Genomic DNA, 72,089 nt, shown 5'->3' with positions numbered 1-72,089 from the left:
TAAAATAGTGAGAACTAAGGCTTTGGATGATAAGTGCTTTTAATTGTGGGGTTCAAAATCTATAGTACATTAAGTTGTGCCTGTTAATAGAGGTAAATCTGGAGCCTGATTAATATGCAAATCCAGAACTGGAGATGGTTGTAGTTTGAAATCAGGCCCATCTTCAGCTTTTGCTTTGAGATAATAGAGATAATTTGATTAGGTAACATTCTGTATCTATTTAATCCAGAAGAAGGTACTCAGTGACTAATGACTGTGAGTGACTAGCTAGTTCACAGTAAGAGGTCTTTATTCAGCTCACCTTCTGGCATCAGACATATTGCCAACTAGAGAAATGTCCAACATCTGTAAGACTGATGAGAAAACAAATAAGTCATACATGGAGCTAGTTATTGGCCACAATGGTGGGGAAAAGCAGTTGGCTCTCTCTCACTAGAATGAGGTCAGACTGGGGAAAAAAAAAAAAAAGAGAGAGAGAGACTAGTAAGTGGACTTACAGAGTACAGCAATATAATCTCAGTATCATATTTTGTGATGTTGCAACAAATAATGATCATGGTGATATAACATATTATTTCTGAAAGAAACCAAACTCCAGAGTGCTTATGTATTGCCAGAGCTATTCCGTTCACAGTCGTTACCTCTAACTTCTTTTTCAGAATGAAGTCATAAATCAGGCCATCTTGCATAAAACAATTTAGAAACTCTCTTCCTTCCTAGAAAATGCCTCTTGCCATTCTTGTAACTTGAATAAGTCACTGAAAGCGTTTTTTCAAATAGCACTTCCTTCCATTTGCTTGCTCATTTGTGGTTGAAGTATATTTATTCACTCCGTAGCTCTCATCCTGCCAAGGAGCAAACATGCAACACAGTCCTCTAAAATAAACGACAGAGCTACAAAAGGCAATTTCTGTTATCCCCATTGTAAATCTGGGGAGATCTACAAGTTGTTTCAGCTCTGTGTTCCTTGTTAGATGACGTCAATAGACAGCAAGGTACCTGAAATGATGTGAGGCCCCCAAACCTCTCTTTGGATATTACTTCCACTAATAAATGCAGATTCACACTAATATAAATGAGAATAGAAAAAAATTCAAAACCTTGGTAAAGTGGTCCAAAGGATATTTCACTGTCATCAATAATTTCAGTGTCGCAGTTAAGCATATTTGGTAGAAAAGGAGGACAAGTAATCAGAAAGACAGAGCATGCACAACAAAGAAGTAAACCAGAGGTGAGGAAGGAAGGAGCTTAGAAGTATTCTCTACCTCCACTGAAGTCCTCACACAAGCAGATTTTTTATTGACTTAGGACAGAGTTAGGCCCATACTAGGCTCCTTCAGAAAGCATAATCTAATCACTGACATACCTCCAAGGAGTGCAGAGGGGAGGTGAATGACAGATTAATGTATATAAATGACAATGGTGACAAGGTGCTATCTTCCCCTGGGCATAAGCATACCTGAGATTTTTTTTCAAGCAGTTCCATTCACTCTCTGAATTTCACATGTGAACTGCAGAATAAGACATTGTCCTCACCAGCGTAACCAACAGACACAAGAAAAGCAAAAAGTGCAAGAGACTTAACGTGGAGAGATTGATATCTTTAGTGCTGTTTATGTTTGTGTTACTGCATAACTTGATAGGCCACATAGGTGTCTTCCAGAATTTAAAACCAATACCTGATGGCAGCTGCTGCTCAGGTCTGTCACCAGCTGCCAGGACAAGCTTCCTGCAGGATTTTCCAGCACAGGCTGTAATATTGCCAATGAGCCTCTGGGAAATGGAGCTAAACAGAGAAGCTTGGCGTCTATCAGGAATGATTACACAAGGCCAGGGATTTAGCTCTTCACGGTTAAGGAATGATTTTCTATGGCAAGAACCTGTTTGTCACACAAAAAAAAAGCCTGAAACGTATATTTGGTAAAAATTTTTGATGGCAAATTTTTCACTTGCTAGAATCTACCTTTGATGATGTGGAGTTGGAAAAGTTAGAAAGAACAGCTCCATTTTCAGAGACTTAGCATCCAAGCTGTTGGAGTAGCAAAACATTTCACAAGCAGCTTTGGGGCATGAACTGCCTGTGGCAATAGGAACACTTCCCATCGCTTGCCCTGCCTTTCTCTAAGGATTTTCAGAGGAAGTGCTGAAGGTGATGCCACCTGGCCCATCCAAGTGTTTCCCTCCTATTTCTGTTGCATGTAGTTCACAGTAAAGCTAAGTATGACAAACATGCACAACAGGTTCTGCCTCTGGGGAGCAGCCAGGCCCAAGTGATGGCTTGGCCCGAACATACCTGTGGTGACAGAGTTCGTCTGGAAGAGTGTTTCGGTGCCCCACACCTCCTCGGACAAAACGCCCTCTTCCCTTTTCCTGCTGGCGGCATTGCACTTTGATGAGCAAGGAGCAGACACATCTCTGCAGCAGGTGGACCAGAAATTGCCCAAGAACAAGTGTAACGAGGTATTTCCGCCTCGCACTTCTGTGGCAATCTTGTCTCCTAAGGTCAGTTTTGCCATGTACACAACCCTTGCCCTTTGTAGGGTGAGGACGCAGGTCCCTGTGCAGCCCTACACCCATGGCTGCATCACACTGGGTAGACACATCTGCCATCTTGGGCCTGGGGAGGCCTAAATGTCCCCTGGGCCTGTGGTCGATCTGTGCCTGCAGGAGGCTGCCCCGAGGAGACCAGCCTCTGCCAGCTGCCTTCACAAGCACACTAAACACTGAAGAAAAGAAAGCACCGTGGACACTCGCGAGGTGGATTTATGTGACCAATTGCTAGTGTAGTTTCCTTCAAGCAGTTTTCACAGTATTAAATGAAAAAAGCCAGTCCTTAAAAATTACAGTGCCTTTCCTTCAGGAAACCATTTTCAAAGCAGGCAGTAGGCTATTTGAATTAGCTTGTTTCATTTGTTTCCATGGCCGCAGGTTGCCCTCCACCACTGCCTGCTGCACGTTTGCTACCAGCAGGCAGAACTGTGACAGGCTCGGAAGAGGCGTTCAGCACAGGACGAACAGGAGCCTGAGGAGAGATGAGGAAGACTTCTGCATCCCTTAAACACTTGGGATGGAAAGGCAATGCTGCGCTTTGTGTGCTTGCCCAGGCAGGCTGCCAAGTGTAAGCAGTTCAGCTCTCTGACTAAGGGAAAGTAAACGTATCAGTAGGCCCGGTCATAGAAATGTGACCCTTCCAGAGTCACTTTTGCAAGAATGTTGAAAATAATGGAAATGTGGGTAGGAGTTGCTTGCTGAGGTGGGGTAATAGTGCCAGGGTGGTGAGGAGCCCATGAGGAATGCTGTCCTTGCTCTGGAAGGAACAGTCTGTACTCTGATTACGACAATGAAAGAAAACCCAGTATTGAGCATGAGGCTTCAGAAATTACAGCCCCATCACGTGCACCCAACCGGATGCAAAACCCTGAAACCCAGCCCCCTCCACCAACACAGATGTTGTCAAATAGTGATAGGAATGGCCAAGCTGGGAATTGCCATTAGAAAGGTAAAAGGGCCCTTCCTGCTTTTGCCCTTACTTTCAGCTTCTCCTTTTTTCTAGCTACTGCTTCCAGTTTGGGCAAGGCTACCTTTCTGCCTATTCTCACATCATCTTTCTCCCTCTTCAGCCCATTGTAGGACCTCAGCTCTTGCTCTTGTGCCTTAGAGCTCCTATTATGAGCTATTTGAATGGGCCAGAACAGGTACAGTCCGTCATAATTACACGACACTTCCCCAGTCTGAATGGTAGCCAAGCCTCTGTGCTGTGCTGCTCATCACAGTGAGATTAAAAATAGTTTTATAACAATATGCAAAGCAGGGCTAAGTCCCGTTCTTCCCATATTAAAAGCAGATGCTCAGACAGACTGAATCAGATTGAGCAAATTTATTGAGTTAATTTAGATGCATACAAGCTTCACAAGGACCAATTTGCATGTGTTTAAATGAGACTGGAAGTAGTGTCAGGTTTAAGAAATTACTGTTTCAGTGTAGACCAAGTGCCTTCTTGTACTGGGTCACAGTGGCCTTAAGTTCTAGCCCTGATACCAGGGAAATCAGTGAAAATCTCAGCCGGTAAGGAAAGGTTCAGACTCATTTCTGGACATCTCTTCCAATCTGAAGAGTATATATGCAAAGAACCACAATTCATTCTAGTACCAGGAGTTAGTAGAAATATCCCTACCAATAAATAAATAATATAAAAAATTAAAGCTTTAAAAATTTTCAAAGAAAAAGAGAAAATAAAATGTTCCGACTATTCAAGAGGTTTTAGGTAAGCCTTGTTTTCCCCCCTTTCACTACCGTTCCCTGAAGTTTAAATCAAGAGACTCTCAAAGTCAGGAAGCCAGACAGACTTCCAAAATATGTGGTGACGCTAAGGGCCCTGTGAACCGGAAACAGACATTTACTGTCTTCTTTCCCAATCCAATTCGCTCCAAGTATCTGTGGCTGATTTTCTGGGATTTTGGGTTATGGCCAGAAGACCTAACCTGAGAGACTGGGAGCATACAGATTGTGGAGGTCATGAGTCGCCTCATCTCCACCCACTTCTCTTGCAGGGAGAGTTTACAACACTGGCACTTTCACAACAGGAGAGAGGAAAAAAAAAAAAGAGGATGTTTTTAATCCATTAGACTGCTGCTGATTCAGTAATAATAAACATGAGTCTGTTTCCTTGATTATTCTGTACACAGCAAACATTTGTGTAATGTGTCAGCTAAGTACGTGCACTGTAAGGATACCTCACTGATGTGTGTCTGCGTCAATAACAAATACATGAAAATGTGCCTTCGTGTGAATTTTTGTGTGCCTGCCTGCATGAGCAAGACAGAGAGCAAGAACCCAATTCCCAAGACTCGTAGTCATCCTCTGATCTTTATTTCTGAGTGTGATCAAGGTACCAGCCTTTGAGAAGACAATTTCTCTCTGCTACGATGTTAAGGTCAGAAGATAATGCGCTTCCCAACAGCCTACTAGGCTTGATTGCTGTTCGTGATGTTTGCAGGCAGGGAGAGACGAGTTTGTTGCTGCTATTGCTGCTGTTTTTGCTGTGTGTCTTGCTGTGTTACAGACATCTTGACTGGCCTCACTGATTTAACGATGAGTGTTTGTTGGCCTGCAAAATGCAAACACATTGTAAGACTGTTTGTATGCTAGCTAAACTTTTGCAGACAGTTTACATGCTAGAATATGTTCTTTGCACACATTGATGTGTATTCCCAAAGTTTATTTTTCTGTCTCAATGCAGAGACTTTCTTTTGCTCTTGTTTCACCTTAATATTGCAAAATACATTAAGTTGCCCAACTTCTAATCACATGAATAGTGTAAGGTCATTTACATGGCAGCGAGGCTAATTGATGTTTTGTTGAAGATAGCAGTTGCATTCAGAAAAAAAAAAAAAGGAGAGGACAATTGTACAGAAAGGTCAGTCTCTCATTTTGAAACAGTGCTTGTGTTTCAGAATTAACTTTATTTAATTTTTTTTTAAGAGCTAAATAAGTTCAACACTAAATTATTTCAGATAAAACATTTCATATCAAAGAAAAATTAAATATTATAGGTTTTCTATTTTTGTTACCTTCTCCCAAAATTCCATTCCTCATTTTTTCCAGCTCAGTCATGTTATAAAATATTTTCCATTCACACAAATATATATTTCATATACTAATAGAAGGGGAAGCACTTTGGGAGTTCACTGAATCATTACTTTTATGTATCATTTTTATTAAAATGATAATATATAGGAGAAAATAAAATTTGAAAGTTTAAACTGAAATACATGTGATAGCTGATATTGTATCATTAGTTTGTATTGATATGAAAACGGGAGTGACCAGATATAAAAAGAAAGACCAAGGAAAGACAATTGCTATTTTTTCTAGCTATCTTTCTTCAGGTATTTTTGACCTCAACTATTTTTAATAAGTTCTGATCCGCACTTAGAGTGGTGACCTGTGTCTCATATCTCAGTCTCAGGCTACACCAGCACTCCTGGACTGGACTACTTCCATATGAAGGATTTTAGCATTAGATCGGAATGTTCAGTCCATTACTACTCTGTGTTTTGCCTCTGTTCTTCTGAGTTGGTTAAAGTAGGAATGTAGATCTAAATATGGATTCAGAGCTTTAATACCAATCTCCCTGTATTTTGGCATTTTTTTGGGGGGTGGCAGGGAGGGGGATGATACCACAAACCAACAAACAAAACATTTAAAAAAAATCACAAAAACAATAAAATGCAAAGACTGAAATTTTATCCCTGATGAAGTTGATGGTGAAATTCTCAAAGACTTTAGTGGAGCCTGAACTTCATTCAAAATATTTATGTGATGGCAATGAGCTAAAACTTTTTTACAATAGCTTAAGAAGCCATATCCCTCTCTACCTCAGTTTGCCTTTCCACTGATGTTGTGTCCAATAATGCATCATACCCAGATGTAGCATGAGGCTTCTGTTAATACTATGCTTCTCACTCTTGCTGCTCATTCAGTAGTGGCTGCAGTTTCCTTTGCCTCTTCCCACAAACAATTTCTGCCTTCCTTCACCCCGTGGTATTTCCTGTGCCAGGAAAGGGCAGCTCAGACCTAGTCTCCTCTTCCAAACATCTCCTCAGGACTTCTCTCTTTCGGTCTGCAGTCCCTTGAACTTCATTTTATTCCCTCATTTAGAAGGTTAGCCATCAACTCTAATTACTACAATATCTTCATGAATAAACAATAAACAATAAGCTAAAAATGCAGTAAGGAAGTTTCAGGTTAGATGAAAACTAGTAATCTGGCAATTGCTGACATCTTATAAACGTTTGGGAGGCAATTTCTACTTCCAGATGTCACTGAGTCTGCAAAGATTGCTCTGTGCTGAGCTTTACTTTGCAGGATGACCTTCCGTCATACAAAAAGAAAATAAAAAAAAAAAAAAAAGAAAAAGAGGGGAGGCACTCTGAAGGTATGTGGGAGCATTGTGCTGCCACCATGTTCCAGGGAGCACAGGGGGCTTCCAGCAGAGAGGTCGACTCCACACAACCCCAGCTCCTCCAAATACCGCTGACCTAAAGCAACCCTTGCACTGTATTTCCTAGACATTGTTTAGGATTTGCGTGTGAAGGTTTGCATGTGTTTTATGGAAGGTGTATGGGTTTGGGAAGACCAGGCACCAGCTGAGATGGGAATTTCCATGTGGCCTAGAAATCCTGCAATTTTTTATAACTTACACAGTGTCTGTCTGCAGCCAGCTGGACAACAGTCCCAGCTCCTTGGCACTTATGGCACATTTTTCCAGTAAGCTCTAATAAAATGCTTCCTATCATCCCATTTTATTGGAATGAGGAGGTTTCCCACAGAAAGTGTGCAAACTTGGCAAAACACAGTAAAGCCAATGTTATCCCAGCAGAGCAAACATGAAACAAACCTTTCTTATCGTGTAATAATCAAAGGGCTTTTCAGATGACTCTGACACTCCTTTTAGGTACTGTGGGATAATATGTTAGGTGCCAGACTGCCACATTTATCCTCAGTTCTCCTCTGAACTGGCAATAAGGATAAAAACTTTAATGACACTGTCCTTAGACATGGCTTTGCAATATGCTACATGTCTAGACTGCTGTAAAATTAGAAGGATTTTGTTTGAATGACTTGTTTATATGACTCCCATAATAAATAGCCTGAGTCTCCCTAGTTGTATTAAAAACACATTGGAGCAAACTCTATGCGTGATTACACCACTGCAAGTCCACCATCAGCTATCAGGAATTATTGCCTGACAACAGAATTCATTTTGCCATATTTGTAGTCATTGCGCCAAACAGAAATATGATTCCAGGGTGTTATAGTATCAATGGGAAGAAAGCAGGATGAAGCCTAAGGCTTTCAAGCTAGGAGGAGAGAGCTAAATCAGCTTTTGTCTTCATATAGTCCCATACTTCATCTGCAGCAGAGATGATGCTCAGGATACGCAGGATATTAAAAGGTTCAGTGAATGGCTCCTGGCCCAATGGAGAACAAATTGAAATGTCATTCCCCAAAACTGATGTGCCTGAAACTTCAACCTGAGGAGGAACAGGCTTTGCAGAAGACCTGTGTTATCCCACAGGAGACGGATGAATCATTGGAGAAAATTTGGTATTTCTCATGGAGCTTTCTCTGTAATTCTTCTGTTCTAGGCTTTGGCTGCCCTGACCTGACTGCACTCAGCCTTACTCAGTCTTGCAGATTAAGCAGCTTGGATCTGTCTGGTCCTTGGAGGGGAAAGCAGCTGGAGGCCCCAGGTACCAGTCACATGTCAAAAAGAAAAAGCTGAAGAGTCAGAGGCTGAGTGTGAAGGAGATGGACGTCTGTTTAGCCCTGTTGCCCCAGCCTTGTTTAAGCAGACAGCCAACTTCTACTTTACTATTTATTTTGACGTGGAGGGATTTTCCCCTAAGATATTTGCTCAGAGCTGTGGGGTTCTCAAGGCCCCTGTGCACTGTGAGATAGCTTCTGATGTGCACAGGAGGATGCCCAGGAGAATTTAATGCTAACTCTAACTGCATTTCACAGGCAAAATCACATGATTTTTCTTTCCCTGTGTCAGGATCAAGGTCTCTTGGATTAACTGACTCAAACACCTGAGGCTGTCACGAGCAGGCAGGTCTCTGCACCCTGGGGCTCATCCCCAAGGGCTCCAGAAGGGCTGCTGAGATGCTGATGAAAGTATTTTTACCTTTGGTCAGCAACAGTTTTGCCCCAGCCTCACCCAAGCAGTCACAGCTGTGGGTTTTTCAGCAGCTGGCATCTCCCCAGCTTTGCCTCCACCTGCACAAAACAGCTGCAGAAGCTGCAGAGAGCAAGGAGGTAAACAAGGTTAAGGAAGACAACTAGGTTGAGAAGCTGTTTCAGAAAGGGACTTTTCTGAAGCTTGAAAAACACAACTTGCTGAACTTGAGAAAGGTGCAAGCTGAGGGAAGAAACCTCAGTTGATGGCAAAAGATTGTGTTCCAGATGCAGGATGACAAACCGTCACTGCAGCAGGTCAGGATGACACGGGCCACCTTCCAGGAAATCTGCAGGAAGCACAGCACTGAGCTGCAGAGGCAATGCAGAGGCAGTATAGTAATAGAAAAACTCTCTTATCTCTTCAAAAGCGTGTACCATCCTACCTACTTCTAACCAGGTCAGCTTGGGCAGGTTGCCTGTGAGGCCACTGGGATAAAAGCAAGGGGAGATCTCTCCTTTGGGTAACGAGGCCTGTTCACTGCTGTAGCAGATGTATTAATGTTATGGCTGGTTGTTCTGGAAATGTGTCCACATTAAGGCCTTTGGGAATTCCCATCTCTTTTTCTTTGATGAGGAAAGCCCAGTGTGTGGTTGACAATAGTGTGTCAATCTACAAAGGTGTCTACTCACACCTGCAGAAATTCAGGCTGTGACGATGCTGTCTTGAACCCAGCACGATGCAGGCTGCCCTCATGCCCAGTGCTGCCTGTAAGCCTGTCCTTTCCTTGATCCCAGCACCTTGGGTGCGTGTCACCGGGTGAAGTGACTGTGCTCTTGACCAGAGGTGTGGTGGCACGCCTGCCGATGTGCCAAATCTAGTGTGACAGTGCACACCATGCACATTAAGCCTGTCTGCATTGTTTCAGCCAGGTTTCTCTCTCAACACTGAGGTGGTAACTAACCGCTGAGCATTCACAAGGAGCAACTTTCTTAAATGCTCCTCACCTGTGGTAGCTGGCCATGGGAGCCACCTGGCCCACTGCAATTGAGGGCTGAGAGACAAAGCTGCCATCTCTCCGACGCGAGTTGCCATTGCCTGATTTGGGCATTACAGGGTGGAGGCCCGCTGGTTAGGTAAGCCACCTTCAGCTTAGATGGTTACTTTGTCTTAAAGAGGGTAGAAGTGGTTATAGCTGGTAAGTCAAGTTGAATGAATAGCATGTCTGAGTGTCATAGAGGTGTGTGCTTAGCTGTAGGACTGGAGTCTTGCTCTGCTCTGTTGACCATGCTCCTTTACATGCACTTATGCTTGGCTTTACACGTGCGAGTACAAGTCAAGAAGCTAATATGAGATGGAGAATATAAAAGGCCATCCTTGCAGGTGCACCTCTGTTATCCCAGAACAACCAGAGAGTGCTAAACAGCACAGCATTTAGCTGACATCCATTTGGAGCCAGGCCTCAAGAGTTTTAGGTGTGGCATCTACAGCAAGTATTCGTCTAACTTAAGTTCACTGTAATGCTCCAGTGAGATTACCAATGACAAGGGAAGGAGAGAAACTGGATTAACAGCTGCAAATTTTCTACTGAAAGAGAAGATTGTCTTAATGATAATCAAAGCCTGGGAGCAGATTGCAGCCTTTGTGGGGATGTGGAATATAACGGTGACACCCAACATTTTTTGCATTAGGCACAGCTTTTTAAAGAGGTCAGTTTTTCTTTCTGGGATTCTGCATCTGGATACTTCAGGGCATTTTCACTCTGCCTAATTTTGTGCTTCTAATTTAGTCACCAACTTGACAAAACTATCTCCCCAGACTATCTTTACCATTAACGGAGAGACAGACTGGTTCTTCTAGAACAGTTTAGAGAACTAGTTTTCCTTGTGTACCTCTGAATCCCTCTGAGGTACCTCCTAACTGTAGAGGGATCATGTAGCCTCATAAGTTGTGGATTTGAGTCAGTGTCTACATTAATGTGATGTAAATAAGCCCCTCTAGGCCCATTTCAAACCCACTTCATAGATTTCTTGCTCTGTATTTACATCAGTGCTTGGGAGATCAAAATTTGGCGTAGCATTCATCTTCACTCTGGCACCTCTCAGTCTTCATCAGAAGGCTGCTGGTGGGTTTGGTTTTTGTTTTAATGTCAGTGCACTCATTTTTTTAGTTTTCAGTTTGAATGGATGTGAGCATTGGCTTCTTTGAGACATCTAAGAAGCTTCTCCATGAGTGGGGGCAGCCTCAGCAGACTGTGCACTTTGCTTTCGCTTCCCATCTGCATGCCTCAGTGTAGCACCAGTATAAATTCATCACATCACATTTACTGAGGCAACTGCAGAGCAATTACACTAATCCTGAAATCGCCTCAGTGGCATAAATATGTTTAAATCATATTTATGCTGTACTACATGGCTATATTTATAAATAGCATGACTAGTTCTCCCAGTCTACTCTCAGGAGTAACAGATGCACTAGGGGAAAGATGAAAATTTAAGCACAGCTGAACTGAGACATGTCTTGCTGTGCATACACATGTTCCTCTGCTACAAGCTCACCCAAGCTAATGGACTTACACCAAAGACACGTGCCCCATGGTGGTTATGTCTTGTGAAAGGCCAAGGCCACAGTGCAGGTGGGGAAAGCTTGGCTCTGCACTAGGTGATGTTAGCAGCCCCAGAGGGATTTACTCTGTCACAGCAATGCCCTTCTGCCAGACAGCTGGCACATCTGAATGCAGGGTTGATTTGCTTCTGGTTATGCACCACCAGGAGACAAGCATGCAGCTGTGTCAGCTGGGAGAAGGTGTCTGGAAGCCCAATGTCCTGGGCAGGGTGACTATTCTGAGATCAGCACATGCTGAAGCTCTGAATGCAACCAGCACCTACCAAATCACTGCTTTAATCCTCCACTTTTAGATGAGGAAAGGTGAGTACTGTCATATACCTGGAGCCCATTTGGCCCTCACAGTTGTTGCAGAGGCATACGTATAATTAGGGGCCTAGGAAGGTGAGTGCTCCCAGACTGTGTAGCTCTGTAATACATAGGGAAGTTCAGAAGCTCTGTGCTCTTTCTGGACTTCTCCCCCTTACATATTTACACACAATCTCCCCAAATGAATGAATACAGAGAGAAATGGCCTTTCTGTAGCAGATGAAAACAGCGAGGAGCAAGCAGTAATTGGTGACGAATGTCAGCTAACCCCAGAGACATATACCTGGGTACCCACAACTCCTTCATGAGAACAAACACTAGAATTGTCAGCTGATACTGCAGTTAGTGCCAAGCATTAAATGCTCACAGAAACAATCATTAATTGTTAATAATGACTCCCATTTCAGTTAACATACAGTTTTTGAGCACAGACGAAGGTGAATTTGTGGGTTTATTAGAATTAGTTTCATAGTTCATCTTAATGGAACTGACAAACTAGGAAAACTGGATCATTCAAATTGTCTTCAGAGAATTTGTTGTCTAAATGCAGATGTCAGAACTTACAGGGCTGGCTATCTAGTGGGCTTTCATAATAAGATGTGAATTGGTCATGGAAAAAAAAAAAAACAACCACCCAATAAAACTGTTCTTCTTAAAATAATTATTGTTTTGTAATGCAGTGTATACCAAGTAATCAGAAAGTTTTGTGGTAAAAAATCCATAGTAACATCAGAAAATGCATTTCTTTGTGGACAGTGCCATTATTATCTTCATCACACTGCAAATCAATACACTGCAGATGCTTGAAAAAAATGGTAAGAAGTTATGAGTAAGACACTGAATGAAACCTGAGAGGTTTGGTATTTATTTCTGGTTCATCCACAGGCTGTCTGTGGGACCTAAAAAACAGTGAAGATTTTCTTGTTATCACGATTTCCCCTCTGTAAAATGGAGATAACAATATTTTCCTTCTTTCCAACATCTTTTTTGCCTTTCTTTTCTATTTAGAATGGAAGCTTCTTGAAACTGGGAATGTATCTAATTACATATTATGTATTCATCATGACAAATGAGGGATCTCTAGCAACTACAGTACAAATAGCAGAATGAAGAAACAAACAAGAAAAGGGTAGAAAAAAATCAGGATAACTGAGAAGAAAAATGAAAAAAGCGCTCCTAGCTAAAAAAAAAAAAAAAAAAAAGGCGGAGAGAGGTAAGTCAAGTAAATGATCATGGAATTAGGCAAAAGGACTTAGACAAATTGAAGAACAAGAAGACAGAAAACAGACAAAAATAGACAGAAATATCAACAGAGCAAAACTCCAGAACCAGAAAAACAGAGTGAAGAGGAAACAGAGGGTTTGAGACAGAAGTTCCAAGGCACTGCAGACTAGAAAAAAGATGGAAGGCAAAAAAAAATATTTAAAATGTTAAAAATATTTTTACGATGGTCTTAGACTGAACTCAGATAATAAGGGAGAAAATTCAATATAAAATGACCTCTCGGTCCCTATACAAAGGTCCCCTCTTGCATACTCTGAATATCCAGAACATCCAGTGAGTCAGTTGCAATTTGGGTGTCTGGGGATATAGAGTTGGGCCAAGTGTTGGGTGCACTTGGGAAAAACATAGAGGGCCATGCCCAGAGCAGTCTTATGGAGGAGTGGTGTGATGTCAGCATTGCCTGGGGAAAGAACAAATTCTTGCAGATCACTGAAAATCAAAAGTGCTTTCCAGGAAGCAAAAACCTGACCAACAAAAAAAGAACACAATCATGCATGAATGATAAGCAAATACAATTCACTTTCAGACATGTAGCTTTGAGTCACAGAGGAGTGCATGCAACCTTTCTTTTTTATGACTCAAAATATAATGGGGTATTTGCAACATTACAGAAAGTCTGGAGTCCATCTTGCATGTCACTTTTCCCATGGAGTTTCAAGCAAGTAAGACCTATTCCTTAGATTAGCAGCTTTTCGGATGACAAAAAACAGTCCAGATATAAAAGCTAGACATTTTTAAAATTCAAATCATGTTGTGACTTTTCTCTTGGGGCCTGTGTCTTTCTTTCTTGAGAGGTGGCAAACACAAATTTACGGGGATGTGTATAAATGAAAGGGAGAGGGGGCTGGAAAAGACTCACGTTGTTTATCAGTAAAGATGCAGCAAGAACAGCTCAGGAAATCCCCTGTCCCATGTCCCCAACTGTTATTTTACATCAGAAGATTTGCAGTCCAATTTGCTGGGGCTTGGATTGTGCATTGCATGGATGACCTTTGCCAAACAAGTTAAAAGAACAACAACTAAAATAGGCCCCAGTAGGTGTGATTTTCTATGTTTAGTTTTTGGCCAATTCATTTCCAAAGCAAATACAACAGTAATACTATATGTACGGGCTGGAACCACCAGTACTGTCTCATAAATGAATTCAATCACACTTCTTCCCAAGGCTGAAGTATTTGTTCTACATACATAGAATTTAAACACCACATATATTAAGAAACACTTTCCTACAAAGCAGAACAAATGAATCATGAAATCCATCAAATGAAGCATATCTAGATCATGCACATAAAGAGCTCAGCACAAGGAATTCTTGTTTGATATGCTACTGAAATAAAACCACTTCTATCACCAAAATAACTTTATTACTTGGCTACTGAGAGTTTTAAAATATTCATAGAATCATAGAATATCCAGAGTTGGAAGGGACCCACAAGGATCATCGAGTCCAACTCCTATTCGTCTTGTTCCATCTATCACCTTCTCTTAACAGAAACATCTTGGGCTTTTTTTGCATCTTCATGCAATGGTGAAATCTCCAAAGAACAAACATCTCCCATATTAATGTAAGAGAAAGATTATTTTTTGATATTGAAAACATGAGCAATGTAGAAGATTTGACTTTTGTTTGGGGGAGGGGAAGAAAGCAACCATGCTAGAATGAGTATTTTTATCCTGATGTACCACAAAATAGAAGTACCAGTAATAGCTAAATCAGTTTTCAACCTCATTTATACTGTAATCACAATTAAAGTAAACTGATGTAACTGTGGTTTCAACAATTCTAAATACTATTAAACCAAAGTTTCATAGCGATGTAACTACACTGGCTTTAAGTAAATCTAATTACACCTCTGTCAATTTTTAAGTATAAACAAGTCTTTGGTGATGACATCAGTGAATCTCCCGCATTATGCCAGTGAACACCACCACTGCTCATTCTTGAGTCACTGTGCCAGCCCACCTCCGTGCCACGGGAATAATCCTTGGAGCTGTGGTTGCAGCTGGAGGCCAAGATGTTGTACTCAAGCCTTCAGAGAGGTACAACATTCCAATGAAATGTTGGGAAATGTCCATTTGATACAGGTTTCTGCCTCAGTGAAAGGGCTAAATCCAGCACGGGTGTTTGAGATACAGCTCTGATTTCCACATAGTAAACGTCTAAAACTGGTGCTGAGTTGTCTCTTCTTAAATGTGATTTCTACAATTTCTACCTGAAAGATGTTTTACTTATTTTTCATCTTAGTTTATCATGCTTCATATTTTGGGAGTGAATCACTGACATCCAGCAAAGTACAATTTTTACTAGCATTGCTTCAGCTTTAGATTGGCAGCTCAGGTCCACATGCTTGACCAGGCACAGTCTTTTAAGAGATAATGGTCAGGCTCTAAACTCATCAGACAATAATCTCATGAGTTGTCCAAATAAAAGCTATAAAGATATAGATAAATAGCATGTATACACATTCTCATTATTGTAGACTGGGAGCTTTTGTTTAAGATTGCAAGCCAAAATGCACAGGGAGAGACTATACATTAGAAAGCATACAAATTATACTATAGAAAGGCAGTAAACAGTTTGGTAATCAATTCTGCATCAACTTTCAGGCCGATAGAGCGTCAAATAACTGGTCTTCTCTACTTGTCATTGGAAGGGGATAGATAATTGATGATGTGGTTATATTTCTTCTGAAGACTTGGGGACAGGCACACACAGATTCAGCACAGACCATTTTTGCATCAGTCAGGTGCTTATAAGTCACCCAGGGTTACTTCTCATAGACCAGAGACGGGTGGCTTCTCTGAAAAAAAGCAAGTTAGGTGAACTCTCAGTTAGGTGAGCTCTCAGTGAGCTCATTCCAAGACCTGTAGGAACCATATAGCAATCCATGCCCTTATCAGTTAAATATTTTGCAGCAAGGGAAGCCATCCAAGATCACACAGCCTTGGAAGAAAGGTCACAGTCAGGTTTCTGAAGAAAAGTCAAAGTCTAAGAGAAAGGGCTGGGAGCTAGGAAACATACTGAGGCTAATCTCTACAGCTATGGGAGAGAGTATTAAAATGTACAGGAACAGGTACCAATTAACATTTGGCAAGGAGGCAGAAAAGCCTCAGGAATATACCAGAGGATTTCATCAGGATAAACTTGGACAAGCACTTTTTAAGCTCAAGAGCTCAAGGCAAAGATAGGTTCATTGTTGTATGTGTGGGAGAGGAGGCAAAACTGTACTACTATTTTCTGGGAAGAAAAGACAGTACTCCCATGCCCTTTTGGTGAGAAAGAAGGTAAATCCACAATGTGTGGGTGAAGTGCAAAGTTCTGCAAGGTTCCCTTTGAGTTTCACAAAGAAATGAGTATTTCTGGAGCCCCAGCTCTGAAAAAATACTCTTAAGAGTTTGTTTGTAATGGCTACCTCTTGCAAATAAATAGAGCATTTGTATACTAATTAAAAAACTCTCCCATAACCTAAAGGAAAAGTGAGTATACCACAGTGATATTTAAAGTACATTGCAGCAAACTACCAGAATTCCACAGAGCTGGAACCAACCTGGTAGACCTGAGCAGATTAGTCATAGCCAGCTGGTTTTCCACTCTATCCCACGGAGCCCATATAAGATTTTCTATTACCTAGGCAAAACTCTGCTTCCCATTACCCTAAATAACAATAGCTGACTGTATGTGGAGCCCTCAACATGTCATGGCACAAAGTGTCCTCCTGTTATAACTTTGGATCAACCAATGTCATCAAGTTTTGAAACACAACTTAAAGCAGAAGCACCAATAGCTTGGAGACACAAAGCTTAGGTGGGAGATTTCAGAGCATCCCCTGGACTGATCCAGTACAACTATAGTAGTAAATTACACAGCCTCAGTGCTGTGGACTGGGGTGCTGGGACTTGGTCATGCTATTAAAACATTACGAAGGTCCCTGGCACAATTTTAGCCCAGGTCTGCTAGCGTTGCTCAGGAGTCAGAATGGGTCAGAGCCCTAGGGCCTCAGGCCATGCTCCAGAGGATGGGGACATGCAGCAGGGTGGCTGTGGCCAGAAGGTGCCACAGAGCTGGAGAGTGCTCAGGCACCACTCCGCTCTTGGGTTCAGATGTAGCTGTTCAGTCCTCCGATGTGATTTCTTGAGGCTTCTGCATCTCCCTTCTCTTGGGTGCTAAGTCTGCAGTGTGTGTGTGAGAAAAGGGTTTAAAGACATTTGATTCATCTTAATGAGGCACAGATTTACTGGGGAAAAAAAAAAAAAGAGAAGAAAAGTTTTCAGAGATAGAAAACATTGTTTCCTGCCTGCTTTAGCCTCAAGTCCTTATAGGATGAAAGTTGCATTTATGCTGTATTAGATATGGAAGCAACATGCAGATAAGAGATCTGTGTCTCTTCCAAGACAAAAATGTGCTGGCTTCAGCCCTGTACATTGTAGCTCTTACGGTAGATCAAAAGTAACTTAAAGTAGGGGCGATGGCTTTCTGACAGCGCAGATCAAACCTCCAGACTCTTTTTATTAGTCCCATGGTTTTGAGCCACTTCAGGTCAAAGAGACACCGAGACCGTCTTGTCTCTGCTGCTGGCAGGCATGGGGAGAAGGAACTTCCTCCCCAACCTGATGGGAGGCAACATTTCACAGCTATGCACTGAAGCCGTGCTCAGATTTCAGGGATTTGCTTATTGCCTCATGTGCCGAAGTACACGAAAGGATCAGATGCTCTCAGTGAACCAGGTTCCTGTTTTGAAAGACAGAGGAAAGCAAGACATAGATAACTTATCTGTGTTTGTAGCAAATTTTCTTTTTTTTTTTTCTCTTATATTATATGGGCAATAAAAAACTATTTACAAGGCATACAAACTTCAGTTTATAGCTAGAAAGATGTTTCTCTCTGTCTGCGTTGTCTCCGCAAGTGTCAAAACAGACTTGTATTTCATACCAATAAAACATGAATTTCATGCCAAGAACAGCAAGAAACAAAACAAAATGAAGCTATTTCCTCAGAAAAAAAAAATAATAAAAAAATCTGACTCTTACAAATCTGCCTCTGATTCTGTAATTGGGCTGGTGGGACCAGACACCATGGGAACCCGTACAGCAGCCTGCCTGTGCGGATCCATTCCAGTAGGCCCCCCTGTAGTCTCCAGACCATACTGGGAGGGTGCTTCTTTCCCCTGATTAGTTCCTTACTTCTCAAATGTTCCAGCTCATTTCAGAGGGTGAAGGGTTGTGAATTTAGCCCAGAGTGTGAAATCCAGAGTTATTGCTAGAGCTGGTTAAAAATTTTTCCAATGGAATGTTTTTTTTCCATCAGAAAATGCCATTTTGTCAAACCAAAACTGCTCTCTGAGGCATGTTGATTTTCACAACCTTTTGTTTGGGGGAAAAAAATTGGGAAGAAGTATTGTGAGAAGGTCAAAATATTCCATTTCAACATTTCTGGAATGGAAGCTATGGGGGAGGAGGTGTTTTGCAAAGCTACTTTTAGTTTCAAACTGTAATTTGCTTTCTGTCACAGAAAGAAAAGTATTGTGATAGAAGGACTTTTTTTTTCAGTCATGGCAATTCATTGGTTTTCATTCTGGTTTAAACCAAAGTAAATGTTAATTTCATAGAACTCCTATGGAAACAGAAATTTCTTGTTTCACAGCATTAGTTAGGGCTATATTACAGCTTTGAATTTATTGGAGATACACTTTATCCATCAATCTTTGCAACAAGTGTTTAGATAGTTATTTGATCCTAGCAATTTTCTTGGTTAAATGAAAACCAACATTCATACAACAACACTTGGCTTGAATAAATGGTCACAGATAATGAACAATGAAAACATAAAACAGGCAAATGTGACAGCTGATTGTGATTTGTCATAGTATTCTTGTACAGATTTTAAACCGGTCAGACAGATTTTATGCTTGTTAACTCTGAAATGAAGATAAGTAGTAGATCTTAATATATTTTGAGTAATGTTTTTAGATACGGCCTTGCTTCAGCAAGAAAACTAAACTTCTTGTTAGGTTCATCCCAGCTGAATAAGAATGTGCTGAATTAAACATGGTCATTTATTTTTTTTTAATTTGATAATAAAATATTTTGTCCTCATTGTATGTCCTTAGTGCTCTTATTTTCTTTTCATCACTTGATGTTCTAAGCCTGGTAAAGCACAGAGAGCATAGGTCTGTCACAAATAAATAAAAGGATTAAACACTCAGTTTGTTATCAATGCTCAGGCCTTACAGAGATTTTTCCATATTTATACTTTTCTAGCCATAATCTCCATACCTCCCTCTTGAACAATTAAAAAATCCAGAACTGTGTGTTGACTTACAACACATTTGCACATCTAAAAGGGTGTTGAAAAACTAGGGGATCAAAGATGTTAAAGCATATTGTGGACCTAAAACAAAGAGTAGCACCATTTGTTTGATCCTGTTAAATTTCTAAAAATATCTGCTCCTTTAATAAGAGAGTAGTGTGACTCATAGGAATCTAGAAACCTGGCTTTAGTAGAGACGTATTGCCAGTGCCTTGTAGGCAGAACAGATACGTCCAACTCCCTGAGAGAGGAGGTGCCATCATCACAAGGGACGGCCTCTCCTTCTCCTGCTGGCCCAGTACCAACACATCAACAACTTTCAGGCCTGTCGTGTTAGTCCCTCAAAATCATGAAGGGGGATGGGGGGTGTTAAAAACTTCTGGCTCACAAAAAACGATGAATGTCAGGTCCTTCTTCTGCTTTCTGATCTTTGAACTTAATTCTTAAAGGCCATCTGAGAGCTCCAGTTATTCACCTCACCAACAGATGGGAGTTTGGTGTGGGAGGAGAGAATATCAGAAAACATCAAATGTCCCACTTTTTCAGATGCATTCTTCTGCGTCATTTGCAGATGCAGAGGTGATGACTCCTGTCATATGTAGCTTGCAAAAGAAGAGCAGTAAATCTTGACTGTGATTGACAAAGTATTATTCTTTTTTAAAGAAGTAACACTAGCTCTTCAGGTAGCAAAAAGCATCCTGAGCCTAGCTATACTTTAAAGGTTATGAAGATATAAAAAAACAGAAAACACCGTAGTTCAACTCAACTGGAGAAGGACTGGGCCCTAAGTAGCACCCTCTTCTATCTATGTTGTTTGGCCCCTCAGTTTCATGTGTGAATTATAAAGTGTAAGGCAGATCAAATCCAAAATGTATGTTTTGATGGATGAATTAGAATACCTGTGTATATGAATTCAGTATCACAATATAAGGAAAGCTTATGTATGTCCTTTTTGAAGTATTCACAGGATGAAATAATCAACTATTGTTGTTTAAAAAAAAAAAAAAAAACTCATTTCTTTAGAATATGAACTGTGTTACAGTTTATAAACAGCATAATGTAACATTCTTCATCAGGCATTTATAGAGACAATAAAAGCTACAGGAAAAAGGCTTTACTTAGAGCTTAAACACATACTCTGTGTGCCTTTCAGGTTGCTTTCAGACTCTTCTTGCTTGTGCTGTCACGAGAGCTTTCTATTCCCTCTTCCTGTGGCACAGCATTGGCACAAATCCCCTGTTTATGCCTCCATTTGGTGCCAGCCTCAGAAAATGACTTCTTCAACCCTCCATAGTTTGACCAGTGTCTGCATGTGGACACTGTTCAGAGGTGCAAGTGTAGGGACACAATCCTAACAAGCAGCAAGGGGTGCATATAAATTGTAGTTGCTTTGTCTGACAATTTCCTGGACTCGGGTATTAGTTCCTCAGTTGATGTTCTGCAACATTTTTTTTCTTTGCTTGTTTTTAATTTAGAAGAATGGGCTAGAGTGACCCTTTCCCTCCCTTTTTTATGGCCTATTGCCATTTGGATTCCTAGGCAATGGATCAAGTTCTGTGCTCTGTTAGAAACCATATTTTTCAAATAACATTGTCCCTTCTACACAACAGCCATCTATGTCAAATGCATAGCTCAGTGGGCTGCTGCAGTCAGATGGGGATTACGGTGGTGTCAATTGCTTGAGCTTTTCTACCTTATTTACAAGGAATGTTCCTTTTTCCTTTTAGATTCTGAACACAGCAGGGATTAAAATGAAAAATAAGAAGTGAGCAACTCAGTGGCTGTGGAGACATGCCTTCGATCAGGTGCGGACAGGCTGCTCCACATGGGCTGCGAGGTGGCTGGACCCAGGCCAGCTGAGCACAACTGCATCCTCAGAGGGGCAGCACAGAAGAGGTCAGGCTTTCCTTCCAGGCGAGCTGGGTGCACAAGTGGAAAGGCACCAGCCAGGGGCACCGGGCTGTGTAATCATGCCCTGAGTCTTCTCCTGCCGTGCAGGTTTGTTTTCCAGTCAGCCTTTTGCCCCAGGCACTCTCTCAGATGTTCTCAGGACACGCTCATAGTGTTGTTCTGACTGTGTCTGTGGTACTTCTGTCCCTCTGATACTCCCCTTGGCTGCTCCAGCAGGAGTGGACACACACAGCTGCATCCATCAGTGCCAGTGTTGTGTTCCCAGAAACCCTTCAAGGTACAGTGGTGTCTGTGAGCCTCAGTAAGCAGGGCTTGCAGACACTGCTCTCCTTCCTTCCCTGTCTCCAAGCAGAGCAGCCATTACCTGCTGCCTCGTTAGCCCGAATGGAAGAGTTGCTTCTACACCCACCAGCCTTAACGAGGCCTAACCCAGCTCACTGTAGTGATCACAGCTGACACAGCTATGGTGTACCCTTTATCCCCAAAGTGCTCACTAACCCCAGCTCATCGTTCGCATCCTTGCGTATCAAATGCTTCTGACCGAAGTCCCAGGTCCTCTCACCATGTTAGTGGGGGGCTATGTGAGAAGAGCTGGCTTTTGGGATACACCTGTAGGTGGTAAGACGTGAACCCCTGAAATGTAGCCAAGACTCTATCAACTGCCTAATGATAAGGTCAGGGGCAGTAGGCAAGACTGAGGCAGGACGTAGAAGGGAATATTGTGTTCGATTGAAAGTTAGGGGTCAAAAACTTGGCTTATTTGTGTATCATAGAATCACAGAATGGGTTGGGTTGTAAGGGACCATAAAGACCATCTACCTCCAATGTTCTGCCATGGGTAGAGATGCCACCCACCAGACCAGCTTGCTCAAAGCCCCATCCAGCCTGGCCTTAAACACTTCAAGACATGGGGCATCCACAACTTGGATGTAAACTGGATTTATCCCACAGAAAAGAAAAAATAATTCCTTTCTTAGCTTGCTCATTTTTGTTGTTATTCTTATAGGTTCGTGGTGCAATTTAATGCACAAATCTGTGTCCTCCTGACCTTTAGAAAAGGTATCACTTTCAGTCAAAGAAGTGCATTCTACGACTTGCACTGAAGCCTCCGTCCCCACCTACGTGCACACTCAAACCTTCTGCAAACAACGTGGCATTCAGAAGGAATCTTCTCTTTGGTAGAAAGTTTTCCACAATTACATAAGTGAAGCCTGTGAGCTGATGCGGAGGTAGCTGAAAATGTGAGAGTGAGATTTACAGTAATATAATTAGCTCACTTACAGTAAGAGGGAATGATCTTTCCCGCGTTAGAGTGAATGCCATAGGAGCCTCCCGCTACTTCTTCCGTGAGTCACATTTCCAGAGGCATTTCTGAGAGCCAGCCACCCTCAGGTGTTGAGCAGCATTTGTTTGTGCTGTGGGTGAAAAATGCCTGTGCGCGCACACAACCTGAATTTGATTAAGCAAACAAGGGCAAAGAAACCAGAGGGCTGTGGTTTCTTTGAATGTCTGTCTGTCTGCTCGGTGACAGAGCCAATGCTTGTAGTCTCGGCCACAATACCTTGACTCATCACACAGTCTAGAAGAAGTGTTCCCCCCGGGGGGGCAGGAGCTGAACCACATGCGCGCACCCGGGAGCAGCTCAGGGAGCACCGAGGGCCTTATCAGCCCTTCTCTAGGCTCCACTTCTTCTCTCACCCGCACCGTGGTAAACCAGGAGTCCAAGATTTATCGCATCGGCATAAGCAAGTGCTTTAACTTCTGCCAGGTTGAATAACTTTGAAAGAACTGCTTTGGCCCAGGGACTGAAACACATGGTTTGGAGCAACCCTAAGTTCCCTTCCAGGCTCTGCCTGGGCAAGTAATTTATCTTTGGTGTACCAGCAATAGAGTACTGCCTCTCAGTTCACAATAAATAATGTCTTGTGTGCATAACAACCCTTATCTACCTGCCAGGCACGTTGTGAGAATGAATGGATGTTTTTAAGGAGTTCTGTTAAAGCCATCCATGAAAGGAGTTACAAGTGTGCAGCATGTAATTATTGCCATTATCTTGCACAACCATCCAGGTACTGAAGGAGCCTAGGTTTTGTACATGCAAGGCAGTAAGGGCATGCTACAGCACCAGACTTGCAGAAAGAAGAGGGAGAAGAGGTTTCCACTCCATAACAGTTCCAGGTGAGCCTCAGTCCTTATTCCAAGTGGAGCTAAGTACGGGACTGATGTGATTTTTTTGTTCTATGTCAGCTGGGTGGATTATAGGTACTGGGTAAACTACAAAGGCCTGGGAGCAAGGACCAGAAGCCAAAACACCTTTGTTCCACCTGACTTGACTGTTACCACCACTGGATTACACAGCCATGTCTCTTCTTCTGCCCCTCTTTGGTCCTATTAGCTCCCTTTTGCACTGCAGCACAGCTTTAATTTGAACAGTGGAAAATGCCCTAGAACATACTGAAGAGATTTAGCACGGATGAGGAAAAGCACCTGAAATCTCAGGTAAAATCCATAGAAATGGCCCACACTATTTACCTCTGAGTCATAGAGAGAAAGACATTTTTTTTAGCAACACACTGCCCGACTTGAGCACAGATGTATGTAGAGAGCAAGACAACATCTGAGGTAAGCGTTGTGTTTTGACATAACAGAGTGACCTGAGTCATTACAGGCTTGAGCCAAGCCTTCCTTTTTGCATTAGGAGACATAGTTAGGGAATTACCTATAAGCAGTGGAAAGGACTGTTACGTGACAGCCAGGTTCTTGCACTCACAGCAAGGGAATTATACCCTCTGTGAGTGAAAAAAAAAAAAAAGCCACCAAAAAACCTTGGGCAGCTACAGATTATGCCAACTGCCTTACATTTTGTCTTATGCTGGGCCTTATGCACACTGGAGATACAGGCAGTGTAAAATTGTTAGTCATCCTCACCTGGATGGTCAAGGGAGGTCTCTCTGGCTCCAAAGAGAGTGCAAACAGCTTTATAGCACTGAGGCATATGCAAGAAGGTGTCTGTGCTCAAGATTTTTTTCAATTCACATAAACATGGTAAAAGAAAAGAATTAACATATTCCTCATTTTATGGGAAGAAGGACCAAAGATCACACGTAACTTTCTGGAGGTCATCCAGGAGCTTGTGACAGAGGCAAGACCTGGAATCCTGAGACCTGACTTGTTCCTTTTTCCTCTCCTTGGAATATCAGTCTCCAGCTTTGAGTATAAATATGCTGATTCTTAAGGTAAAGTGGCTTAGCAATAAAAGTGCATCTATGGGCTATAAACTCAAAAGGCAGGAATGCCTTGTGCTCAGCTGAGATCTGAAAGTGTCTCTCGATAAAATAAGGATGTGAATCCCTATAGCTCTGAATAAGGAAATAACACTAATACTTTCTTTGTGAGTGGTAAAGTGGTTTTTTGCAGTGCTAATGTGTCAGCTTCTGTGTAAGAGAACTTCATCCCTTCCCTGCCTTCCCAGGTAAATTCCTCCTGCATCAGAAAAAAACGTATACCCGTAGAAAGAGGGGAAAATCCCTCAGTGTCATCAACAAAAGGTTAAGCAATCACAGGATGGTTGTGTGTAAAAGCCCTTATATAGCCCCTCTGGGACAACCATTTTAACACTGAGCTTTTACTGTTGCTTTTATGGTTGGTCTGTCAGTAAATACTCAAGACTCTATCAAAAGCCAATATATTTCTGATTATTCTTTAGAGCTAGGTACTTCCCTTGGGTCTAAACCGTCATCCCACCTTTATGATGAAGGCACATATTCCTTATCACTTCTGGTCTAGATCCATGCTTCATGGTTGAGGTCAAAGCTGTTTGCAACCAGAGTAATTCTGCCACTCCATTGCAGAGGATCCTGAGATCTTGCCTTCTCTATTCACCACATACAGAGAGACACGCTAATTTACAGACAAAATATTTCTTCTGAATATCTGAAAAATCAGTCTGAGACCACTCTTCTAAAGCTAATGGCAATGAGATCCTTGATTTTGGTGGGAACAGGATCTACTTTAAGCAGAACAGCAAGAAATCATATGCAGTTTGAGTGTTTAGACTTTGCAATTAGTTAGTAGTCTCATGCACCTCATTTCACCTGTATTTTAAAAGCACACTTCTGTTATCCACCATATAGCAGGGTAGGTTGCCAAGGTGGGGTATATTCAAATAGATGCAAAGTTAAATTAATGATTTTGCCCTTCACTGTTACCATATAAGCAGCTCAATATTCACTGAATGCTCTTATATTGATTTTGATTCATTTTAGTTTATTTTGTTTAATTTATTTTATTTATTTTTATTTCTATTTTAATTTCTGTAGATTTTACTCATTGTTTTCATGGAACAGAGGGGTAAGAAAGAGCAGGAGCCTGATTCAAAGCTGCTGTAATCAGCCAACAGACTTCCCTTTGCTTCAGTCTTGGATCATACCTTGAGCAAGGTTGTGGGCTGGTAACAAATACTTTGAAAAGTTTTCATTTAGCCCATGACAGAAAAGCACCCCTCTGCTGCCTTGTCAAAACCATAAAAAATGCATTCTGCAATTCATACTGCTTAAGCACTGGAACATGTTATTAGGAAAAGCTACACGAACCACAATGATATTCTGCATGCCAAAGGCTGGCTTTTCACTCAAGTCAGTGGTATTGGTGGTAATCATTCAAGCCCAACCTGAGTGATTTTTCTGGAGAACTCAAAGACACGTGTGTGGAGTTCTTGTTTTCACTATCGATGTGGTCTGGGTGACAGACTTTCTTATTTGCTGGGAAGTAGCAGAGAAATTAGGTCTCCAACAGAAGGCTGCATTTTGTGCCCATGATCCCAGCAGGCTAGGTGGTGGCTTGTACCAGGAGGTCCAGTAGTTCTCAGAAGTGTGTCTGTCCTCTTCTAGGTAAGACAGTTTTGCTTTCTGAACTTTGGCAAAGAGCAGCTGATTTTGCAGAAGGGGAATATGCAGAGCGAAACCACTGCAAACGCTGATCCTACTAGAAATAACAAGCTCTCCCTTCCCACTGTTTAGAAATGGAAAGTACAGAAATTCCAGTGATTCATTCTCTTATCTACCAGAATGAGGAGAAAAAACCCACCTAAATAAAAGTGAAATCTTTTACTGAGACATATGGTTTAACATGAAATTCTGTTAACCTCTTACTTCGGGGTAAGAGACGATGAATCCTGAAATTTTATATTCACTTCCCTCCTAAGAATTCGTCTGAAGTGTGCGGGCTGGCAGGCTATCCCTGTCCAACTTGGTCTCATGGGTTTCCCACCAATCTCCTCTCTAGATAACAAAGATACTTTGATGCTTTATCCCATCTGTTTTTTTTTTTTTTTTCTTAAGAAGAGCCCTGTCTGCCAGAATGAGCTCTCCTCTATCTTCTCCCTATGCCCTCAGCTCTTTGGCAGCCAACAGAAAACTTCCTCCTGTGCTGACAGTCCTGAGCTCTTCTTCATACTGACATGACTGTGAATAGAGGCAGAAAGAAAGCATTCAAATGGTATCTTCATAAAAATAAGTTAAAAATCCTGATGGGTATTGATTACATCAAGGGAAGGAAGAACCTGATTTGATTTTTTTGATCTTTTCCGGCTTCACTAGTTACTGACCATTAGTTAACTTACAATATTAGCTTAAAGTCCTGATGTTTCTAATCTCATTACAATCATTCATTCCTTGCCCTTCCGATAGCTTAGTTTCTTCATTCATCTGTATAAAGTCAAGAGGAATTGTTTTGTGCAAGAAGAAAAAAGGCTGAGCATTTTAAGTGAATCATATCGTTTTGTGTGTGTGAAATAGATAACCACAAACCACTTATGCCAATGCTGCCACTCATGGGATTTTATTTCAGATGAAATGTGTCCTGACTTCTAAGCATTTGACATCTTTTATTTCTTTCTCTTTTCCTTTTCCTTTTCCTTTTCCTTTTCCTTTTCCTTTTCCTTTTTTTTTCTTTTTCTTTCTTTTTCTTTCTTTTTCTTTTTCTTTTTCTTTTTCTTTTTCTTTTTCTTTTTCTTTCTTTTTCTTTTTCTTTTTCTTTTTCTTTTTCTTTTTCTTTTTCTTTTTCTTTTTCTTTTTCTTTTCTTTTTTTCCTTTTCCTTTTCCTTTTCCTTTTCCTTTTCCTTTTCCTTTTCCCTTTCCCTTTCCCTTTCCCTTTCCTTTTCCTTTTCCTTTTCCTTTTCCTTTTCCTTTTCCTTTTCCTTTTCCTTTTCCTTCCTTCCTTCCTTCCTTCCTTCCTTCCTTCCTTCCTTCCTTCCTTCCTTCCTTTCTCTTCCTTTTTTATTTTTTTTTCTGAGACTGTGAGGTATCTGATTACACTCAAATTCATCAAGGAAAAGAAAGGGCTACAAACATATGATTTCATAATGCATCAGAGAGTTTGTGGCTATTATGCCAGAACTACAAAGCGAATGCTATGCACTAGTTGGATGTGAATGTAGATGAAAATGGATTTAAACATATGTGTGCAATGGGTAGACACCATAGACCAACCATCAGAAGCTTACTTTATGAGCCAGGATTTTTATGAGTCAAGAGAAAGCACAATGCATACGAGCAAAGCAACTGGGAGCTGCAGCAGCTGATCCAGTGACCACATTTCAGACATTAAAAAGTCCGAGTGATCAAGATGGCCAGTGAAATTCCCAAGCAATCAAGCTGTGGTAAAAGCATCTCAGATTCAGTGTTTGGTCTAGACATGAATGAGAAGTGAGGAGGAGTGGGAACAAGGTTCAGTCATTTTAAGGCATAACCCCTTGTCATACCAGGTCAAACGGGTTCAGTGCATTTTAAGACCCTTGTAACGCTTCTTAACAGCTCTCCTGCTCTTCTTCCTACATCAGCTGAGAACTCACTAGTGAAGTGACAACATAGCACACAGGAAAGGTGAATCTGTGACTGTCAGTCACATAAAGTGCTCTTAAGTCCTCCAGAGATACATAGTATTTGCATACCCAGTCCTCAATGTTTCATCACCACCTTTAATGACAATTCCATGATAGGTAATGGCATTTTTTTCAAGAGATTGTATTGTATCTCATTGTTCAGAAAAACAGACAAACTATAACAACACCAAAACAGACACATTAGTTTTACATGCTAAAAAAGAGATTCATTTAATTGGTAGCTTGTACATTTACATTTGCAGCGGAAGAAATACATGGAGTTATTTGGTGGTCATTGCCTAAGTGCTTAGGTGGCCACTTGATAAAACTCAGCATTGAAATTAATTGGCACACCCACTGGCAGCCCCAGCAGAGAAGCCCAGGAGTAATAATAAAATATCCTCCGACTTCCTGGGAAGGTTCCTGCGGGCTTGACTGGCTTAAGCACATTGACTGCTCTGCATGAGCACATCCGTGGTACTGTTGTCTTTCTCCCTCTCATACATTGCTTAGAGAGTTTGGGCTTGACCTATAAAAGCTCTGTGTTTTGCTCTTTTTAGGTGTGTGCTGCCCTGCAGTCCCTAAAGCTCTGATACAAGTCCCCAGACTCTTTATAAAGATTAAAGAGGGTCAGCTCTGCATGCCGAGCTAATAGCATTACTCCTCTGTTTACTAAGTGGCTCAGTAATTAGGTCCATACCAAGGAACGGGCTTTTGCCCGTTAAGATTTATTCAAGAAGATTTCATATTACTCTCAAAATGCTTTCCACTCTTCATGGAAGTGACTGGCACTTCTAGGTCTTCCCAGCAAAACAAATTAGGCAATGCAGAGCTCAAGGCCATAGTGGCTGGAGCGCTTCTGGCAGAGGGGAAAGATCAGTTCCCTGGAAGCCAAAGCCAAGCTTAGTCAGCACTGCTGCCGTTTTCCCCTTCCCCAGCCCGTCTGGGCAGGGAGCCAGCTCTCAGGGCTGAACTAGGTAAAGACTAACTCCGCAAAGAAAAACTGCATTTCCATCCAGCTGGGCTCCTGTCTGGGCTCGTGGTGGGGAGGGAGTGGGAATGGGCAGCCGGGACAGGACACTTACAGGTCCTCACTAGGACCAACTTGCTCTGTGTCTGGACCTTCAGGCGCATGGAAGTTGGGGGTGGGCAGTGCTAATGGGTACATGGGGTTTTGGAGATCATACTTTTAGGGTAACCTAAAAGGTGTAGCCTTTGGAATTTTACCCTTCATGCTCCAGAGCCCTTAACTCTTATTTCACCTTTCAAATAGAAAAGTATTTTGCAGCCAGTCAGGTTCAGCACAAAAGAAAATCTTGCTCTGGTTGCAAAGCTGCTCGTGTATTTGTTCCTCTGTCTTTCAAAAGTCCCCATCTCCAGCTGTGATGTGCTTTACACTATGAATCTGACTATTCTCAATGATCTTTGTTAAGGAAGTGACACTAAAACTTCATTTGTACTAAAGTTACGCATTTTCACTCAAGAGATTCCTATCACTTAGATGGGTTGGAGAAGAAGAAGTGCAAGGAAACTTTCTCTGCTTGCATCCTCCATAAAAAAGCAGGACACAACAGCAGTCCCTCGGCCATGGGCCTGTTTTTCCTTAATGTCCTTCATGACGCGGACCACTTTAAAGGGGGCTGGAAGGCACTCTTTGTCAAATTTCTAGTAACACATCATGGATCAAGTTTAATCTTTTTTTTCTGAACCAGAGTTACCAACACTAATTGAAACCTGACAATGTTGCCGAGGCCAAATTTCATGAGAACAACAAAGTTATTTAAAAAAAATAAAATGATTCATTCCCCACTCAGTGCACTGTCAGTTACTGGTACTCCCCACGCTTAATGCCTGAGGTAGCTAATGGCATTAACACATGAAAGAAATTATCAACATGCTTTTGACTCCCATTGGAATCCTTTATTAAAATAGTTCTGACACTTTTTTCTCTGTTTGTAGAGCTGGTATGTCAGTAGCCACACGACCAGTACTCTGACCAACGGAGTGATAATTCCCAGAAATACAGAATTTGTTTAGACTGCTCCAGACACAGCCACCTTGACCGGATAACCTCTGTTGGGTTTTGCAATGCCAAATGAGTATCTGTTCTGGCAAGGCAAGGCCACGCTCCAGCAAGGAGCATGGCTCTCCTAGTGCTGCCTTCGGCGGGCAAGATGAAACAAAAGGGTCTCCTGTTTACAGCCATCCTGTTCAGCTGCTCTGGGGATTTTTCCATTCTCTCCTCCTTCCCCACAATGCACACTTTGGCATGGCTTTGCCTTGCTTGGCAAGGGGGGAGTCACGGGGCCACCACAGAGGGTGCTAAGGGCATTTGCTGATGCAGGAGAGTCTCCCACAGCTGATGAGCAAGCAACCAGCAGTTTAAAAACAAACAAGCAAGCAAGCAAACACAGACACACAGACACACACACACAAAAAAAAAAATAAAATAAAATAAAATATAGAGAATGGTGGTAATGCTGTTTTCAGCAGAGTAAAAGTGGTGACCTATTGCCAGAAGATGGTTCCAAAACCAAGTGTCATTACATTTGGAGAAAGAAAGGAGGACAAGAGGGGAGCTTTAGCCCTCCCCTACACTGATGCTATGTGGGGACCACTGCAGTCATGCTGTTTGCTTTCCCTTCCTGTGCTTCTCCCCACCCTGCATCAGTCCTTTTCACCCAAAAAAGGTGTCTGGTTCCAGCGGCATCTCTGTTGTTGCTTGGTAAATATCAGGGCTCTCGCTTGTATGTGAGCACTTGCTGGCATGTCAAGAATACATTGTTGTCAAAGGCAGGTTTAAGCATTTTAAGAAACAAAAAGCTATGTCGGAAAGGACAATTCTGCCTTCAGAGTGAAGTCACACCCTCTCTCTTTCTTTCCGCTCATTTTGGCCTAAACCAACATTTCCGCTGATGGTTGCTATCAGTGAGAGCTGGATTAATTCCTGGTGCAGGGAGGCAGGCAGCTGCAAGCACCGAGTGTGTGTATAGGGAGTGAGTCAATAGGGAAAGAGCAGGTCTTGCTTCAGGAGGCACTTTACCCTCCAGAGCAATTAACTGAGCTGCGGCGGCGTCTCCAGACCATAGGCAAGTGGTATTTATCTGGCTTTGCATCTGAAGAGCTGAGAAGGGAAGCGAACATTAACCAGAAATGGAAATTGCTTTGGAAAGATGCAGAGGTTTTGATAAAAGGTTGTGGTCTTAAACAACAAAAGCATTCATCCTTATGCTCATCAGATAGAAGTAAAAGCAGTGAATTAGAATCTAAAATTACAGCGTGCATTCATACATAATGTCACATTAAGCAAGTGCCTACCTTCGGATGTATTGCCTTCCTATCTCTTTGACTATGTCAACATTTTACAACCACTGGTAAATGGTAGCTCCTGAGGTACATTTATGGTGTCAGACGGGTCTTTGTTTAAAGGGAACATGAGACAATATATTACCAGGAAAGTAAAAAAACAATAATCCAAAGGCTGATAAAAGACAGCTAAGTCAGTGGAAGTGTGTCTAAATCCGGGACATAAATAGCCCAGCTCTCAGATGACCTGCTATTTTGGACAACTTCAAATAATTGCAAAATCTTACAATGGGGAATCTTCCCCATAGCTTCTCTGTTGAACTGAATTCCCTAAGGATTTGTGGGAAAGATATATTTCAGAGTTGGATTTTTTCTTGGTCTTGGGTGGACTAAAAAGCCACATCTCCTGCAAAGCAAAAATTCTAAAAATTTCAATTTGCAACCACAGAAGCATTTTGTTAGTGTCTTACAGCTAATTTGCAGGGACTTGTACATTGCAGTAAAATATTAGAGACATAATATACATAACATACCAAAATATTAAAGTCGTATTATAGTAGTACTAATGCATGAAATTTTCATGCTTATAGGCCAACACAGCAATTCACCTTAGAAAAAAAACTAATGCTGCCATCCTCCTTTTCTCACTCCTTCTTCCACAGTTGTGAGTTGGGCATGCTAAGCAAGGCACACTGAGTTACCTTCCCTAGAATAATCCCTCTTCCTCCGTTTCCCTCCTGCCTCTTGTTGTGAGAGGCCTCTCTCAGGTTGTGCCACGCTGCCCATTTCACAGCAGCTAGCAGTAACTGCGACAAGAAGAAGCAATTACTTTTACAGGGAGACACTGTTTGGCTTTCCGGTGGCCCAAAGAACTTGCTTTAATTTCTGCAACTGACTTCAGCACAATAAATTTCAGCATATGGATCCCTCATGTGGCCATGACCCTAGTTTTCGGACACAGGAAAGTATATTTTTACAGCCTCGCTGTGGTTTGCACTTTCTGCATAGCGGTGAGAAACATTTCACCTATGCAAAAGCCTGGTCTGGCCGGATTTTCAGCATTATCTAGATGGGGATTCATCAGGAGCACGAGGCAATATCTAAGTTCTGCACTGCTCTCGTTTTTACATTCGGCTTCTTGAACACTCATATCCAGTTTCCTGATTCCCTGAGCATTTGCATGTCCAGTTTTAGCTACGTTGTTCTCTTGGTGACTGTGACAGCAGTTATCCAGGGCACATGGCAGAGCCTGAGACATGTGTCACACACACTTCTATAGACCATTTCTTTTGCACTGCTTTGTGTCTGACCTGTTTTTGAGTGCACAAGACCTATTTTTACCAAGCCACATAGGCAGAGCCTATGCACTCCAAATTAGCTCATGAAGTAATTAGACACTCATTTGGGATATTAAGCAACCACAGCCTGGGCTGCTATTTGTGAGTGTGTGAGCCTGGCTGGGGTAGGTTCGCCTCAGCACATATTTATTGCTGCAGCTGCTGCAGCTAGCAGTGACCATGGGATACTTTCTCTTGGTTTTCCTTCAGTCTCGAGATAAGGCAAGTAACTCATTCCAGGACTCTGCATGGAGGTAATTAAAATGTCTGTCCACCTTTGAGATAAATCTCCTGAGGAAGCACTGTGCATCCTTAGCAAGGAGATGGGGTCCACAGCTGGGGACCACAATCTGGGCTGAAGACCCTCCACAGCCCCAGCCGCACTCTGGGCACTGCTCAGCAGGAGCAGCACAAACCACCCGTTGCCATGGACCCTCTCTTCGCTAACTCAGGACATCTCCTGGCATGATGCTGTGCCTGCCCTGCCCTCTGCCACCTGGTTGTCTTGTTTCTGCCCTGCCCTTTGCCACCTGGTTGTCTTCTGCCCTTCCTCAGGCAGCTTGCACAGCGCTGCACCAGGCCATGCAGGGCTGCGGCCTGCGTACCGCCGCTCCGAGTGTGGCGAGGCCTTGTGTACAAAGATGAAGTGTGGTTTTGGTTTTGGACATGCAAAATACAGCTGCGCAGGCTGAGCCAAAACCACCTTTTCCCCTGCCTGCCTTACCCTCCACTTTCATCTTGGTGTTCAGAAACGTGTCCCCTCTGGGATTTATTTACAGATGTGCTGTCAGACTAAAAACGACACAAAAGACCTCTCACTTTCTTACTGGAGTATTAACAGAATAACAGCCATAAGCAGTCCAAAATGTTCTTCTTGTCCTTTTCTTCTGTCCTGTCCTAATTGTTACTTTTGGTGGTGGTTGCTGTTTATTAACCCCGCAAGCCTCAATTACAAAGTCTTGAAAAAAAACAAGTGTTGTGAAATTTCCAGAGCTGGCATTGTGTCCTTCTTGCCCACAGCACGTAGCGTTGTTGCTTAACAATCAACCTAAATACTCCTTGTCCCTTTGCTGCTGAATACGTTACACCCATCTGATGCCTCATCTCTTAGACCAGCTGGGAAGTTTAATTAACTATATATATGGGCAAATGTCATTGCAAAGAGTCAAGAAGGATGAGCTTGGTTGGACTTGGTGCTGCCTCTCAGATGATGGCTGATCTGCTCAGGGTAACATTGGCTGGGTGGAACTTGGTGTCTCCTTTTCTGTGGTTGCATAGACTCTTGTCCTGAAGGATAGTGGCACTTTATGGACTCTAGTTCTGGTGATTTATGGAAACTGTGAAACTTCAGAAACCTGGCCGTGAATGTCCACCTTTCTTCTCCAAATTTGAGTGGTCTCATAGCGGGCTCTGCTGGTAGTACTGGCAGTGCCTGAAATGGAGTCTCCAAAAAAGGCAATCCAACAACAAACAAGCAGCAAAAAAAAAATCTATATTCCTCATTCCTCTGTCACTTTCTTCTTTTTTGCTTAAAAAAAAAAATAATAAAAAAAACATGCAGTTTACTCTTTGCTTAGTAATGCACTTAATCTCCATAAAAGAGACAAATAATTCCTCACAGCTCAATGGTTTACCTCCTGGATGAATGCTCTTCAAATTAGGAATGGGTAATTGCTATGAGGCTAAATAACTGAGTATTTTTGAGAATAAACAGACTTCTTAGAGACATGAAATATTGCTTTCCAGATTTTCCGTCACCAGATCTTGTAAAAAACATGTGATCTCTTGTAAAGCTGCTGACACAGTTCTGTTATGTTCAGGGTCTGAGTAGCTATAAGTGGAAAATCCATACTTGCTCACAGGAAACAAATGCAGATTCCTCATGCTGAACATGAGTTGGATGGAAACAATCCTTCACCTTCTGATTAAAACTTCTGATTCTTAAAAAAGTGAATAAAAATACTTCCCATAACTATTTAAAAAGAAGAGTGAAGAGGAAAATCAACTACCAATGTAAAGGAAAATTAATACAAGTCTTTTTGAGATTATTTTTCCTTCCACAGATACTGGATTACAATTTTTTTTAAACAGAATTCTAATCAAATAGTTTGTCTGCAACCTGTCTTCTTAGAAGGATAAATAGACAAATGTAAGAAAAAGAAACTGATAAGGGAAGGGAGATCTTTCACAGTGAATGTTTATTAAATTATATTTTTCATCAAGCATAATAATATTTTTGCTGTCTTCCCTGGTCCTTTGCTGTCCTTCCCTTAAGGGAAGGAAACATAGTAATCACACAGCAAGTTTTTGCCTCAAGTATTTGAAGGATTAAAATAAATCGAAGGTTTCTAATAAGAAGGAATTGTAAAAACTGTTTTCCCAAGCAGCGAGTTGCAAGATTGCAATTGTTCTTAGTACCACTGTTCTCCCGAGCACTGAATTTCAATATTCCATTTTTACATGTAAATTGTCACTGAGTTATTTCAGAGAGAAAAAAAAAATGTTTTCTCCAGAAATAAAACTAGTTTATAAGAAAAGAAAAATAACCTTCATCCTTAATATTCTCCTTTTGTGCCCAAAAATCAGGCTGTAGAGTGGTAGATTTCATGATATTTTTAAAATTTTATTTTTTTAAATCTATATACTATGCCATTGGTACATTACTTCAGCTTGGAATAGCTCCACTGAGAAAACGTGGTGTTGCAGTATTCTACAGTTGGAGTCAGAGTAGTGAATCAACCCATGTATTTATAGTTTAACATTAATCCCTGAATTTTCTAAGATTGTTTAGAAACAACTATTTTTGTCTTGCAAGATCTGTACTTTGTAAACCTGCACAGTCCTTTAATAGTCAGGAACAAGGAATTCAGAGATTACTGCATCTCAGCTCAGCTTTTTTATTAGTTAGAATCAGCTTCTTTTCTACCCAGTTTCTTCTTTTAGTATTGCTGTCACCTTAACAACTTTGGACATTTTCTTTTCATTTTATACCTTGCATATATTTAGACCCTACCAGGTATCCCACTAGTTTAAGCTCTTCTTGAAAAATTTTCTGTTCTGTGTTAACCCAAAAGTTGGTGCAGAAACTCTTGATTCCCTCTCCTACTTCTGATGTCCTGCAGATCTGGCCCAGAAATGGGCATTTTCTCTGGAAAATGACAACACAAAAGAAAAATTAAACAAATGCAGAAAAATATAAACATTTTTCCTGGTGCACTTCTCAGAGAATATTTGGATCTGTTATCACTCTGAAAGGCAAAAGATTTTAGCATAAAATTACAAAATTAAATATTTTTACTTGAAAATGTGGTTGCACTGCCTCCTGGGAGATTATGTTGGGTATCTTCATCTACCAGGTTTTTAAATCTCTGATCCATGATCCTCAGACAACTAAGATACTAGGTGAAAAGGCTCAGTCAACTGTGTTGGCCAGCCAAGAATCTGTGCTTCCATTGGGAGATTTAGAGGTTACCCCATTGATTAAGCTTGAAAATCACCTGATGTATAGCCTAGGGTACAGGTGATGGGTAGCTGCCCTCTCCACTGCAGGGCTGGAAGGGTCCACACCATTCTCAAATGTGTGATCAGGAACCTGGCACCAGGAAAAATGCTGATGTTCTCCCTTCTTCCTCTCTTTTTGGAAGCTAAGCATGGTGAGAGGGTTTGACTGAGGTTGCTGGATGGCCGGGAAATGTTATCAGGATTGCAGAGTCCAAACAGTGCCAGGCAAGGCTGTTCCCTGGGGTTCCCCTGCTCCTTGCTGGGGCCCAACAACAAAAAGCCACCTGTGTGAAGCCCTCCAGGAAGGGAGACAGAGTTTCCATCTTGAAACCATTTCATCACTTGTCTGGAAGCCAGGTGATTCGTACCTGGCAGCCCTGCAGGAGCGGCTGGCACTGCACTCACTCCTACCAGTTTTCCAGGAAGGTGACGAGAGGAAACTCCCCGCAGCCTTTCCCAAGGGCAGAAGGCAGGTGTGAGTCATGGGATCCTACAGCTGGGTCAGATCATTACAGGCCATCTGTCTGTCTGTCTATAAGCGTGCTACAACCCAGCCCGTATAACCCGGTCTGCTGCAACCGTACTGTCACCCTGGGGAAAGCTAGCCTTTCACAAAATAATACGGACCTGAGTCAGGAGTCAGAGCTGGAGGGGAAAATCCTTAGTAATAAATCTGGAAGGCCTTTGCGCAGAGACGTGAGTCCACCCCAGGGGATTAGAGAGTAGGTACAGGAGCGATGGCTACTCATCTGAGAAAAAAAGAGCATTTGGAGCTTCCCTCTTACAATGCATTTGCACACACAGCTCTGGAAAACCTCCTCTGAGAAAACAAACTGTGTTTGCAATGGATAGCCTTTTAGTTGGTGTCCTTTAAACAGTTATTCAAGTATTCAAGTATGAATTGAAAAAAAAAAACTTTTTTTTTCTTTTGAAAAACAGGCTTAAACTTTTGCTGTGTACCAAAAGTGTCTGAGGCAGAGCGCCAAAAGTTCTGTGGAAAAAAAAAATCATTAAAATATTCACAACTTCTCATACTCCAGTGCTGAATCATTGTTTTGAATTACAGGCAGTTACTGTGGATTGAGACATGGGCATGACTTGTTTTCTCAGCAAAGTATTCATATATGAACAGAAAATATATTATGTTTTCAACTTCTGTTGAATTCTGTTATGATAGTTCAAAAATCATAAAATGTTTTCTCCCCACTGTTTTGCTTGGAATAATTAAAAACTGTTATTATCTTTGGTGGCAGCAAAGCTGTGAACATACACAGAATACGCGTTCCCATGAAGTCACAGTGGCTGCAAAAAGTATGGATTTTTCTTTGCACTACATATTCGTTTGTCATTGATATAAAAAAAGTGCCTCAATCTTCTTGGAGGTCTTTTGTTGTTTTTAAAATACGGTAATGGCACAACTTTTTACCAAAATTTCGAACCTGTTCCCCTGGAAAATAAAGGGATTAAGTGCTAAGGATGAATATAATAACATTAATTAAGGGATTACAAAGAGAAATGAGGAAATCACACTTTACCCCTCTCTCTTTTTTTAACATTTACACATTTAACATTTATAACACAAATATTTTAATAAGAAATTATATGTCATATTGTTCCAGGTAATTTAAAGATTGTATTTTGCAGCACTCATTTTTCATTAAATTATTCCTCCATAACAGAGAGGTTAATTGGAAATGCAAATATACTTGTGGAGTGTGGTTCTTTGGCTACGGACTCCAGCTGTGGCTTCAGGAGTTGCTTCATCGTGTGGGATGTTCCTATCTCCACCTGCAGATACCTCAGCTATTTTACTGGTGGCAGCCTGAATGTAATCGGTAACCAGCCATTACTTGGGGGAAAGAAGTTACTTTGCCATCATTCACATAAATATATTCGCAGAGCTCACAGGCACAAAAGCGACTAACAGGACCATTTCATAGGACCAACAGCAATCACAGACTATAGAATTACCTGGAGTTATTCCTGCATCAAGTCTCATAACCTGTGGCTGAATTAGAACATATCTTTTTGAGAGAGCTGTAATCTTGATTTATTAGTTTGATTTGATTTCTTTCCTTTATTCTCTTGTGGTTTGAATTAGTTCCAGCTATGTACTTTTGTTTGAAATGGGATTCCTGAATTCCCAAGTGAAGTCAATCAGGCAGCAAGATGTATTCTCAGGCGTATCTTGTACTACTGTGCCTGGGCATAGAGCTTTATTATAGCTGCTGCAGCAGCCACAGATGCTGTGTGAATTCTTGGTTTTATGTGTAATTTTTCTAGTATACCCCAGATTAAAATATGAATGGATGACACGGTTGTGGAAGAAGGTAGTACCAGAAGCAGTCCACTGTGATCCAAGTACACCTGAGCTGCATGTTATATCGTCTCTGGTTGTAGCCAGTCATAGTTTTGGGATACCACAGTGCAGTGGGGTCTCCTGGTGGGATATATCACGGCAACTTACCAGTAGTCTCTAGAGACAGCACTGACCAAATAGAAATATTTTCTGATGTGCCCTTAGGGATGAACTCTGGTGCCACGACTGCTCGACCCCAAGGTCCCTAGCTCTGAAATTTGCTCCCATTGGGAATCCACCCTGGCTTCTGGAGGACAAGGTTCCTGGCAGTAGGTGAGAAATGTTTATTTTATTTTATTTATTTATTTTTTGAATTGGTTGATTGACTCTTCCATGGAGGAAAGGAGAAATTTTGGTATGTTGATGCTATTTCTCATGGGCAACTTTAGACAAGATGGGGCTTTTAGAACTCCTAGATGGCCAGCTTTCCATTATAGCTGTAAACCAGTTAAGGTTACTTTACCACCCAGCTCCACTCACCCTTGTGCCCTTTCCAACCACCAGTATAGATGGGAAGGATGCATTAGTAATGCAGGTACCCACTGTTATGCCATGTTTTCTCATTATATGCAAGTTTCTGTGAAAGAATATGTATGCATTAGTAATGCAGGTACCCACCGTTATGCCATGTTTTCTCTTTATATGCAAGTTTCTGTGAAAGAATATTTTTTAAACATACAGCATTCTTACTGAATCATGTTTCTCATGATCTGATGTGTACTATTTTACCAAACTGTCGTTATTTGGCTATAAGAAGAGAGAACAATGTAAAGCCAAGAAAGTGGTACATATGCTGCAGAACTGTTGAGAAACGCTGAGTGGGTGGGGGAAGGAAATGACTTCAGAGACTGAAGGGATGAAAAGAGGAAATGACTTAATTCCCTACGTTACCGTGCAATGTCTCAGCATCCAATCACGGGGAATGAGGCAGGTAAACAGGAAGAGAGAAGAAGAAGTAGGTCATTCCCCAGAACAGTGTGAAAGGAGCACCGTAGGTGCTGCCCGGGGTGGCTTCAGGATCCATCCTGAGCAGTGAGAGCAAGAAAGGATGCTTGCAGCCTACCTGAGGTCAGTGGTGGCAGCTACCTGGTCTTCCTACCAAGCTGTCTAAGGGACTGGAACAGCTGTGGAGACTTCTTACTGTTAAGTTTAGTCTTAATGATGTGATTTGATTTTAATTTTTGTGACTTTATTCCATTATTACAGGAGCATATGCCTCAAGTAAACCCATTATTCCAGGTTGAAGTCTTCCGCTAAAGATGACTCTAAATAAGCTAACAAGCAAAACGTTTCCTTCCTACAGGTGTAGTATCTGTAAAACCAGAATTATGGGCTCTCTTGGGTGCCCAGTGCCCAGTGCATCTCAAGGAGTCCCAGCAGGTCAGTTCATAGGAGCAAACTGAGCGTGACCTGGACAGCTGTCTGCCAGGGAGGCCACCAGCACAGTGAGGCCCGCATCCAGAATGGGACAGCTGCATGCATACTGCCCATCAGCACTTGTCTCTGGCCCTGTTGAAGTTCCAACTGTGCCCAGGGGCTGTTTCGCATGAGCCAACACCATAGAAGAGGCCATTTAGCAGAGGTTCAATTCCCAGTGCTTGGGAACATTTCCAACTTTATTTGCTAGTACAGATGGAGCTAAAGGGCTCCCGCACTAAGCTGCATGGTGTGGTTTAGAGGGTTAAAAACGGGTCTGTGTGCATGTAATCTCTTCCAATACCTAACATCATCTAGGGAAGTTTCTTTGGCAGACAGTAGTACAGTGGATTAGAGCCTGAACCACAAGACTCTCCAGGGAATAGGTAGCACATTTGCAAGGCTCTCTTCTGACCTAGCCCAGCTAGTGGCAAAGATCTCCAGTGCTGATAGAGAAGCCGTTGTGCCTCCCCTGACTGCTCTGCTCACCCCCTCGGTGACTTTTGCCTGAACCAGCAGTCAGGAAGTAGCAATCTCTGACTTTGATTCTGCGCCAGCTTCTGCAGACTTGTCCTGTCCTGGTAATGCAAAGTGTCCCTAGTGCTGCTGCAGCCTCTCTTGTAAAGCACGGATTTTTCATTTTATTTTATTTTTTGACATTCCGAGCCTTCCCTCATTTCCTCTGGGGAATTTCACAACAGCTGGATCAGCTGAATAACTTGGCTCAAAGATGCTCCGTTTTGTACTGATTTCTGTGATTACAATGATAAAAGCTATGGTATCAGGCAGTGTTTCACTAAGGTCCAGAGAGCCATATAAAAGAACAGTTCTCTGGGGGCTTCCAGTGCAATATATAATGTTGAGGACTGTGGATCAGATCTGTTCTGGTTGCTTTACACTATTCCACAGACAGTCCAGGTTAATGACTGTTTTGTATCACCAAGACAATGCAGAGCATCCCAGGCATACCGGTGAATTTGGCCTGTTGAATGTATCGTATTTCTTGATACCTGGGGGAGATCATTGTTCTTCAGACCGGAACGCTCTTTGTGATCTTGAATCCTTTTTGATTGCAAACATAGCAGTCGGTACAGGAAAAGCATCCTTAAGCCAAGTTATCCCACTCATCCAGCTGTTAAAAAATCCCCAGAGGAAATGAGGGAAAACCCAGACTTCAGGAAAGCCTGAAGCTTTGTATTAGGGATGTATTAATAATTGATTTACTGTCCCCTCTTGACTGGTTCCATGTTAACTTTCATTTGTTTTCTGACCCTAAGGCTATAATGCTCCTAGGCCTAAGCAGTAGGGCTTATGTGGCTCAGGTATGGATAAGCTTCTGATCTTTGGAGAAGGGACCTTATCCTGACTGAACCACTCAGCTTTTTGATATTCAGGTATCTCTGATCAACACCTTCTCAGAAGAAAATGATTTGGGAGGTGCATGAAGCAACTTGCTTTGGTATTCTGAGAGATCAACTTTAAAATGCGAATTGCATCAGATAAGCTGTGAAGAAAAGAATGAATGTCCTTCTCCAAATCAACTGAATGAGTAATTTGCTGCAGTCACCTGGCACTTTCTCTTTGTGTCCACATGCTGGGGAACAAAAACCCTGTTTAAACCACTTTATTGTTTAAGGAGGGTGTTTTACAAGGAAAACCGAGAACACACTGAATCATATTAAACCCTTGACAATAGATTTCTGGATGCGCATTAGTTAAGTATGCTCCTGGATCTTGTATTTGAGCAGTCATGCTTTTGATTGTGTTTGCTTGATCTCATTCCTGTATGCTGTATAACGAGGAGGAAGCTGTAATGACTGGCTCCAGTTAAGCAATATTTCTTGGAAAAGCCTGAGCATTTCCTACTCCAGGCTTGGGTCTTGGTGATGTGTATAGCTCACAGCAGCAAAGGTGTGATGGCTATGGCATGCAGCTGCTAGGAGAGGGAGGGCATGATGGTGCAGGGACTCAGAAAGAAGTCTGGCAAGAGCCAGACCTGCTTTATTAACATGCTGGGTTTGCTAACTGTCAGATGTTTTAGGAACATGGGATGCAAATTATAGTGTAAATAGCAATATGCTCCCTTTAAAGAGTTATTGCTAGCAAGTCTCTCACTTCCTCCCACTGTTATTCGATGGGGTGAATACCCAACCTCTCCACTTTACTGGTGACAAATGCCATTACCCCTTCTCGCTGCATGTCCTGGATGCTCTCACTAGCCTCAGTGAATACATCATCCATCAGCTACATGTAGAGTCTGGTCAAAGGATCTACCCAGCCACATAATTTCAATGACGTACTCTTGTTCAGATGATTTGCAAGGCCATGTGCTCTTCCTTGGTGACAGCAGAGGGATAAGACCTCTCCAGCATCCTTCCTTTTTCCAGGCTCACAGCCCTGAATACATCCCAGAGCTTCCTTTCTGGGATATATGAGCTGATTCTTCCTGAATAGCCTACTCAGAACAAAAACACATTTGGAAAAAGGATTCAGGATGCTACAGTCCAATACAGGACACTTTGGGAACAGCAGCTTAGGCCACAAGGCAATTCTCTGTTGTAAATCTGTAAAAACATAAACATAAACCAACTATGAGAAAAATTATGCCCTGCACAGGAAACTAAAAGAGCGTTTAGCCCATCTGGGGAGAAAGATTAAGTTTGTCTGATGCTTTGGTGTCATCATGATGACTGCCAAGGCAATAATTATGTCATTAGTGCCGTGGCTCTCTTGCATTAATTTCCTATGCAGAAGCATACTGCATTGAGTGTACACATTATGTTGGTTTTAGTTTGTGTCCTGTTGCAATCAATTTTTATGGACTTTTGGAGTGCTTCCCTCAAACCACTGAAAAAAAATAATTGAGTAGTTTACCAAAATAAGTTGGTAGTGATGATTTCACTACACTTCATGTTTTAACAGTTGTCAAATGTAATTATTAAATGAAAAAACTTGTTGATACTGATCGCTCTGGACATCTGCTCCACTCTGGCTCACAAGCATATGGAAAAAGTAAGACATTTCTAAAAAAAAATAGGTTTAAGGAAGTGGATTATGTAAATATCACTCACTGGAAAAAATAAAAATAAAAATCTTTCTCCCTTGATTGTCCAGCTGAATCAAAAACAGGCTTACTCACACAGCAGTAGTTGGCCTCTATCATTGTCCAAGGGAACCTTGCATGTTCCACCAGAGCCCCTGTGGTTTCTCCCAGGTTCCCCGCCAGTTGCAATAAACTCTCCTTGCAGAGCAAGCACAGTAACTCAGGTGGAACTTAGGCTGTCTGAATGTAGCCCTAAGGCTACCAGCAAAAGGCTGTGTTACTTTGATCTCCACATCCAGAAGAATTAATTGTGAGCAGCTTCACTGAAGTAGGCAGCACGATTCACCATGGAGAGATACTCTGGGATATGTCCTGAACTCTGATCTGAGCCTCCTGAGCACAGAAGGGTTGTGCTCCTCTAACTCGGAGCAGATTTGCCGTTTTGCTTTGAAAAAATCAACAGCAGAAGCAATAAACAAATGGAGCCATTATCTTTAAAATGAAGGAAGCATTTCCAGTTGGCTGATTTTCCCTTATAAAACTATTTACGGTACACATTTTTTGTATATGGATAAGAATATTAACATACAAATAAATCAGTTCTCTGAAGAATAGTGGAAAAAATAAAGTTTGCTGACCGTGTCCTTAGTAGCTGTTTTCTTCTGTTTCAAGTGGGAAGGATGACACGATATCAGATGGAGAGTGGTGGGGAAAGTGAACACTAAAGAAATTAAGTAATCTTAATATATAGCTCTTAATATATATCTTAATATATAGCTCTCAAGCAATATGAAATCTGTATACCACAGTCATCTGTAGAGTTCACAGGCCCCTAAGAATCTCAATCCTATTTTCAGCTATTTGAGGGCTCAGACGTGGTTATGGACTACCTGGGGCAGTAAAACTGCCATGGCTTGAGGTTTTGTTTTGTCTTTGCCATAGCCCCCTGGATCTGGACCTGCAAGTGCTGCTGTCATTTCCAGGAGGGACCTGATCCAAAGACATAGCTACTGTCAGCTATATTCAAACCACTTCTTCAAATCTGTAGTTCTCTCCACTAAATAGGTTTCTAGAGAATGATGGGAAGAGAGTGAAACCCTCTCTGTCAGCTTTACTACTGAGAAGATGGATGGACTGAGTAATGTCATGGTGCCTGTGCCACCTGCAGCTCTCCATGTGTCAGAATGTGTCAGGTCACACGTTCCTTGGCAGCCCTCTGTGGCTTTTAATTTTGTTTCATTGCTTTAATATAGCTAATTTCAGCCTTTCTTCTTAGCAGTAGTACTAGTTGCTTCTGTGTCATCCTCAAGCATCTGACAATCTTGAAGTTGAGGAAAGAAAAAACCAAGCATTTCTTGCCCTATTTTACAGTCTTAGGTTAGCCACATTCTTTCTAGGTGCAACTTTACTTGTTGGTCCAATATGACTGAACTGTACTTTACATAGCTGGTTTAGCTATCCTCTTTAATCCTGTACATGGAGAGGAATGTTAACATACAAATAAGAACTCTCCTTAACCTACCACAAATTCCCTTCAGTGTTTGCTAGGGAAAACAAATCAAAGCTCTTCTTTTCATGTCTTGCTGCCTCCAGGTGTCTGCAGTTCCTTCATCATTTTCATCTGTTGTATCCATTTAGTTTCTAGCTTGTCCTGCAAATGACATTCTTTTTTGAGCTGACGAGGCTTGGAATTCATACTTTCTGCTTGGATGTGTATCTGGACATGTTCTCTGGACGTGTCTGATTTACAGTATCTTTTACAGCATCACAGTACAGCTGAGGTTTGAAGGGACCTCTAGAGATGGTCTAGTCCAACCTTCTTGCTCAGGGCAGTGTCTACAAAAGCAGATTGCTCAGGACTGTGAATATCTTCAAGAATGGAGACTCCAAAACCTCTCTAGGCAACCTGTTCCAATGTCAGACCAGTCTTGTCGTAGAAAATGTTTTTCCTTATTCTTATATGGGATTTCCTGTACTTGAATTCATGCCCATTGCCTCTTGTCCTGTCATTGGATACTACAGAGTTTAGCTCTGTCTTCTTTACACCCTCGCTTCAGGTATTTATACACATTGATCAGATCCCCCTGAGCCTCCTCTTCTCCAGGCTGAAGAACCCCAGCTCTCTCAGCCTCCCTTGTACAGAAGATGCTCCAGTTATTCTTGTGGCCAAGGAACTCACTGCACTTGCTCCACATCTTTTTGGAAAGGATAACTTCAGGACTGGATCCAGCACTCAGGAAACATCCTTACTTTCAGATTATCTAAACACTTTGCTTGAACAGATGGGTACTTTTTCATAGGTAAATCTAAATACTGGACTTGGCATACTTAAATATTAGCAAAGAATCCTTAGTGGAAAGCACCACCAATGGATGAACTAAACATCAAACAAAAAAACCCTTTGGACAGGTATTTCAAAGTGACCATATAGACCATGTACTGTTTTACTCTCCTTATTATGCAGATATAGCAACCATGAAACCACTACAGAGAGTGCAAGTGCTTTTACATAAAAGATCTAAGCACAAGATCCAAGACCCAGGTCACAAATAACTGAAGGTTTGGAGCTATACAACTGGTTCCCATGTGAGTCAGTTCCAGCCTTTTCCTTAGTAAGTGATATTAGTAGTAAAGTACCATCCCGTGTAGTGTGTGAAGGGTTGTCGAAGAAGGACTGAAAAATCAAGGATCTGCTCTGTGAGGACATTAACTGTTAGGGCAATGATTAAGAGGAGAAGCAGATGGCAGATGGCTCAAAGGAGAAGAGCAGTTAAGGAGCTAAGTGAATTCCCGGAGAAGGAGCCTTCTTCAGAGTGCTCTGAGCTATAGACTCATACAGGTAAAGCTGGAAGAAAGATTCCTACTGGAATATTGTCCTGCCAGACATAGGGATAAAATCTACCAGTTCCCCCAGCCAATATCATGACCTTTATAATAAAGCACATTTTCACAGAGCAGAGGACTCTTCATGCAAGTGTCCCAAGATTCAGCTGCTCGGCCCGCAGTATCTTAAAATGAATTTCCCAAATCCCAGCATCTGCCTGGAGTTTGTTTGTTAGTAAATGGGGACATAGTCAATAGCCTATGTTCCCTTCCCAGGCCCTATGGGTCCTGTACATAACCTTTCACTGCTGTCACCCAAATATTCACATGACTGAATTTTATTGCCTGAAGCATTTGTTGAATGGTGTTTTTGTCGTTGGTGGTAGTGGTTTTGTTTTGTTTTGTTTTATTTTCATGGCATTACTTTGCTTTAGCAAGAAAATGTAGTGCATGTCAGATACTTCCCTCATCCAGCACATCCTATGGAGCCTTACTGGAAGCTGCTCCCTCTTCAACTTTATAGGAAAAGGAGATGTTACAATATTCTGTTTGTTCATTGTGCCAAATGTGCTTGAAAAACTTCATCACTCTGAGTAAGTGCCAAATGTGGTAATGAACTACATCACCCCTTAGAGATCACACACATGGGGTTCTGCAGCAACAAGTCCCTCTGAGCAGTTCTCTTGCAGACTAATGATAAAAGTTTCACGAGGGAAAACATCACGTACTAATGTTGACACTCACTAGTGACTAAAGCATAAATGACATGCAGCGCAGTTGCCTTGATATCCTGTATTCTGACCAGATTTAGCTCATCTTCCTGCATAATTTCCTTTGTCTTGTTTGTAGTTCTTTTTCTCCTTAATTGCTGCTCTAGCCTGTCTTTATAAATTGCATTCCCGCATGTTTACTTGTCAGGGGCACACAGTCACCATGTGACAGGACGTGTGTGCTCAAAACTGACAACGTGTGTGGATCAAAGCCAGCAAGGCAAAGAAAAAGCTTCATAAACAATGCTGTAAATAACATCTGGGCTGTCCAAATATGGAAGAACATGGTAGTTTTCCCTCTTTGTTGTTATTTTGTTTTATCGTGGACATCTCCCTATAGACACAAACAAGTCTGAAGTCAGTAATTATGGTACAGATTATTTTAAGCTAATTCTCATCACCAAATGCGTATAACAACATGCTGCAGACGGAAAAACCAGACAAGGTGAAGTGAAACTTCAGGAAATGAATGAATCAGTGTTGGAGAACAAAGCCAGAAAAAAGAAACCAAGCCAATTAAGAGAACCACACAGAAAATGATTAAAAGAAAGTCAGTTTAAATGTCCTCATCTCATCCTGCTACATAAGATATTGACATACAATTTTTCCAACTTATTTGAATATCAGAAATTGGAATACAAACAAAGGAGAAATGTCCAAATCCACAGAAGAGTGGAGTTCAGACAAAATCAGTCTTGGGCCTGAAGTTGTTCCTACTTTTGTTTTGTCGTCTGAATCAAAGTTGGAATGGATGCTGCTTTGCTAGGATTACTTGCTGTGGGTGTTTAACCAAAGTTGTTGCTGTTGCTTTGGCAGGCTGCATAAAGAGGTGGATGAGCAATCCATTTGTACACAGCCTTAAGGTTATCAGCCACCAGCTTTTGTCTGGACTCAGTGGAAAGACGTGTGCTCTGTAAATTAAACTCCTCCAGTGGGCTGTGAGCCTGTAGTAATGCAACAAAATGGGAATTATAATTCCTTTTTTAGCTTTTTCTATTGGACCCTTTCCCTTTCCTTGTACAGAGTCAAGCTCTACAGAGCCTTCTTTTGGTTGGAACCTCATAAAGGTAATGTTAAAGCCAAATAACTTCTGAATGGGTGAATTTGTTTGAATGCCTGGATCTACAAATTCAAGAAGGCTTTACTCTGTTAAGATTTTTGAGTGTCAAAACAAGCTAGATGGTATTGAAATATTCTTGGCTTTTCGGTATTCTCCCCTCAGAGAGATAAATGGATGCCTCTTCATGTGTTGTTAAGACCAAGATAATAACCTTATAACAACTTAAGGTGGTGAGAAAACCTAGAGGCTTTTCCTCAACCTTCATGGTTTTATACAAATGGGAATCATGATTAATCCTCTTTGTGTGTGCCTATAAGATCTCAGGTATATCCAGAGCAACCTACTCTTTTAGGACCTGATTAACCTATCATTAAGTCTTCCTGGTGATTTAAACAAAGTTGTGCTGGGTTCAGAGAGACCTGACAAAACTTCATGGTATCCAAGAGAATTCAAGTCGCTCATGACTTCAGTTCATTGCACAGATGCAGAAAGAAATTCCAGTAGTCACACAGCAGGCAACATTTTTTATACCAAAATCTCTCCACTTCAGGCTGGCAACAAACTGCAGACAAGAGCCCCACTCATGCTGCTAAAAGCTCTGCATAACTCTGGGGGCCCATCCCAGGCTCATCATAGAATAGAAGCTTGTAGTGATAAAAGTGATAAAAAGAAGTGATAAAAAGAAGGTTAAGATTACTGGTTGTCGTACTTGATCCAAATCTCAGTATACTCCAACAGAGAATGGTTTTAGGCTAGATCTCAATGAATCCCCTTATCTACTAAGAATCCAGTAAATGAATATCAGTCAACAAAGATGATCAAGCACTGTAATTTTGTGAATTTCTGATGCTTTGTGTTGGTGATTTTTATTCAGTTAGTGCATGTGTTCGTAAATAAATTTCTAGTCATTAAAAACAGCTTGCCTCTTTTTCAGCAAACTATCAACACATTTTTCAGGGTGCCAATATGTATACAAGTATGGATCTTAAACCGCATGGTCAATCTGGCCGAGACTCCTTGAGCAGCATTTCTAATACTGTCAAGACAAAAGTATGTACCACTTAGGACATGTTTGGGCTTATAAAGTAACGCACTTGTACTATCCCCCTAAAGCTGCAAGCAAGCAGATTTAAAATTTATTTTGCTATAGTACAGATGCTGACCCTCGTAAAGCATGGTTATATTAAAACCAGGCATAAGGGAGTAAGGACATTTTAGAAGTGCAAAGTCTGCATGAGGACAACCCACTGTGCTCTTCATGGATAGCTAAAGGTGTTAGAAGACTGTGTAAGAAGGTTATCTGTCTGTTCATAAAATCAGATGGCTGTAGCTTGACAACTCTTTCCAGAACATTTGATGTTACTCGATATGGACCAGAATTACTATTCTTTGTATCATGTATCATTCATCTGGAAACATCTGGGTAGAACAAATATTTTATTACCAAAATGACTCTATAATCTGGACTGCTGTGTCATGACACCTACATACAGAAATATTGAATTTATACCCTAAAGTTGGCAGCATCTCTTGAGGTTTCCCCAATGTGTAGTGAATGTTTTGCTTTCTTCCTTGGTCTGGTCAAAGTAAATCAGCTCTCAAGTAAACAGCAATTTACATGAGTCTTCAAAGAGAAGCAGCATTAGGGTGAAATTCAGTGCAGCAACTTTTAAGAACTGCAAACCAGAACATAAAAGCCAAGGATGAGATGATGTTCCCAACATTTGAATTCCCATGGTGCTTTCCCAACCATGAGCTGTTCTAGGTCAGTGCTTCCTCAGGCACTGCCGGGCTGCTCTGTGCCCCCCACCCCACCCCCAGATGCCTCTACCAAGAGTATGAACTTGGTCTGCTGCAGATACTAAAGCAAGAGATGAAGCCCACAGGAGGCAACCTCAGGGATGTCTTTCAAAAGCCTACACAAAGAATCATTTTCGAGGGGCGACTTTGGCATTGCAGCTCTTCAGCATGACTCAGTCTGGTGTGGACAAATTAGATGATGGGTAAGGGACTGGGCAGAGAGAACTCAGTCTTGGGATTTGGAATTCAGACACCAAATTTGCAATTTCTCACTCAGTTTAGCTTATCTGCCCTGTGGTATATTCAGAAAATCTTTCGCCAAGAGATGAGATTTCAAGAAGCATTGCAGGGAGATGGCTAGGTTTGGGCAGTGGGGAATCATCAGATGCAAAGGGCTCATCACCAAGCTTTCTTCATGTCAGTGGCATAATTTTAATAAGGAGACCTTGCATTCTTCCTCCAGCTTCTAGCTGATGATGGGGAAGATATGGTACTTCAAGAGGAAGGAACAGTGTTTGAAACTCATTGACCAAACTCACCTTAAACATTAACATAAAAATAATTATTTCGGGCATCACATAAAAAGAAATGTTATATTCAGAGTATTTTATTATTATTATTTTTTAACTGAAGAGCGGTAAATTTCCAGTGTTGATAGAGAAACACTGATGATGGAAAATGATAAAATCTTTTTCTTGCAAGCCTTTTTTTAAAAACAAATTTGTTAAGAGCAGTCTGATTTAGCACATGCCTTAGCCGGAACAACATTTTTGTGCATTTTCTTTCATTCTTCAGCCCAGTTGACACATCTCTGGAAACGTATAATGAAGACAAAATCTATCAGACCAGCGTAACTCGGAAGTTTGGTGAAGATTGTTCACCAGTTGTAACTGAAGCTCTCTCTAAATGCCACAGAAAGCTGGTATCGTTGTTTTGCATTTCTGTAACTTCAGTAATCCAGAAGTCGCAGAGTGTCTAATGGCTTTAATCAGCTACATTCCCCAAACGTGAAGGATTGTATCACATGTGCTTGAAATGTAACCATGTTTAGAAGGAAATAGGACTGTGTAAAAATGGGCAGAAGGAGAAAGCATACAGAAATATTCTAGCTAGGGTAAAATAAAGCCACTGTACTTCACTGAAGGGTTACCTGCAGATAATGAAGACAAAACAGGAGGGTAGCATCCCAAACGTTACACCTAGAATATCTATCTTATTTAGTGACTCCACGGATGCTTCTCTACATGAGAAAAGAGATGACTTTCCTTAAAGATTAAAATTAGAAGAAAAACTAGAAAGAGGAAATGAAAACAAAGCAAGCAAACAAACAAAAAACAACAAAAGAAACAACACCTAAAAGGTTTAGTTTTCAGTAATAAACCAGAAAACTGTGTAACAAAATATTTCCTCACAAAAAGAGGCTTTTAAAATTATGTGCTTGATAATCTTGCTGTCTGTTTCAGTTTCCCTTTTGGAGTAAAGCCAATAGGAAGCTTGTGGCAGGATAGCTATTCCCTTGAAATATTAATTTCCTTAAATCTGTAGATTTAGCTTACAAGTTTGACTATTAGACAAAGGTGTCATCAATCATTATCTATGTGCAGGAGACCACAATGTCTGCAAAGTTCCTTAGATTTGTTGCTAACCTTTGATATCAGTGGCTTGAAGATTTATTGATCTGCCTATGCTACAAGTAGAGAAGTTCGTTGGTGTTAAGCAGCTTAGTTCCTGTTTTCTCTAAGGAAATGACCAGAAAGCTGCAGTCTCGTTGCAGGGACAGGGTACTTCAGGCAGCTGTTTCTTAGCTTTCTTACACAGCATGTGCAGAAGATCACTGCAAGAACAAATGAGTAGGGGATAAAGTTTCTAAAGTAGTCATTTTGCTGATAACCTCCAATTAAGCTTTTCTACATATTTTATCTGGTGATAGGGCAGGTAGAAAGCAGGTTGCTTGGTTGAGAATTATTTACACTCAGTCTTTAGTAGTAAGGGAAGACCTTTATGTCCAGAAGTGAATGCCCCACTTCCATTCCCCCTCCAAGATTGGAATGGGCTCCCCAGTCTTGACAGTGAGGGGCTTTCTGTCCTGGTCAAGGTGCAGCTGCCTGACCTTGCCACAGTCGCCTGTCCCCTGGGGCAGGATTAGGGCCAGGAGCACTCGGTGTACCTTTACAGAGCCCCCTGCCACCAAGGTTTGCACAGGATAGGGCGATTTTACCAGGTGGGAATCTACCTCAGAAGCACACTGCACTGGGGCTCAGGGATTGGTGTTGATCCCCAGCATGTGGCCAGGTGGAGTCAAAGTGTTGCTCTTTATCCATAAACCTCTAAATGTATGGGGATGCAGTTACCCAAGAACACAGGTAGCCAGGATCTGTTTGCTGGTGATGGGCTTGTACAACACAGTCAGATTAACACCAGTTCTCTGAGAGCTTTAATGATCAGTGGTTACTTTCTGTCACCTCAATGCACAAGCAGCAGTATTCCCCATGTAATGTAACCATCACTTTTTTTTTTTTCTGAAAGCCTGTAAAAGGATATTTATTATAATAAGGAGTGTTTTCTTTAAAAAGCACGTGTGCTCGTGCTCGCTCTCTCCTCACTGTAGAGGTGCTGTTGTAGACTTTCCCCATCCTCATCCTGCCTGGTTTCCTGTTACATGTTTAAAGAAACAGAATATATATCCTCATAAAAATAATACTAAGTCACTGGTTCAGAAGAAAGATTGTCACCATTTGAGTTTGCAGGAATATTTCCTTCTGCATCAAGAGGCCTGACTAAGACACGTCTGACTTGCGATTCAATGTAATCAAAGCAGATGTAGTTTTGACTTTAGGATGTTAAAAATAAGCCATTGATAACCGGATAACTGTGTATTTTAAAACAATTATTTCCTTGGATACAGAGACAGTGTGTGCGCTTCCAACATCTGCACTTTTTCTTACTCATGAGTACATGAAAACAGGAAAATAGCATGAAAGACCTGAGGTGGAATTTTTGTTATATCACAATTCTGCCAATGAACTTCCACTGGAAAGAAATTGACAGTTTTAATTGTGTTTTTCAAGCATGTAATATACAATTCATTATTGTCTCCTGCATCCTATGATTGTGAGATACTCTTTATTACTCATTGTTACATCAGGCGACATTTCTATCCTGCATACATCTGGTTTTGTGGAAAAACACATCGCACATGCTTTGTGGCATCTCTTCACAGTTGAGTTTCCTTTCCTTGCTTTTTAGAGGGTACTTACTATTTGCTTGGAACTTGATATTTTTGAAGTAAGTCTTTACTTGCAAGTGATGACATTGGAGATGAATAACACAAAAAGAATTGGTTCAGCAGTATAATTTTAAAGTCAATCAAGAAACTCGTAGTAATTAATAGATACTTCATTTTAATCTCTTGCAACAGATGCATGTGCTTCTCTTAGCAGTTAACTGCTTTCAGACCTTAATTTGACACCATATGGGTGTCAGATTTCTGGTCTCAACAACTGCTTAATTAATTGATGTCTTTATCTTTGAATGGGTTGTGTCGGCTCAGATCTAAAACATAAACATGCTATGAAATTGTAAATAGTGAGAGCTTTCCTTAGAGACTAATGCAGCATAACACCAAAAATGGGATATGTTTATGATTGAGTTCACTTGGATATCATGTTGCCAGAAGTGTGAGAAAGAGAGATGAGCCAGAAACCTAAGAAAGTCCTGGCAAGTACATATGTGAATTATTGCTGGTCCCCAAAATCATGAATCAGTCTCCCAGATAAAAATAACTAAATAAAAACAAAACCCAGAGATGGTCCTGAGAGTGGTATGCTTTAGAAATAGAGAAACAGAAACTTCAGGCTTTATTTTTTTATTTTTATTTTTTTCTCTTGTCCGTTATAACAAATGGAGCTTAAATAGAAGGCATTGCATTTAAGGAAATTCACAATACCTGTGAGTTGACATTATGGCTCATTAGATTCTCCAAGATTATTTCCATAGCTGTCACAGTCCACAGCAGTTCTGTTCACCTCATCTCCAAAGGATACAGTAGAGATGGAAAAGATACAGACAAAATGTTGATAAAGACGATGAGGGTTAGAGAATCAACAAGAACAACAAAATACAATTATTCAGCTTGTAAAAGACATGACTAATACAGCAAATCTGCTATACTGAATTATATAGGGAAGGTGAATGGGCACCAGTTATTCACTATTTCTTACTGTGCAAGAGGGAATGCTAAATGAAATTATGAGACATAGTGTTTGAGAAAAAAAAAAAAGTAATTTTTTCACCCAAAGCATAATTAACTCATTGTCACAGGATGTCGTGGAAGCCAAGAGATATAAATGGATTCAAAATAAGAATACAGAATTTTACAAAGAATAGGCCCATTGATGAACATCAAAAACAATGGCCCAGATGCAACCTCTGGCTCAAAAATTCTCTGAACTGCTGATTGCTGGCAGTTACATGGTTTGCCCAAGGAAGTCTCTCCTCAGTTTGCCTGTTTTCTTCTCTTCTTTGCTTAGCCACCTTCAGCTGGCTGAGGTTAAAAAAAGGCTACTGAGCTACATGGATTTTGTTGGTCCCATCATGGTCTTTCCCTTAAAAAAATGTTTTAAGAAGTTGAGTTTTGCAAAGGTTCCACATATCTCACCTCTGTCAGTTGTGTTCTACTTTCACTGTTATCATGAAAGGACAGAGGAAAGCTTAAGGGTCTGGGCTGGGAAGAGGAATCTTGCAGAGAAAAGGACTGTCATTTTACATAAATTCTGCATGAATTTAGAAAATATGAATACCATCAAGAGAAACAGAAGAACTATGTCTTGGACTCACTTCAGGAGTTGTTGCAAATGCTCTCAAAAATGTTGCATTTCAAAAACAATTCTTCATTAAAGAAAAAATAAAAATAAAAGATTACGCTATTTCTTGTAGCTCTAACAGAAAAGGAATTCCCTGTCTGTGTGGGGAACACGGAGATTTCTGAGATTTCTTCTGGGTCAGTCATGTTTCCTATACTGTAGTCTGAGGATAGTAAAAAGTAACTTGTGCTTTCGAGTATGATTTTCATTACAAATTGAAGGGCTTTTCTGGATTCAGTTCTTGGCTAACCCCTACCAAAAAATTTCAAGCAAATATTCAGCATCACTTTCCCTCAGACCCTGCCCACGACTGTCCAGCTCCACTCGCCTACTGTACCGCCATCCTGTGGACCCACAGGCTGCACAGCAGCCATAGTTATCTAATTGCAAATATCATCCTGAATTAGTAGTCACATCCTGCTGACCATAAACTTAATCCTGTTGTTCGGCAATAGCTCATTCCTGCAGAGGATGGAGATCACTGGAAGCCACCTACACCATTTGTTTGGCTGCCACCGTTTCTCCACCGGATGGAATTCATGAGCTTCCAGAGACATCCTGTTGCCAAAGGATGAGCCTTGCCTGAGGCAAGTAGTCCACTGTCGTGCTAGTGTGTGACACTGGTGGGAGGACTTACAATATTCTCAGTGTACCCTGAAGCTCAGGTCAGGAGTAAGAGGGCTACAGCAGAACAGTGCAGAAATCACCAGCTTGTGGCCTTGGGCAGAGGAAAGGGGCTGCGGCATGATGCATCTGTAGTTTTCAGCTGCTCTTTTCCTGGAGATAGGATGTGGAGGCATGCAAAAAAACAAAAACAAAAACTTTTTTTTTTTTGTGAAACTAAGTAACTCAAATGCAATTTGTCATTTAAGTTGCCGCTAGAAGTCTGAGTGGTCCAAGGGGGTGCATTAAGTCACCTCTTCAGGCTCCTTCATGTGATCTCCCCTGCAAGTTACTGCATGATCTCTCATACGAGATACTGATTTAGGAAATCTTGGCTTAATTTTATGTTTAAATAATCAGGTTATTCTTGCCACTTAAGCAGTAATATGAAAAATGAAAATTTATTTGGGGTTGCAAGAAAAGGAAAAAGTAACATCCAAATTAAATGCCAATTAACATCAAGTACTGAGTTATCCCAAATGATGCATGACTAACATTTGGTGAAGTCTGCATTCTTCAGGTTTGTGGTTTCATCTGTATTAGCTATCAGTAATGCAAAAAAAAAGCAGAAGTGTTTACTTAAAGCAAAACTTTCTTACTGACACTTGTCAGTGAGAACTCTAACTGTCACAAGCCATGAATCATAATTATTTGAAAGCACTAGAAATACACTCGTGCCTTCCTCTATGATTTCTCCTGCAAGAATGCTTCCTTTATGGTTCTCATAAAGTTAAATGGCAGTAAATGGTCAGATGTCAACTACTGGCTGTTGTCATGCAAGCTGTAACTGGAAATCTAAAAATGTACCACCAAAACCTAATAGTGAAACTGCGGGCTCAGACAACTGATGAAGCAGAAAGGGTAGGTGTGGGTTTCTAGAGAAGGCTGCTTGCTGACATTAATCCATTTCCTGCTCACCTTACTCACACAAGTAGCCCTACTGAGATCAGCTAAGTCAGTCAAGTAAGCAAAACAGCTTTTGACCTCTTGCTTCTCTGCAGAGATTTCCTAAAGTGAAAGAAGCTGGCTAGTGATTTCATGTGTAAAACTGTTCTCTAATACCCCTTATTGTAGCTTACTCCCCTTTTCCAAAGTTAGCCCTTTCTCTTTCATGTAGCTTTACCCCATCTCTCTCTCTTTCAGCCCTCTATCTGGCGAGTAACAGTGGAACAGTGTTTTCTGGTCCATATAACCCCGTATCAGACGATGTTCTAAAAATGGGTGCTTATACACAGTGTAAGTAATTAAATACAAAACAAATACTTGAAGACAAAAAACAGAATTCAGAGCAAACAAAGCAGACATTAAAGGTGAAAAGTAGAATTCAGAGCAACCAAAGCAGACATATACTCCAATGACTGCACAGGAAACATCAGTACACAGCACTAGCAAACACAGATGACTGATCGCGTTTGGCCTGTTGGTTGGACTTGTTCCAAATATCCAGCCACACACATTCAGCTCAGTATCTCCGTATGGGATCTTGAAAAGGTGCTGCAGGAATTGCAAAACTGGTGTCCAGTCTGATGCAATTTCTTCTAATCATTTTCCCACAGCCATATATTGCAACTGATGTTTCCTGAGTCCCATGATCATGTCTCTTCTCCCCCTTTTATCTCCATCTTTCTCCCCCTTGCTTCCTTTTCCTATTCGACTAACTCTTCTGCACCTCCATCCTATCATCCTGTTCTCCCAGACGCATATTCAGCATTGGTACACTGATCTCAGCAGAGTGATGTCAGCTAAAATCCTGGCTGACAACACTTGTTTGAAATGCAGAAAGTCAGTCTTGCACCCCTGCCTCTCCTTGCTTTGAACGCTTTGCCTCGGCACTGAATCCCTGTACCTCCTTCAGCCCCTCCCCACCACCTCATCCAGTTGAAACGTGAACTCTCTGGCCAGAGCTCTCTGGCCACAACAGTTAGGGCAATACTGAGGTGACATCCTAAGAAGAGTAACTGTGCTGCTGTAGCACTGCTACTGGAAACAACACCGCAGGCTGCTGTTCTGTCATGGCAGAGGAGCTGCATCAAGGACTTAAAACCCTCTCTGGTACTCAGCAAGGTGCCCAAGCCCTAGGCATTTCTGCTGGTCTTCCCAGAATTGTAGGAAGTCCTTACCAGTGCTTTTACACATGCGCATCAAACACTGATTGCAGGCTGGCTTTCTTGTCATGTAAAGAAAACAATGGCTTCGGTCCAAGCTGCAGTGTTTTTCTTTCTGTGGGATGATCAAAGGGCTATAAACAAAGGCTCACAGAAGGTCTCCAAAACAAGTTTCTGCAGTGATTGCACTGAGGTTGCAGACAATGGGTAACGTACAGTAAAGTTAGTGAAAGTGAAAAATGACTGGTAGGGAAAATGACATTTTCAGAGGCTCAGCAAGACCAGTCAGATGATGAAGAGGTGATTTAGTTGTGCAACAGGCCCCCTCCACTTTCTGATTAACTCAGTGGCAGGGTTTTGTTGGGATTTTTTCTCTCATTTGCCTTGTGACACTGCTGTTCCAGTATACAGCCTCAGAGAGATCACACTCTCTCCCCTCTGAATCATTGCAGAAAGAACGGTGGATCCAAGTGTGTTGGAAAAGCCTGCGGCATTGTTTTGCTGTCATGCAAACCTGGCCACATTATCATGATTATCATAGACTGACATCTTTCATTGCCTTTTCTGTTTTCCAAGACAAAAGAGCCAGCTGAGACTGGAACAAAGGAGAATACAGGGAAAAGGAGAGAATATGTCAAGCAAGAATAGTTTGGAAAGGGCCAAAAGTGGAAAAGGAAGTCTAATTCTAGCCTCATCCAGGGGAAAAAAGTTTTTTGAGAAATGTAAACAAATCAGGAAATCCTGGCACTTACTCCAGTTCCGATTTGGCGAAACACACCAGCCCTTTCCCTGTGTGTGAGCTGCTGTTTGTGAATGAAATCCAGATTAGGTTATTCATTGAGCCCTGCCAGTCCCACAGTTTCCAGGTTTCCTTTTGCCTATGGCATAACTTAAACCTTAAAATAATAATAATAAAAAAAACATATGCATGTTATTAACTCTCCATATTCAAATGGAAATACAATGCTATCATAAATCTCTTTTTTTTTTTTTTTCTAATGTAAATTCCTTTCTCCAGCATGAAGCTGCAGGAAAGCCATTGTATCTGCACAATCTAAACTTGAAAGGGAATTTTTGTTAAACTAGTTATGATAGGGGAAACATGTTTTTCACTGAGTTGAAAGATTAAAGTTGGTCATAAAAAGGGGTGGAGGGGCTGGGAGAGGATTATTGGTTGCTCAACTAATGATTAGATACAGGACTTCAAGGACAAATTAAGGAGCACAAAAAGAAAGATCTCTGAAGATAAGTGAAACCAGTTCCAATAATATCAAATAAAAGATGCCTTGTTTATCATGGATTTTAATCTCCCCCTGTTCTATTCTACCCCTATTAGTCTAATTAGACAATAAGAGTGTAAACCCCAAAAGAGACAACCAATCTTTTGTAGACCTTGAAGTCTACCCAGCATATCTGTCTTCCAACTTGGCATTCTTCTGCCTGTCTCCCAGTTTGGGTAATTTCCCTCTCTCTTGTGATTCCAGCTTAAATGGCTTCTTTGTAACATTTTTCTTCTAATTCTGTTTTTGAATCCTTACAGAAATACAACGCTAGTTGCCAAAATTCCCTTTTTCCTGATTGAAAATCTTTTCTGGCTCTTTAACACAGTCTTTTTTTTTTTCTTTCTTTCCTTTTTTTTGGGGGGGGGTGGGGAGGCAGGAGAGATGTAGCAGGGTTTTAATACTTCTAGTCTTAGTTAAGACGTGGTTTATCTGTAGTTCAAGAGCAGTTTGCGGCTAAAATGAAGGATATGCCAAAACCTGGAAAAATTAAAGTTCCTGGGGGAGGTAGAATTCCTTGGGTAGCTCTAAATGGGTACAGCAAAAAAGTGTACCTTGTCCAGGGAGAAATAAGAGAAAGTTTCAGAAATACCAACTGGTAGCAATGACAAGCTCTCTTTATAAGTCTTTCTGTGCAGTGGATTGTAAGGAATCAAGGAAAAGCTCCCAATCTGTTCTGACTGACTTGTACCTTACTGGTGGGTCTAGCTAAGCACTGAGGAAACCAGGAGCAATTTCAGCCCTGCTCCGAGGTGGGCACACATGTAATGATACACGTGAGCTGCTGCCTCTGTGCTTTGCACACTTTCAGTCAAATCCCTGTGAAACTAAAACATCCGGAAAGCTGCTTTAATTGCTGAGGAGCTGGAGCTGTTCTCATTTCCAGCACGAGCTTTGCTTGCATATTTACTCTGTGTTTGTGTGTGTGGCATGCATACTGTCTGACAGAGAGAGGAAAGACAGAAAAGGCAGTACTTGCACAGTCATCTTGACTGCATAAAAATGGTTGCATCTTTTACCTGCTGATATCTGTGAGCCATCCTGAGCCAAAAATCACAGTTTTCATTTTGCTGTGATATTACCACAGCACCAGGAGTTTCTTTTACCTGTGGAAGTTGGATCTTAGTGTGATTATATTGTGGTAAAACTGAAATGACATTTTCTTGTCTTTCCATAAGGAAGATTTCTTTTTTAGTAGTAGGTTTGAGAAGGTCCATTTTAAAAAGTGACATGGCCTAAAACATAGTTCTTTCAAGTTTTTCAGATTTTACCTTTCTGGCAGTTTTCTTTCACAAACACTCACATTTTCTTAACACAAACACTTCTGTGAACAGCACTTCCAGAAACTGGGGAATGTTGCCAACAATCCAAATTTCCCTACATTTAAAAAAAAAAAAAAAAAAAAAAAACACAGAGAAAAAACCTGTAAAGCAGTTGGCATTTTTGCCTTCTCCATTGTTTTAAAACCTGTTGTGTTTCTTCATTTAAAGAATGACTGCAACCCATGGCATAGCACAAACAAGGGCTATGCCTGCTGCGTTGGACACGGTCCTCCAGCCTGCAAAAAAATGGTCTTTTCCATATGTTTTATCACCCCCCTGGACCCAGCAGAGGCTGCAAATCAATGTTTGCTCTTTTATTCCTCTCTGAAGGGGCTGCTTTGGGGAAAGGGGAGGTGGGAAGGGGCAGGGAAACAAGGGCCTAGGCCAGGGAGGTCTCACTGCACCCTGCTGAGGCCTGGCTTCCCGGCCCAGCTCCTGCCTCCCAGCCATGCAATCCACAGGGGCTATCAGACAGAGAAAAGAAAGCTTATTATTATTTTTGAGGGCCTTTCTTGTAGGATTGCTACTACCTTTCGGTATTGGTGGGATCCTGACTCTTTTCACATCAATAGCGGGCTTCCCACTGCCTGCAGAGGCAGTAGCAGTGAGACAACTATCCTGAACACGGTACTGTAGCCACATTTCCCTGTCCAAAAGAGACACTCAGAGAACCTATAAAAATGGATATAAAATGTACATTAATATGACGGGCTTTGGTTTAACTTCACTGCTGTCAGGGCTATAAAAACCATCAACTTTTTTCTTTAATGCCAGGGCATGGTTAACGACAAATAAAATCCTGTGGAGAGAAATGAAGTTACAGACCCATCTCTGACTCCCTTCTGTTGCTCTGAAAAAAAATAAAATAAAATAAAAATCCAGCAGATGTGTATGAGCACTCACAGGAGTGCTCACAAAAGCTGTAGATGGTACATCTCTGTTCCCCTGTCAGGGGAAAACTGCAGCAGCGCTATTAATTTCAGGCTGTTTCTGTAGCCTGCACAGTGCTGTATTCTCCAGTGCCGAAAAGAAGGGAAACAGGTGCTCCATCTCCTCAGCATCTGGTTTGGATGACCACAATACTCCAAACACCTGCACTTTGCAGTCCCGCCAAGTCTTGTCTGCTATTGTATTAGGCAGGACTGGCTGCCTATAGCAATAAAAGACGTTGTTTATCAGTTGTACCAGAGGAACGTGGGCTGTGAGGAGGGGATAGAACAAACAAACCTGAAAAGAATCGAATATGAAAGAAAATCTGTTGTGTAGCTTGGACGATTTGACCATGAAAGGCCATTTCTTGCAGAGACTGGAAAGTGGAGACCAGCCTTGTGGCAGGTTTTCCTGTCTGAACAGAGTTGGCACCTCTGCTAAGAGGGTGTTATTTTTTAGTATCAGGTGTCAGGTTTTAGGACTTGAAGAGGAGCTGTAGTTTCATATTTTAATACGAAATTGTTTTTACAGACTGTGCCGAGTTTTATCTCTGTAGCTCTGACTATAAACATGATGATTCATGTCTTACTAAGAATGGATTTAGGGCTATTTAGGATTAAAACTGAAACTTCACCCAGAACCATAGATACTGCAGCTTATTCTATTTTAGGTTTCCTCTTCAGGGCTGGCAAAGACATCTCCCTGAATGTGAAACAACTGATACATTAATAAAACCAAGTCAGGGCTAAATATTTTAGACGATGTAATATGAGTAATTCTAGTGAAGTCAGTGGTATTACTTACATCCTTAAAACCATGCACGGATTTTAGGACCTTTTTAGATGGCAAATTATTCAGTATTAAAACAAAAGGTTGGCAAAGGGTCTACCTAGATCCTGTTCTGGACCCCAAAACAGTCTTATTTTCTGCCTTTGAGAAAGCTGCATACTCTACCTGCCTTTTAGTTTTCCTTACCTGTAAAATGGGGATGGTAATGGTTAGCTAGCTCCTACATTTGCTTTTTGGTGGAAGCATACATAGCCTTTGAGCTCCTCAAAGGAGAGGCTTTCCAGAAGCGTTAGGTACTTCCACAGTCACTTGAGATGCAGTATCTGTAAATCGTTGCTATAAAAGCAAGAAGGACCGTGCTAAGGAGTAGAGGAATGGCACCGAGTCGAGCTTTCCACGAAGAAAGCGCTGCTTCCAGCCACCCGGTAGGGACGAGGGTTGTTCTCTTTGCAGTGAGCCCCAACTAGTGCTGGAAGAGGAGAAGTACAGCAGGGCAGAGCCTGGGCTGAGGCTCTGCGGAGCTGAAGTAAACATCACTATCTTCAGGCAAAGTAATTCGCAATGAGGAGAAAAGCTTGCTTTGCTCCATTGAACTGAGGCTGTTCCACCGACCTTTAAAAAATCTGTGACATTGCACTTACATACCAAGGAAGATGCATATCTTGTCTCACAGAACAGCTCAGCGTTTTGAAAAATGTTTCAGGATGGGGGGAAAGTTCATACATAGCAAGGATGGCTTCGCTGAGAAATAGCTCTCATCGAACTGGCATGAAGAGCAATTCTCTGGCAGGAAATACTTGTGTGGAGTGGTGGACATGACGATATAAACAGGTAAAGAAAATCTGACAGTGCTTATGCACAAAGTAGAGCCATTAATACCCAGCTCGAGAACATAAAGGGACACCTGCAAGACAACATATGGAGCACTGGATTTTGTTAGATAACAGCTTTTTTCTTTTTGTCTACAATGATCCATCTAACTTCCCAGTTTACTACATCTCACACATAAATGCCAGCGTTTAAGATCCACAGCTACCCATTCAGATGAATGATGGCATAAAGCTGAAATAGGCTAAAACATACCGTATAAAAATGAGAATAGATGGGAACTATCGTTATACTTGTCAAAAGGTTGATATAACACGTACATGCATCCACCACTGCACTCCATGGGTATGCTTAAAGAAAGAAGCTCATGCTTGGAGAACTTTGCTGTTGCTACACTAGTGAAATTACACCAGAAAGAAAGTACTTCCAGTTGCTTGGGGCTTTTTTTTTTTTTCTTTCTTTCTTTCTCTGTCTCTAAGCAGATGCATCTTCTCAGATTCACTCTGTTTTTACAGTAACCACTATGACTAATTGCATATTTGGATAAAGAATGGGGAATCTTATTTCTAGCATATGAAGCGTAAGGATTAGCCGTTGCTGAATTCAGTCCCAATCCTGGATTAAGTCATGTTCTTGTTGACCCTAATGTGAAAATTAAGAAATTCAGGGCTAATAAGATATATATCCAGGTATTACCTATGGAGAGAGAAAGACAGAGACACGAAGAAAGGTGGAGAAGATGTACACTTAACCCATAGGAGCTCATATATTAAGCTCAGCAGAATGCTCCTAATGATTAAGCTGTGATTGGAGGCTAGTAAATCTCCAGAATCGTTTTTCAAATTCATTAAATAATGCAGTTGTGCTCAAAACAGTTGTTAAACCAACTTCTGATCACAAGGGATTGAGCACACTGACAATTACTTGTGCAGCCAGGAAAATCCAGTTCTTAGCAATGACCATTTATTCCTGGTAATGATTAAAAAGGCTCTACAAGATCATTTGAAAAGTGGTTTGTTTAAATACCATTTATTTGAAGGACATTAAGTCTCTGGAGTTCAAGGGTAGCAAGGGAGATAATGTCAAGGTAATGATATCACATCTCTATTTTATGACACCAGCTGTGCCATAGATCATACTTTGTACACGATTTAGGTGTGGAGAACAGCTATTCTATTAATCCATTTTATCCTTCACCTTCTATCGTGACAGTTCATATTAAAAAGGGAGGTTGGGAGGATAAGCAAGTTAGCACATTAGACATAAGCAGTTTTTTTGTCAAAGCTACAGTCACTGTGCCCCAAGATTTTTGCTTCAGAGTGCACATTCTTGCTACAGTGCCTTAAGTCATGCACCCTTGATTCACCATCGACTAAAAAAAAAATCTGTTTTGCTTAAAATTAATCACGTTCCGCCTGGCAATATTTGGATGCTATTTCAATGCTCACTCCAGAGATGCTGTTTTCAGAGGTACCACAATTTATTTGTCTACTAAAAAGCATAATGGGTGGAAGCCTGGCTCCGCGGAAGTGAGTGGAGTGGCAGAGCTCCAGTTGAATGAATTGAGGCCACGATCTTTTCCCATGATGTTCCCATAAAGTGAATTAAAAAAAAAAATGTGAAAGTAAGACACAGCAGAGCTCTCCATGATCATAAATTTACACCATATCCTGCCATTCATAGACAAGCAACAGTGCTTTTGAAATCACTGAGTCAATGAGAGACTTGCCTGACAAAGAATTACAGGATTACATCCTCAAATTGTTGAAGTTTCATGTGTGTAGCCGAACTGAACTTCCTTTGAAATCAAGACAAAAACCCTTGTAAGGTTGAAAAGTGAATCTGAATTTTATATTTTTCTGAGTATGTAGTTCTTGCCTTGGGTCTCATTTTCAGAAACACAGACTTGGATGTGACCCAAAACTTTTTCAGCACCTCATCATTATTAACTCGGTGTTTCTGCATGAATGTAAATTTTCCAGTCCTCAGTGACTAGACAGGCAGACAAAGCTAAATCAGTCAGGGCATGTTTGACACATCTACAACAGCAAACAAAGAGTGGAAGAGCTTCAAAATAATGCATCAAAACGCAAAGCAGTTAAATTTACCTTACCAGGGCAATATCAGAGAATCACTTAAAATGATGGCTGATAGGAAGTCTATAGGAAGTAGCACTGAAAATAAGATGTTTAAAGCAATGAGATTTACCATAAAACAGCATTTCAGTTTACCAGAAGCCATGGGAACTAAAACAGTTGCTGCGTATATGAATGATACTCATCTAAATAGATGGTTTACCATGGGTTTCCTTAACTTGCCAAGATTTTACTGTGTTTATTGTTTCTCTGTGATGGCCATATCATTTCAGACCAGAGCATCATACATAACATAACATAAACAGTGTAAAGTTTAATCTACAAATGCTCACCACCAGCTACTTATTTCTGACATACTGACTCAGATAGGCTTATGTCAGCATCTGTTTCTTTTTCACTTCCACGTCTTGCCCAGACAGTGATGTTGGTGGGCCAAGGCAAAAAGAGGTCAAGTGATTTAGACAGTCACACACTGAGTCATACCTGTTAAGGTGGGACTGCACCCCGAAATTCTCCCAGTTCCCAACATTTTGCTGCAGCCACCAGGCTTTACAGCCTGCCTCTAGGATGAAGTGTATGGCATTGAAGGTGGAATGGGAATAGCAGCTGGTGAGAAACACGGTGTCCCGGAAAGATGGCTCCTTTACAACACTCACTCTCCTTTTTGTAACTTTTGCCATTTAGATTTCCACTTGGTTGAAGCTGCCTTTATCTGAGAAGAAAGCAATGCTTTAGGTGTCCATAAGGAGACATCTCTGTGCCTGCTGTGTTTCAGCTTTGGTGAGGAGGTGCTTTCTACCAGAGAAACAACGCCTGCCCCAGCCCGATCCTAGTACCTAATGGGTTGCTGATGGCTTGCCCGTGAATACATGTGATCACATATTGCCTGTCTTCAGCCAGTGAACTTTCTTCAGGGACTACATTTTAACTCTTCCAGGCATGATCTTTATACTGCAGGTTCATTGCTGCTGCAGCTGCTGGAAGGAGACACCCAGCTCCCTTCCTGCCCCAGCTCCCCATTCATGCCCTGGGCCTGCCCCCTTCCTTGTGTTAGCACCAGCATTTCTGAAGCCCAATGGAAGACTGTAGTTCAGGGAACTGGATCACACGTAGTTGATCTGGCCCACTCAAAGAGCTTTATACAATTATTTTTTTCTGGGCAACTCAGCTCCTCACTCTGGTCAAACAAAAGCCTCCAGGAAGGTGGGTGGATGAGGTGGGAAGGAGTGGCTGGGGCGTACACGCAACTGAACTAAACAACATTTGTTAGAAATAGACAAGTCACAAAGGATGTGTGTGTGTCTATAGGTGTCAAAGAAACAGAGGAGAGATTACAGAAATGAGAGCCAAGTTGTGCCAGATCCAAGAAATCAATGTGGCATGAGTACACTCCTCATGAAGCATCAGAAGATTCATATGGGAGACAGAAATGGTGAATGAAAGCTCACCTTGCATGGAAAACTTCAAGCAAAACTCACACCTTAGCAGACATCAGAGAACCCAACCACAAGACGCAATTCCTCGTGGACCAGCCTCTATCAGCTCTGCTGTTCACAGACCTACTCATTTCTTTTTACTCCCAATGCTTTGATAAGATCTAGTGGTTCACTGCAGTCTAACCTCTATGCAGCAGATGAGTGAAAAGGAACCAGGTGATCAGAGTATTTTCTGTTCTTGCATAACAAAGTGCAATAATTCCTGCAGAGATGTCAGAATTGCTAATGCTACCTGTCAGGCTGCCACAGCAGCAGTTTAGGAAAGATCCTGATAACACCTCCTGCCTTTGTTTTCACCTATTTGTAACTTGTCTGTATCAGATTTGCAGTGCTGGTTCTCTTGCTTAACTTTGAAAACAGAATGAGCTCTTTATGAGAGGAAATTTCGTGAAAGAAGTAAATCAGGTTGATCATGAGGATCAATATTATGAAGATGCAGTGTTGTCCTAGCGTCTGGTGTTTTGTCAGATCTAATCAAAATAAACATGCTTTTCCACCAGCTCCTGTGGGAGACAAATCCACGTGGAATCGTAGAACTTACCATGATTAAATTTTCCTGCCTATTTCTTCCCATTTTTGACATACATATCTGTATGGCCTAAAGTTCTCAGTTATTAGAAATGGTCCTCCTTTAAAAAAATGCATTTAACACCTCTGATCTGTAAATCCTCTCTCAAAAATTAATTCTTTCAAGACCCCTCATCATTTTTCATGTAGTTTAATCCGACTGCAGTATGTGTTTTAAGTTAGCATAGAAAAGAACTATTTTAATGACATCTGTCTGTGCCCAGCAGCCAAGAATTACGTTGGCCCTTTCTTGTGACCCTATTGTTGCAAAATCACATTTAACATTTTGTTCATAAGAGCTGAACAAAAATGGTAATAATGCTTCATGGCAACTTTAGGGAAGATGTACTGACTCATTTCTCAGCTTTTTTCATCCCAGAGTGAATTTTAGACTAGGATTTTCTTCCTTTCATCTCTTCTCCTCTCAATTTCTTACTTTATTTTTACAGTGAACTGGAGAAGAAGAAAAGCTAGAAATAGAAGAAAATTTGTTGAATGACTTATTTGTAGTGTCGTTGTCCCTACTTATTTCAGAGGGACATGGTCTAGAAGACTTTTTCCTCATAGATGTAGTTACTAAACCCAATCAATTTCACCTCTACAGCCTCTTCAAAACTAATTTATTGTTCTCCATGATCACACAAAATCACACAGAATGGCTGAGGTTGGGAAGGACCTCTGAAGATAATCTAGTCCAATCACCCTGCCAAGCAAGATCACTCAGAGCACATTGCGCAGGATGGCATCCAGGCAGGTTTTGAATATCTCCAGAGAAGGAGACTTCACAACGTCTCTGGGCAACCTGTGACAGTGCTCTGTCACCCTCACAGTAAAGAAGTGCCCTCTCATATTCAGATGGAATATTCAGATGATCACTAAGAAAACCAGACTACTTTTCTTCCTAGCTACTACAGTCCTCTCCTTTTGGATCTTCTTGACATTCACCTTGGCCTATTTCCAACTTCCCAAAATGCATCCACAAGACTTGTTAAAAAGTAAACAGCTGCCACCACTAGCAAGATGCTGGGGAACTGAAAAGCTAATTTGTAAGTGTGAAAAATTTACTTAGTGCTACCTGGAAATGACTGGTTTCTGTCCAAATTGGCAAGAAACAAGATAGGTATGTTATCAGGATGATAAAAAGCTGATGCAGAAGCAAGCAAAAACAATGCTGGCCTGCTTTATGAAGCAGGATAAAGCCAACACTGCCTTGAGACCTACTTCAGCCAGTGACAGATTCATACCTTTGCAATTAAGCCTCAGGTATACAACTGAGATACAAAGCAAATATTCATTGGACATGCTGAGGTCAATATAGGGATTTGAATTAGGTTGTCTCTTAAAACTCACATTGAGAGTGTTGATTCCCATTATCCTCTCCAGAACCTGCCTCTCAATCTGGTGAATGAAGTTGGTTCAGCCCTGCCTTGGTTTTGGTATTTTAGGTGTCAGTCACAGGCTGGGAGATTTCCAAGGAGAACCTGTAGCTGCTGTAAATTTTGCTGATGGCATTGTTGTCTCCTCTCTGCGCCTACATCATGGGCCAGCAAGTGGTCAGAAGAGGCTCTTCTGCTGGAGCTTGTACTGCTCTGATCATCTCTAACAGCAAAAGCTACCAGCGTATTCTGTGCAAAACATAGATGTCAGACAAGATGCCCACACAGGATCTTACTTCAGTTTATAAGCACTTCTATTCCCCTTCTTTCTGCTTGTTCCTCCTGACCTTTCATTTCAACTATTGACAGAGGGGGAAAAAAGAAAAAAAAAACAAACAACCTCAAACCACAAAATCAAAACACCTACAGTCCACAGGAGAAATGCAGCAGACCACATAAGCACTGCATGACTCACGTTATCCACCAGTATGTCCTAGCAAAAGACAGGGATAGGGAAAATTGTGGGCCAGACAACAGAGCTCTGGACTGGCCACCTTCTGCACCCTTTCCCCAGGGCTGTCTGCGCCTCTGCCCAGCAGCCAGCGGAGGACACAGCAGCCAGACTCCACCTACACAAAGTTGGCCTGTCTGGTTGCTTACATGCACAGAGGAGGCTTCTCCCCTTTCTTCCCTCTGGGATTTTGGAGCCAGGACACAGGGCATATACAATGAATGAGGTGTGGGCTCTCTTTTGCCATTGCCAAGTGGTGGTGCTAACCCTTGCTGGGACTGCGCACATGTTGGCGTGAGAGGACTTAGGACTTGTCCTTTCCCACGTTACCAAGCCAGATGAGACACAGGTCAGTAATGTGACAAAGCCTTATTACTACTGGGAGGGAAAGGCTGTTAATACTGCCTGGAATAAAACACACACATTCTCCCAAATCATCGCAGGCTGTGAGTGAGGGACTGGCTTTCCAGCCTGCCCCCATGGGAGAGGACATGTATGAGCTATGCCTTGCACCCTCCAGGATTCACAAAAATACTCAGAAGCGGGGAAAAAAACATCAGCTCCCAGGACCCTCACAAGAGAGCTCCGGAGAGGACAGGCATTTGCAAGGGAAACCATTCTGCCATGCTGCAACATGCCAAGTGTGTCAACATCATTTCATTCAGCACTGACGCTCACTCTTTCCTTTCAGGCCAAGCTCCAAATCAGACAACTTAGCCAACAGACCTGGAAAAAAAATGCATTGGGCAATGCAGCTTTGAATAAGAAAAGGCTCTTCAAAAAACAGTGTCCCCATACCCTCCCTAAGGATTTTGTTGTTTGGCTGGCTGTCCTGACCAGCTCGAGTTCCTAGCCCATCGAAGAACTGTGTCTGCAAAGAAATTTGCTTTGCAGATGGTCTGCGGCAGCTCTGGGAGCATCTCAGACACATTGTGGAATAAAATTAGTAATCACTTAAGTTATTCCCAAGACTCTCTGAATGCTATTCGTTCCAAATTGAGGAATCAGTGGTACAAAGGATGTGATCCCCAGACTGTTCCCTGGGCCCAGGATCTCCCTAAGACAACTTCCCAAGGCATCTCACAGGATGTCTTTCAAGAAGCATTAGTTAGAAACCAGGAAGGCACAGAAGTGTCTCTCCAGCACAGAAGTATCTCTCCTTCTCTTGTCAGCTCAGCAGCCTGAGCAGCGCGGAGCCGAGAGGTCCTGGGAGTGGGCAGTTCAGATGAAGATTAGTAACAGGGATCTGGGCAGTGTTTCGGCTGCAACTTTAAGAAGTGGAAGAAGTGGGGAGAAAGGTGAGGCCAGTGAGAGAGCGAAAAATAGGCCCAGACCAACTGCCTGCAAAGGTCACAGCACTTCTGAAGACTATTTCTCTGTTGGTTCAGACCCTCCCCACCCTCTGCACGCCAGGCCTGTGCCCCAGCATGCTAGGCCTGCGAGTTTCTAGGAGGAGCTGAGAGCAGCCCCACCATGTCCAGAGTGCGCCTCTCAGAGGTGAGCCTCATGCCTTCTTCAGCCCTGGCAGCCTCACAGGCCTCTCCGGAAACTTCAGCAACACACTAACCTATTTATGATTGACAAGAAGGAGTGCAAAGGTCCTGTGCAGGGAGTGATGTTGCCAGGCCAGGCTGCTGGTGTGTGTTTGTGCTGAATGTGTGACCCCTAGGAGCCAGACAGTCAGCCCAGAGCACGTGTGTGGCCGCATGTTGTCTCACCCCCCTGCCTGCTGCTCTGGGGGTGAGCTGGAGGGAAGGCAACCAGCGAGTCAGGACACCACACGTCCCAAAATCCATGCCTCGTGGGGAATGTTTTGCATCCAAAAAAAAGACCACACCTGTTCATGTTTTTTGTTGTTGTTGCCTGCCCGTGTGTGCACATTGGCTGTAGGCAGTGCTTTTGCCCATTCAAAACACCCATCTGATGGGATCAGCTTCTTCTGGCAGATGGAGGAGGCTGTCTGAGCAGCCCGTGATGGTGTGGCTGCACCAACATGGGGAAGCCCTGCTAGGAGCTGCTCTCATCTCTGTCTGGCTGTGGTCAGTCATTCAACAAACACAGGGAGCCTGGCACGGGTGCAAAAGAGTGGCATGGTGTCTTTGCAAAGCATGGTCCAGGAGTGGAGCGGGGTCTGCGACTGTGCAGGTCCCGCTGAATGGCAGTGGGAGCGAGGAGAGCCCTGCCCCTACCATAGCTGTAGGATTACCCTTGGGATGCCCTGCCATTAGCGAGCCTGGGGGTGTGAGAAGGCAATGGGGCTGTTGGAGTGGCAGTGGTTTCTGGAGTGCTGACAGGTACCCTGTAAAAGGACCCCATGGACAACACAGATTAAAGTAGTCAATGGTGGGCGTGAGCTCAATAGCATCTTGGCCTTGGGCTCACAACAAATAAAACTTCTTTCATTTGAGGGAGAGGGACTTTTTATTATTATTATTTGTTTTGTTTTGTTTTGTTTTTCTAGGCTATGCAACAGCAAACCAGAGGCTGAAAACCTATCTAAGGCCAAGTAAATATGCACTAATTTCTGCTTTTTAGAAAGACATTTCAAAAATAATGTTTGAAAGTACTAAAGAACTTCTGCCAAGAAATTTCCATGGGGAAAAAATTATTTTATTCATTCTTTTAAATTCTAGGAAGAAATGTGCTGTAAGTTTAATTTGTGAATACAATTATTGAACATAAACATTGTATGAAGTGAACTTTGCCATGTACCTGTTGGAGAGCTGGAATTTAATTCCTCATGGTGGGGATAAGTGTATCAGTAAATGCTTAGGATTATTCTTCCTTTCTTCACACCATTATAGAACTTCTGCCTGGATGACCAGCTAATATAATTCTCTAATTGCTTTGTTGACTAGCATTTGAGTAAGGACTTGCCTACTAGGGCAGAGAGCAGAGGCTGACAACTGACTCACCTCATGAAATACTTTTTCTGGGCAAGCATTTATCCTGTTCTCCACTGACAAATTGCCCACTGAGATTAGATTCTGAAAACAGAAAATCCAAGCACAGCAATGCAGTTTCATTTTCATGTGGGTGCACTGAGGTCAGGAAATCTACTGTGCATCTACCAGACCTCCCCACTACCTCTCTTTGCCAAAGTTGAGCCCAGTCTGGCCTTTGATCAAAACCAAATGGTTTCCAGAACTCTGGACAGAAAAATCTTGGCATACTTGGCTGATAATGCATCACATTGGCCTACTCTGATTTTAGTTCTCTTGAACAAGGGACTAAGTCCACATCAGTGCCCAAGCTCACCAAAATGTTTTGATGAAAGCCAGCGGTTCCAGTGAGAGCCTTGAGCAAACCCAAGCTCGGAGAGAGGGGGAAGCTGGGGCATGCTGCCTGGCCTAGTATGTGTCCACATGCCCTCCTTGCAGTTAGGGCAGTTGCAGCACAAGAGGCCAAGCAGGCTCAACATGTGTTTCCAGAGTTTATCCCAGAGTGCCTTACAGCACTGTCAAATAACCACACTCAGGCAAGCGAGCCAGTGCATGCTCCTTGCTGAAAAGACCCGTGTCATAGGCAGCCAGCTCCTCTGGGAAAGGCAGGGCACATTGATTCTGAGCTGCCCCAAGAACAACATGGGTACGTTACACCCACATGTTGGCATCCCAGGGACAGACATGCAGCCTTTAATCATCCCCTGACCTGTGTCTCACCTTACAGAGTTCATGTACTCAAAGAAACTTTGATTTCATCTGTTAGGACATACTATACCTGGCAAAAAACAAGTGCCAGTATAAATGTGAACTCTTCTGAAGGATTTTGGCAAATCATTGGTGAAATTTGCTGCCAACCACTCTTGTAAAAAAAAAAAAAAAGTAAACACTAGCTTATTTATTAGTTGGGT

At 41.8% G+C, this 72,089-nt stretch overlaps 1 long non-coding RNA gene across 1 annotated transcript; it reads left to right on the top strand.

Annotated features, from left to right (window-relative positions):
- Positions 1-38,691: 38,691 nt before the first annotated feature.
- On the top strand, positions 38,692-66,214 carry LOC118257183 (uncharacterized). The gene is made up of 2 exons (XR_004781483.1): positions 38,692-38,772; positions 65,595-66,214. It is a non-coding gene; the product is annotated as an uncharacterized LOC118257183 (long non-coding RNA).
- The last annotated feature ends 5,875 nt before the right edge of the window (positions 66,215-72,089 follow it).

Source organism: Cygnus atratus, chromosome 3, assembly GCF_013377495.2.
Source record: "Cygnus atratus isolate AKBS03 ecotype Queensland, Australia chromosome 3, CAtr_DNAZoo_HiC_assembly, whole genome shotgun sequence".
NCBI lineage: Eukaryota > Metazoa > Chordata > Aves > Anseriformes > Anatidae > Cygnus > Cygnus atratus.
The sequence above is the reverse complement of the archived record's forward strand: the minus strand, read 5'-3'. Positions and strand labels throughout refer to the sequence as shown.